Source organism: Eublepharis macularius, chromosome 14 (assembly GCF_028583425.1).
Source record: "Eublepharis macularius isolate TG4126 chromosome 14, MPM_Emac_v1.0, whole genome shotgun sequence".
Lineage (NCBI taxonomy): Eukaryota > Metazoa > Chordata > Lepidosauria > Squamata > Eublepharidae > Eublepharis > Eublepharis macularius.
The window spans coordinates 26,192,964-26,265,052 of NC_072803.1; positions in this window are offsets into that span (position 1 = coordinate 26,192,964).

Here is a 72,089-nt window from a genome sequence, read left to right on the forward strand (position 1 = left end):
AACAAGCATGCCTGAGACAGAAGTTTTAGCCTAGCTTTCTTCTTGACATCCCTGTTTTCTTTGGGCAGATGCAGGGAATTTTAGAGGACCATTCCATCATGTGATACAATCTAAAGTATCACATTCTATCATGTGATACAGTCTAAAGTGGTACAGCTCAGACACCACTTTAACTCCCTCTGTGAAAACTAGGCCACAGTTTCTCCTTGTTTTTAAGGGAGCCACTGGGATTAACAGAGGGAAGTTCTGTTCTCTCTGTACAGGGTGGTGTAACAGTAGAGTAACTTCATTCTCTCATCGAGCTGCACACTCTATATTTATTCCCCACTCTTCTTCTCGGCTTTGATGCATAGAAAGGGAAAGATCAGGTCACACAATTTTTCCTACCGAACTGCTGATGTAGATAACATTTTGATGATATTGTCATTTAAAGTAATTGGAAATGGAATCCCTTTCCACTCAGTCAACTGAGCCATACTGCCTTGTGTGCCAGAGAACGTAAGAAATCAATACTTGAATACTGTGAGGCAAAATGATGATGTGCCTTCACTATCTTTTTGTATCATGGGGAGGGGGGGGTCCTTCTTGAAGGAACAGAGGTGGCAGGAGAGGATAAATTGGCCTTTATCAACCATCTAAAAGACATATATCTCTACAGGATATTTTTTCCCCAAATGGGCATCTTAAAAGCAACAATATTGTTCTTTAAAATAACACTTTTATTTCCCCCCACCACCACAATAGAAGACCAGTATGCCCCTTCTCCCTTTTCAAAGTAGTCCTATTGATGTTTAAGAAGACCTATTTTGGCACTTTAGTAATACAGAAGCATTACTTGCATCGATTAGAAAGCAAAACACAAAAGCTCCACAAGGAACTGCCACAGATTTCAGTCTAGAAAATATAATCACCTCAGAATACAATTTCTGTCCCCCAGCCCCTCCTGATGTGTTCTTTCCCTCTAAGAATAGACAGTTGTCCTAAGGTGAGGATAGATTGCCTCATAAATTCAAGATTTGGGGAGATAATAGCCATATACCATCAGCATCATTAAGCAAACATTCTTGATTTTTATTTATATTAATATCCAAGATCTCACAGGTACTGACTGGATGTATACATGCTTGGCTTGAACAAGATTTTTGAACCTTAGACCCTTAGGGCTGGTGGAAACAGCAGTTTTTGAATGTGGGCATTCTTTTCTGAAAAGTGGATGTACAATTTTGGATTATTCCAAATGCTGGGGGAAAAGTTTGGCACTTAATTTGATACTAATAATGATTCTTCAAATCTGATAATTCTTGCTTTGTATTAGATCCCAGATTCATTTCAGTGAGGCTTCGGGTTGCCAAGTCCCTTGACTCCCCTGGTGGGAAAATGGGAGCCTGGCACCTACCTCGCTGCACCCTCGGGTCCTGGTTGCGTGCGTACATGCTCCCAGCTTGTGTGATGATGTCACTTCTGGGAAGCAACATTATCGTGCGGGTCAAAGGGTGGCCCGCACTCACAAAGAGGCTGGATTGGCCTGCTGTGGGGCACGATTTGGCCCACAATGGACCCATTGTGGGGTGTGTTTTGGCCTTAATCAGGCCACCGTTGGTGCAGGAGCACGCCACAGTGCTGGGAGTGTACCACGCTGCCTGGGGGATGCCCCAGGGAGCTACTCCCCTGCTGTCTGAGTAAGTGGGTGCGGGGGAAGAGTGAGAGCAGGGGATCCCATGCCCCTGCCCCTGCCTGGGGGAATGGCATCTATAGTGAGCCTGGTACTTGTAATGTAGCTCCCCTGCCCTCCTCCCCAATCTTATTCTCTATATATTCAATCTTACTAGTCCTGATAGAAATATTGCTATTTTATTTCTAAGCTGACTAACAGAGGTGGTTTGTGATTGCCTGCCTCTGCATAGCGACCCTGGTCTTCCTTGGTGGTCTCCCATCCAATTAGTAACTAAGGCTGACCCTACTTAACATCCAAGATCTGATGAGATCAGGCTATCCTGGACTAGGCAGCACACCGATTAGAAGGAGAGAAAACCTATCCTTCTGTTACCATTTTTCTTTCTTTTCTTCAGTCTTTGGTAAGTTGTGTTTCCACTACTTCCACTTACATTGAATGCCTTACCTGCATTCCTAAGAATGCAGGTAAGGCATTCCTTCACTAAGTAGATGTAAGCCTTAGGGCTACTCTATGATCCAGGCAGCACTCCATTTCATAATAGCAGCTGACTTCCTTATGGGTACTTTGACTATCATAAAGCAGCTGCCATCTTTTGGTAAGATCTTCACACTGAAGAATCCTGTGCATTCCAGTTGTATCTGGGGCATTGCATATGAAATCGAAAGAGAATTATAACTTTAAAATGTGCATTCATTTCTTACAACGTCTCTTTACTTGTCTGTTAAATAATACCAGTGGCTGAAGGGCAAACAGCAAAGGGGGCTGTGACCTATATGCACTATTTGCGAGCTTCTGAAAAACATCTGGTTGGCCGCTGTTGGAAAACAGATGCTAGATGAAATGGACTTTTTGTCCGATCCAGCAGGCCTCTATTTATGTTCTTAGTCTGAAAATACCCTTTCCTTACAAACAAAACCATGGGCAAATTTGTGCTACCCCTGATTACAATGTGGTAAGCCTCCGAAGGGGGGCGGATAGTGGAATAAAATCAGTTGGTGGGATAGATTCAGTGCATAGGCAGTTAGTAGCAACCCTGCCTAAGAGGAGTCACTGATCCACAGATTTCTTGGCTGCAGATTTTTGCTAGCATCCTCTCCCGTTATTGGGTTAGAGGGTTAAATGTTCCAGGATTGGTGCAAATCAGAAAGGCAGCATCACCTCACCTATTACACTGCATAATACCTAAGCCATTTTCTTCTCTTCTGTTTTCACTTCACAAATATTAAACTGAAACCATTAGAAATAATGAGATGAGGGAAGGGATAAACTTTATCCATCAGTATCTCAATCTCTCATTCAAAGGATGATGTTGATGTTAGAATTAGGGTCCCCGGGCCAACAAATTAGCTTTAAAACTTGGAGTTTCGAGGGTATCCCCTGATTAATTATACTGACAGAATTGGCCTAGGTGCAGCCCAGCACTGTCTCATTTGTATTCTGAAGTGTTCTGCTCATGATGAAATAGAGCAAAACAGAAACAAGAGAAGGGAAAGTGATAATGAGCGACCCAGCAACCTTTCGGGAGCCTCACTCCCGGGGGCTCCTACATCTTCTCCCAGTAACTATGCAATTAACTTGTGTCATTGGTGCACACATGAGCTACCTTTTACCCCTGTACAACCTAGAAGAAAATGAAAATGTTACATTAGAGAGGTATTTTTTGGAGAGGGGGATAGTAGAGAATGCTGCTGAATTCTAAATGTTGGTTTAGAAAGCCGTGTCTACATTGGAATTCTCCCATACAAGTCAAGAAAAGCGAATAGAAATTTGAAAGTAATTAGCAAAATTTCTTAAAGAATATGGGCACCAAAGATGCAAATGTAACAGATCTTTTCGTGTGTGTCTCATCACTGTCAGGCACACATTGGGCATGAGAGATAGACTAAACCCATACTCTGAATTGTGAGTCATGGTGTACAATCAAAAGGGCAAGAAGTCTCTGACTAAAGCAGGGGAACCAGGCATTTTGGCTGACCTTGGGAGTCAGCTGAGATTTATGTTCACAACAATTCCCGCCCCTCTGTCTCCTCGTTGCCATGATGTGGAGCTTCTGAGGTGTTCCAAATCCAGGACTGTGGCAAGAATGAAGCCCTGCCCCTTCTGAGAAGTCCTAAACTACAGTTGGGGCTCTCAGGTGGGAGGTGTGACCTCACTCCAAGTCCTAACATGTCAGCTACAGTGGTACTTCAAGCACTTTCAAAGAGATGGTGCTGAGGAGGATCTCTATGTCCTCCCTAGCTGTCTTTCAGGGTCAGGGTAGGATCTCTTTATTACTTTAGAGGAATTTCAGAGATACTTGGAAAGCAACTAGATATAACTCTTATCTTCCGAGTGTTCCCAAAGCTTAGCACAAGGTCTGTGGGAAAGAGCATGCTCTAAAAAAGGGCAAGGGCTCTCATTACATTAAAAAGGTGTGCACTGCACTAGTGATGTGGCAAGCTCAGTGGTAGAATAAAGGCAGACAATTCCAAAAACCATATTTGCAATCTGGGCAACTTGCTGCATGACATTATAAAGCCTGGGGTATGTAACACCTAAAATGGCACCTCACTACAAGACCCTGAAATGGCCTGTATTAAGCTGCCTCCTTTAATGTTTCCAATTGGTTTCCAGTGCCACCAAAGGCTCTAGCAGAAATGAAAGACAAAAAATTTTTTTGGGGGAAACTTATACTCTGTGGAAATGAGGTCTGGTACACACCAATGAGGGCTAAAGTTACCTGCTGCAATTATACATAGAGGGGAGAGCAAATGGAACAGAGTAGACACCATGATCATGAAGGTAGGGCCAAGCTACACGTGATGAATGACACTTGAACAGCAAGTGTATTTCTCTCTGTTCACTTGCCCTCCACTCAATCCACTTGCCGTTCAAGTGTCATTCGTCACTTGTAGCTTGGCCCACAGTTTTCCCAGGGTGAGGCTCATCCATTGCACTCTGGGTGTGTTGACCTCTGTGATTTCCCCAACTGCGGGAAACTTGACTGCATAATTTGTGGGAGTTCACAGGGCCTCAAAATGTTTCCTATTGCCTAAGTGTTGGAATCTGTGCAAGTGTCCTATGCTCAGTCGTGAAAGAGTTAAATTGTTGTTCTGTTTGTTTAGTCAGATAGCTAGTTAGCATAGGACCACTTAGGCCTCGAGAGAAGTTCCCGCCAGAGAAAGTGGGAGTCTTTAGTCTTAATGAGGGAATCCAGGATTGTCTATTGGATGAGCCAGTTTATTGGGGGGCAATTAGCTAGCAACATATACTAAGGTTTTATTGCTCTTTGTTCAGTCTGCTACACCACTTCTATTACTTCACTAGACCATGCAGTCTAAGCTTTTCTCTCTCTAGTACCTAGTTGAGACTATCAAGATGTAGTCAGAAACTGTTTGTTGTTTTCCCTATCAAATGTACCCTTTTTACCCTATTATATAGTAAATTATTTTTATAGAGCTAGAATCTCAGAAGTCTGTCTACTTATTTTCGCTGTGCTATTATCAAACTTTGCTACTCTGCAAACTTATTATTATTATTATTATCATATCTTGTTGCTGCTGCAACTACCAACACTAAGGTTAGTGAACAAACAAAGTTATGGCCGGTCAACCTTTCACCTTTAACTTTCAGGGCAGTGGCTTACAGACTCCACTAGGATGCCTACACAGTTAATTGGCATTTATCATGAGTAATATAATACTTATTATATAATCCATTTGCAATGTCAATATTCCATGCCCTTAAATGTGCTGTGTTTGAGGCATGGTGCAGAAAACATGTCCCAGGTCTTGTTTTGCCCCAGCATAGTTTCTGTCACCCTCACCTCATTAACCTGTTTTTGGTCATTTACTTTAGAACAAGGGTAGTTAACTAACTGGCCTCCAACTGGCCTCAGTCTTCTTGTGATCCATAACAGTTCTTTCAAGAATAAAATTTAAGAATTTTTAATACAGTGGATTAGCATGTAATCACAACTGCAAGGCAAACACAATTCAACACCACATCATTTGGATAAGTAATGATTGATTGGTTTGATTTATATCTTGCCCTGTCACATGGACTCAGAGTGGCTTACAGCAGTCTTTCAAATCCAGTTCAGCCCTCAAAGGGCGCACAATCTAAACTGTTTATAATAATTCGATATCATATAGATCTGGGGACCAGAGCTCAATCCCAGCTGTGATAGAAATGATGTTTCTGGAGTTCTGCCCAGGAAGTAGAAGGATCTTCATTTCTTCCTCTCCAGCAGAAGCACCAACTCTTAGCTGAACTCTTCAGAAATGATACTGCAGAGTGCGATGGGCTTAGAAGCAGCAAAACTCACTTCCAGATGTTGTGGCGAGGGTGTCTCAGAACCTCTGCTCAGGAGATTGATGGATCTTTGTCCGTCCTGGAATGCCCCATTGATAACTCAATGGAAACCATTGGAAAAGATACTAATGAGTGGAATGGACTTGATGAGAACCAAAACTGGTTGGCATTTTGGATCCGCACTCCATTCTTTATAACTGAGAATAAATATGCATTACCTGCCAAAAAAATTAACTTCTAGAGACCCAGGAAGGGCTGAATCTTGAGAACTCAGGTGCGCATGCATACACACTAACTTTTTTTTTAAAGAACCATATTCCTCAAAGGAAAAATAGGAGGCAAAAACTGCTGCTAGAAAATAGGGACTGTCCCTGGGAAATAGGGACAATTGGAATATACTGCTGCAGACTTCTCAGGGAATGTCAGAGGAAAATCATTTTAAGACCACTAAAATCACTTAAGACCTTCAGAAGTTAGGGACAGGGACATCAGAGAGGGCAAAGCCTTTTAGGCCATCACAATGAAAGATAATGCTTCCTGGATTTAGTACTAAAATTGCTATATTTAGGTTCCAGGTGAAGGCTATTTTATTGTCTTTATTTTCTTTTAATGATACTTAATTATGAATTGATTCAGAGGTCTGGTTGTTATATTGTCAATGCTGCTGATCTTTAACTTTGTTTAATTGCTTTCATAGTTAACGGTTGTATCTTGGTCTAATACAGCCTTGGGGGCTGATTGTGAAAAATAAAATAAAATATATAGCATAGCTAGCTAAATTATATGCTCTTTTTGGCCGAGACTCTACCAACCCTCCCCAAATCTGCAAGAATATCCATCCCCTAATTTCCAGTGCATTGATTTCTCCTGGGAAATTCTCTTTGAGTATGGGTTTGCTCATCCCTAGAGATGAAGGGAAAAGGGGATGATCAATAGGTGAAAGTTGACAGACCATTGTGTGAGATCTAAATGCAACTTTAGGGGGGGAAAGAAGACCTTCAAATGCTATTGCAGTGAGACCTGGTGTCAGACTCATTGTAATTTAGTAGAGATGAATGGTTGTTTGAGAGCTGGAACAAAGTTGTTTCAGGTTGATATACTGGCGACCAAGGTACTTTTCCATCCCCGCCATCTGTTACACTCAAGGGGAGATCCTGTCTGGTGATAGATGGCCAAGTATTGGCCAGAGCAATTGGAAAGCCCCAAGGATCCACTATATTTGGTGACCTTGATAATGTGAGATCGGAACAGTAGGGAGAAAGGCATAATCCATCAGGAAGATGTGGTCTTTGACAGCTACAATGAGGGTTCTATCAAGGCAGATAGCAGCCAAGAGCACACTAAAAGACATTCATTTAATGAAAAGTATGTTCCTTGGTTTTGCCTGCTAGAACAAAGCCTAGGAATACAAAGATACTGGTGAAGCTGAGTATTATTTAGCTAGCTAGTTAAAGCAGCAGTCTGATCCTATGGGTGCCATTAGCAGAACACACACACACACACACACACAATCTTTATAATGAGTCACACCACTGGCCCATCTTCCTTAGTATTCACAGTAACTCTCCAAGATCTCAGAAAAAGATCTTTCCCAGCATCAGCTGGCAGTTTTTAACTAGAGATTCTCAATAGCCTTCCAGTTCATTTTTGCAGACTGTCTGCAACATTGAATTTTCAGTAAAATATTTGCTTGCATTTGAACAGTTAATTTCTGTATGAACAGTTGTGCAATGAAGCTGATTGCATATGTGCATCAGCACATGTACATTCTCGTATTGCTTCCCATGGCTTCCCCTCCTGCCAACAGTTCACTATCTGCTGTTTGCCACATTCTTAAGGTACACAAAACACGATCATTTCAGTTAGTACCTTACAGATATGAACTCTTTCTCTGTATACTTTACAGCTGCCTTGACTTGGTGTTCATTAATGGCCAAGGCAGGCCAACTGTCTGAATCTAGAGCAATTCCATACATTCACGTTCTTGCACTACCTCCTGGGAATTTTAGTTTTTATACATGCCCTTTTTTCCATCAAGTTCTTAAAACTTGCTTGACTGACAAAAGTGTTGAGGCTGTCTTATTTTTATTTTATTTAAAACATTTCTATGCCACTTTCCCACCTAAATACGTCCCCCAAGGCCACAAACATCAAAATATTAAAAAATTAAAAATATTAAAACAGCTTTTAAAATTTATTTGTAAAATATTTAACAGCACAATAAAAACATATAGACAAGCAAACACAACATGGCTTGTCTTGTCTTTGTAATCTTAGCCTGTATTGTTAACAGGAAAGGCAAGCAAACTGTTTGCATCCGGAATCATTTGCCCGTGTGTGTTCTTTCACTGCCTTATAGGAATTGCAGCTTGCCCATGGTCATGTGGCCTGACTTGGACAGTCCAGGTGAGCCTGATCTTCTCATATGTCAGAAGCTAAGCAGGGTCAGCCTCAGTTAGTAATTGAATGGGAGATCTCCAGTGAAGACCAGGATTGCAGCAGCAGGCAATGGCAAACCACCTCTGTTAGTCTCTTGCCATGAAAACCCCACCAGGGGTCACCATAAGTCAGCTATCACTTGAGGGCATGCTCCACCACTCCACCATGACCACTTATGCAAAAGAACTCATAGAAGCAGCTATCGCGCAGATGCAGAGCTTCTTGATATAGTATCTCACTTGAACGTCAAGCAAAAAAAAAAATCTAGTGAGTTTCTTGACTCACATATATATGAGTCAAGAGTATAAGTTCAAATGTTGGTTGTATTTGTGTCAACGTTCCCAACATTCCTACCTTTTACTGGAGATGCCAAGAATTAAGCCATGGATTTTATGCATGCAAAGTTTCTATTCCACTTCTAAGCCATGGTCGGTCCCCAGATACTCTTCTCCTGCATTTACGCAGTTAAGCTACAGTCCAACACCGTGGAGAATGCTGGGATGTTACCATGAGATCTCATTGGCACAATTATAATTGCAATTTGTATTGTACATGCTTCTGTTGGCTAGGGTAACTTACCAGCAGGTCTGAAGAAAGAAAGACAGGTCTGGAGTAAGCTTAGAGACTTACTAAGCTGAGATACATGGGCTTAGAAGCTTGTAAATCTGCTTAGAGTTGCTCTATAAAATGTGGAAATGGGCAGCTATTTTGACATGGAGATTTCCACGTCAACTTGATTTCTCTCTTGAGTGAATCAAATCTGTGATTTTTGTGCCATTTTCTTCTTACTCACTCTGATTTTTTCCTATCAAATGTACACACATTTCCACAATCATTAAATCAATAAATACATAATAACTGCGCTTATATACCACTCTTCTAGACAGATTAGTGCCTCACCCAGAGCGGTGAACAAGCTAGTGTTATTATTATCCCCACAAAACAACTGGGGAGCTGGGGCTGAGAGGAGTATACATGATGTATATATGAGAGATATTCTGTATAGCTATAAAGTTCCCTCAGGAGTGGTTCCAGAAATAACCTTGTTTTTCTATGTTTTTTTTTGTATTGTGTATTTGTTCACCCTTTTTGCACATGCAGCAATCTTAATTTTTATTTTTAAAAAATCTCAACAATACATTGTAAGGTCGGGTGGAGGGGATCTGGGGAAGAGCCACTCTCAGAAATGTACTGTGGCTCAGTGGTAAAGCATCTCTTTGGCATGGGAAAGGTTCTAGGTTCAATATCCTGCATTTCTAGTTTAAAAGATCAAGTAGTAGGTGATGTGGAAGTGGTTCTCTGAGAACCTCTGCCAGTCAGACTAGAAAACACTGAACTAGATGTACCAACCATCAAACTCTGTAGCCTTGATAACAAGCTACAGTGAATACATGTATATCTTGCATACATATATCACTTTGTAAGAAACAAATGCAAATTCATTCTGAAAATGAAATGAGGGATCAGAACTCGTATAAATATGGGGATTAAGTCACATGTTCTGCTGTATATGCATGTGACATGAGAATTACCCAACTAGGGATCCCAGGCCCCCTGGTGGGGGCAGGGGATCCTCTGCTTCCACCCTCTGCCCCCTGCCACCACTCATCTGGCCAGTGGGGGGGGAGGCATGAGAGTGGGCCTCCTGGGTACTCTCCTGAGGCAGTGCAATGACATCACTTCCCAGGATGCCTTCCTGTGCTCTGCAGTGGGCCAATTTGGGCCCCAAACAGGCCAAATCAGCCTGATTGGGACCCAGATCAGCCTGCTGTGAAGTGCACGTGCATGAGGAGCAAAGACAAGGTGCGTGCCCCCCACCCTGCTCTGGGAGGGTAAGGAGACCTGGCAACCTTATACCCAACACATACATATAGAAAAATCAAATGTACTCTGTAAACAAAGTCTATGTCTGTTCACTTGTGTAAGGCAGGTTTATGTGTTCAGAGAAGAATAATTACTTCATGTTTCCCATTTGTAAGCCCTCTCACTGAGAACAGGTTTAGAGTCAGAATAAAAGCCCTTCAGTAAGTTAGACGTACATGGAAAAAAGAAAATGCAGAGACGATAAAGCTGTGTGCTGGGCAGACCTGACTGGGTCAGTGGAAGGCTTGTGGGGAAAGACATTACAACTCTTTATGAATGGCCAATGGCTTTGTGCTTTGCCTGGGAAGAAACAAGAAGGATCACAGGGATACATCTGTGGGAAGAAGATTCTGTTTTAAATCCAGGTCTCAAAACACCCGTCCTTTTTGTGGCTGCCTCACCTTGTGTCTCCAGTCACGAATGTAACTGCCTCCTCTACAAAGCCAAATAAAATGTGCCCTGCTTGAAAATGAAGTCGATTTGTAACATTTCCATTAAGACAGGGGGTTGGAAGGGCCCCGTACAGTTCAGTCAAACAAATAATTCTTCACAAAGGCTTTAATTTTACAGCTCTCCCTCCTTCCTGTCTTTCTTGGGCTGACCTTTCTTTGGGATTTGTTAATAACTGCTGGCAATTCTGCCACCTAACAAAATTTCATTATTTAGCTTTGAAACGATTCCCTTAATCTGTGTCCTTCTCTCTATGGGGCATGCATTAAGAGCTGGTGAAGTACAGCATGCCATTGTTAGTAAGATTTAATTAGATTTTACTGTGGCTATATATCTGGTCACTGGACACTGTGCCACTTGTGTTTTCTTTCTACCTGAATAATTTTAGGGTTATGGGTTTCAGTCTTCCTCTCTTCATATTGGACTACAGGAAAAAAATTAGTAGCTTTCCCAGGAATGTACATGTTTGTGCGCAGGACTGAAGCTATGTACTGTAAGAGGTGCCACAAATCCCTAACTGGATGAAGAATTGTGTGGATGCCATGTGTGGAGTTTCTCCCACTCACCTGTGAGCTGGAGCTGTGGATACAGAGCATTTTCAAAAAGTGGTAATACATGTTATCATCTTTCTTTAAAGACCCAACATGGACTAAAATGAAACACCCCCCCCCCCAGCCTGCTCCAATGTGCCATGGCCAGCAAAAGGAGGCAAGGCTAGGGTCAACAATATGGGGGAGATCCCACTCAAGGAGTGGTGTCCCGAAGTCCTGCTCCCTTTTCCCATTGTCCAGGTCAGTGTTTCCCAACCTTTATGAGGAACCATTGAATTACTTTTTGAAATCTCAAGGAATCCCTACCTATGAAAACATTTACAATCCAGAAAAAAATTGATGTCAAGAAGCACAATTCAGAACCAAACTGCACGAGATGCCAGACACATGTTCTTCACATGTCAGGTCCTGCAAGTTTTCCTGGGTAGTGTAGTCTTACAAAGAACGGCCACTCGATGCGATTCTCCACTGGGGGAAGAACGATGGGAGGTATTCTCTGTCTTGCAAAAAGCCTCAGCTCAGGTATTCCACTGGGAGCTTGGGGCAGGGGGAAGGGGGCGGGATGGGAAATTACAGGAGGCAGGAAATCCAGGGCAGCTTTTTGCAAGAGAGAGAGAATCTCCTCATTGCTCTTCTCCCTGGTGGAGAATTGCATTGTGGATTCTCTCTCTCTCTCTCTTGCAAAAAGCTGTTAACCAGCTGTTTAATAGACTTATCCCAAAAAAATCAATGACATTGTATGGAGAGTCTTGATAAATCTGGTTGAACTAAGATGTTTAACTCAAAGATTTACTTGGTTTATTGGAAACTGTAGAAATTTCTTTGCTCTGTTGTGTTCTCATAGTATGCTCTGAAGATATAGTTTGTTCATTTGTTCATTCATTCATTCATTCCCTACTTTTCTCCCACATGTGGATTCTCAAAGCAGCTTACAAAATGTTCAAAATACAACTTTAGACAAATGAAAACATGCAATATGATGTTCCAACATCCTCGGCTAGCACTGTTTTTAGTACTTCAGATCACTTGGGGCCCCAGGTGATGAGCTAAGAACCCCTTTGGCCATTGTTCTGTGGCTCATACAACTCTGTGGCTTGCAACTCTGACCATTGCTGGAGTGAATACCTACAACTGAGGAGGTACAGAAGCTCAGACCCAACACCAATCAGCTGACAAGGTTCTTAACCTCCTCCTCTGCTTATATAATATAGTATCTTGCTGGAAAAGAGATCTGAGTCTATTCAGCGGCTGGAAGGAGACCTCTTGAAAACCAACCGCAACAACAACGTGCTTATATGCCACTATTCTAGGTAGATTAGTGCCTGCTTAGAGCCCCCACAATACAGCTGGGGAGGGAGCTGGGGCTGAGAAGAGTGGCTTACCCAAGGCCACCTGTTGAACTCATAGCAGTAGTGGGATTCAAACCAGCAGAGTGCTGCTGACTTGCAGCCCAAGCACTTAATCACTATGCCATAGCAGCTCTCCTGGAGTTGCCAATGTAAGAAAGGTGAAATAATAAATTTAATGTACATAACAATTGCATACATCTTGCTTGCTGGACATGACCATGAAGCCTATTGTCTGCTGAACTGTTCATGAGCAGGAATATGGTTGCATCACTTTGTATTATTGCTTTCTTTCATGAATAGACTGCTTTCACATAGCTCCCGTTTTGCTGCTGCTACCTCCCCTACAATTGTTAAGACATATCGATGATGATGATGATGATGATGATAAGTTAGAACATAATACACCAGATATTACTGTGGTTGAAAGTAATAAAGTCAAACTGATAGACGTGGCAATCCCAGGTGACCATCAAAATAAAGAAAAAGAAATTGAAAAGATAACAAAATATCACGATCCAAGATTTGAAGTTCATCATCTCTGAGAGAAACACACAATGGTTATTCCAGTAATACTAGGAGTGCTAGATGTGATTCTAAAAGGAGTAACTAAACATCTAGGCGATATTGGCAAAGATAATTGGATAGTTGCAAACAGCCACACTATTGGAAACACGTCACGTAATAAGATGCTACATCACTGACTCCTAGATTATTGGATAAAATCCGAGTTGGTCACAGAGAAAAAAAATTCAGCCCAAACATCTAGTGGATTGTGATGACATTACATCATCACCATCAAGTGACATCAAATAGCAACTGACTTACGGCAATCCTTCATGGTGTTTTCAAGGCAAGAGATGAGCAGATGGTGTGCCGTTGCCTTCCTCTGCAAAGCAACCCTGGTCTTCCTTGGTGGTCTCCCATACCAAGTACAAACCCTGCTTAGCTTCCAAGCTCTGACAAGCCTGGGTTAGCCTGGGCTGTTCAAACTGCTAAAAGACACATACTTAAAATGAAAAAAAATAAATCTGTTTGAGATTTTCAAGCTGAGACCAGGCATGTTGAGAACTTCAAGACAAGCATACAATTTTCAACAGCTGCTATCACTTGTGTGATAGCACACTCCTTGACTCAGATATTGTTATTACTTCACATTTCTCATAGGTAAGCCCTGAGTGATAACAGGTTGAGTTAGGATGGGTAGCTGTGTTAGTCTGTGTGTAGCATCTATAAGGCTAACAAAACTTGTGGCAGGGTATGAGCTTTCGTGAGTCACAGCTAGCTGTGAGCTCTGACTCATGAAAGCTCATACCATACCACAAATTTTATTAGTCTTATAGGTGCTACTGGTCTCTTGCTCTTTTCCACTGCAACAGGTTTGGGAACAGTGCATAAAGGCTTAACACACTAACCATGATACCACACCAGTTCCCATTCTTTTAAAAAAATCAATTTATATTAATTTTTCTCTCCATCTGCACACTCTTGCTGTCAGTCCCTGGCAGTTAGATCCCCAAGTTCTCCACAGTTAACACACAGGTGTTCCAGTTGAAGTAACTTTATTAGAGATCCATTCACTTCAAGGTGCTTAGACAGTGGAATAGGCAGAAGTGACGTATGTGGGGCTAGCAATGTTAGTTATAGGGAATATTCCCACCTTTGGGAAAGAGGACTGTTAACAGGGAATGGGGTGGGGTGGGGTGAGACATTGTTTTAGAGTAGACAGTGAGAAAGATGAACTTATCTTTGGTTCTCAAGAAGGATACATTTCGAGCCAGTTTCAGCTGGCAGTCAAGGACACTGGCTCAGCGGAGCGAGAAAGAGAAAGTAAACATTTGCGAGATAACCTGCTGGCATTACAGCAATAAAAAACTTCCCATACTCTCAGAGACCAGAGGCAGAGCCAAGATACATTGTTGACAGATATGCAGGAGGCATATATGACACTTGCATGGGAAAACAAATCAATTGCACTTGACTGCCTTTTATGACTAACGTAGTTTCTCACAGGGTAACAATAGCTACTATAATTAAATTTCATGATACATTTTTCAATTGAAAGAGCCCTGCCCCCTTTGTGTGTAAACTAACTGTGTTGGGCAAATGAATGATTTCTCCAGAGGTGGAAGTGATAGAGCAAAGAGAATTTGTCATCAGCAGTCAGACAATGGTATGTGAACAATCAGGCATCATTTACTCACCCAGTGGCTTTTCCTCTCTGTGTTCTGACTTCTTCTTTAGTCATATCAACTAGACAGAACCATGCAGGGCCTTAGGGGAAGAGAAGACAAGCGCTAAGCTATTCCTGATCTTGTCTACCATACATATCGTTGACAGCGCTGCAAATTTCTCACGAGATTCCATTATCGCTCGTTAACAAAGCCATAGACTTTTAATTTGTTTCCATCCTCAAGGCTTCTGTTTGCTCATGCACAGAGTAACATTTCATTATTTGTCTTGCATATTAGGTGTTTTGAATGTTTCCACTCTTTCTGGTGTCCTCAAGGCAGAGCGTATCCAAAACACAAAGCATGCAAATACTGGGTTGGAGCCAGCCAACTTTTTCACTCCTGCTCAGTTCCCCTTGCTACACTACATGTCCCACATGACTTTTGTAGACACAGGTCCCATAATCCCCAGCATAGCTTTTTGGTTGTCAAAGGGGAACCCCCTCCTTCGGTTTTCAGCGCCAGAAATCCTGGTTGGATCCAGCCTACAATATTGTATCAAGCTGGCAAAACCAGAGGTGTTGAATGTCCAGATATTTAAGCTCATCTTATATATGATATAAACATAGCAACCTAATATGTTGATATGAGCTTTTATGATAACCAAGTACTTGAAGGGCTGTCATATAGACAATGGCGCAGAGTTGTTTTCTGCTGCCCTAGAAGGTCGGACCAGAAGCAAAGGCTTGAAACTAAACCAAAAGAGCTTTTGCTTAAACATTAGGAAGAACTTCCTGACAGTTAGAGCGGTTCCTCAGTGGAATAGGCTTTCTCGGGATGTGGTGGGCTCTCCTTCTTTGGAGGTTTTAAAGCAGAGGATATATGGCCATCTGACAGCAATGCTGATTCTATGAACTTGGGCATATCATGAGGGGGAGCGCAGAATGGGTTACATCAGTGCTTAGTTCTCATGGCCTTCTTACATGCACAGGGTAATGCTGATCACCACGTTGGGGTCAGGTAGCAATTTTCCACAGGCCAGTTTGGCTCGGGATCCTGGAGGTGTTTTGCCGTCTGGGCATGGAGCAGGGATCACTGGGGCAGTCGGGGGCTGGAGTAGTTATGAATTTCCTGCATTGTGCAGGAGGTTGGACTAGATAACCCTAGAGGTCCATTCCAACCCTACACTTCTATCTATGATTCTATATGTGTCTTGTTTTAAGTGGGTATTACACATTGATCTCCTTTTCCCCTACTTTGGGAGAGCCACATTTTGCTATTTTTGCTCTCTTTCAGCTACCCAAAATAGTGCCTTGCAGCTGCTTTTAAGGCTGGCTTCTACCAGTAGTTTGGCTTAGCTGCTCCATGGCCCCACTCTCTCCCACCTGCTGCTGATCACTGCCACTCAGGCTCAAGGTTGTCAGCTAAAAGCTGCCTCTCATGAGGCCCTACCCCCCGCCCCAGAGCTGGTTTCTCCAGGCTACACCTTTTCTTTTCCCCAGCATCCCTCACTAGGCTCCCTGGGGTTGCCAGGTCCCCTTACCCTCCCGGTGGAAGAGGGAGGACGCAGCGCTTACCTTTCCAGTGATCCTAGGATGCTTATCACCCCAGTGCCTGTGTGATGACATCACTGTAGGCTGATTTGGGCCCCAAACAGGCACAATTCAGCCCATTTGGGACAAAAATCAGCCTGGAGCAAAGCATGGGAGTTAGGGGTGCCATTCCCTCGCCTGGGGCAGGGGATCCCCAGCTCTCAGACTCCCCCCCATGCCCACTTACTTGCCAGGTGGAGGGTGCACTGCCTGGGTATGCTCCCTGGGCAGCATGGTGTGCCCCTGGGTGGTGAGGCACACCCCCTCACCCTGAATCATGCCCGGAGTGGGCCTGTTTTGAGTAGAATCAGGCCCCGCAGCAGGCAATTCAGCCCCTCGGGAATGTGGGGAGCACCCTTTCACCTGCACAGCCTCCACTGCTGCGCCATGCAGCCGGCGTGATGATATCATTTCCAGAAGTGACATCATCACACCAGCTCTGGGGTGCACATGAGGTCTGGGCATATGCGGGAAGTCACCACGGAGCAGGGGAATGGTAAATGCCAGGTCCCTCTGGCAACCCTAGTGGGAGTTCTCTCAGGGCAGCATGATGACATCGGTGACGTTGTCATGCCGGCCCTGGGAGTGCATCCAGGAAGCCCATTCCCCACCTTTCCCCCAGCTGGACACTAGGGGAATGGGATCCCTAAGGCTGCAGGTTGGACTTCTCCTGGGCTCAAATGGGTGTGGCTTCCCAGCCACATGTCCCTTTCACAATTACAAACCCAGAGAGAACATAAAACAGTGTAAAAACATTTTATAAAACAGGCTAGAAGCAGACTGGAAAAACAGTTTAAAAAGATTAGCCCCTTAATTAAACTCCTGGATTAAAAGAAATTTTCTGGTCTGGTGTCAAAAAGAGACTACGGGAGCATCTCTAGGTGGGTCTACTCAGAAGTAAGTGCCATTGTAATGTATTGGGAGCTTCGTTCAAATGGTTGTAAAATGTGCACTTAAATTCTATGGTTAACGTACTGGCTAAGTGCTGTAATAATAATAATAAAGAATATATTGGGAGCTTCGAGCGGAGATAAGCTCCTGACTGCTACACTCAGAGCGGGACCACAAGTGATGCCTGACACAGGTTGGACACTTGCCAGCTTCCCTCAAGTTTTGATGGGAAATGTAGGCAGCTTGGCGGAATGTTGGACAAGTGACAGTTGAAAAGTCCATTGGACAGCAGTCAGAGTAAAGCTGCGAGACCAGGATGCCTACATTTCCCATCAAAACTTGAGGGAAGCTGACTAGTGTCCAACCTGTGTCAGGCGTCACTTGTGTTCCTGCTCTAAGATTGGCTGGGCCTGCAGAACCAGCCAATCAGGAATTGGACTCTCCAACAAACTAAAGCATCAATGAATCAGGGCTCTGAGTGCTGGGGTGTTCTTATTGGTTGTTATAAATTTGGGGACATGGTTTGACGTTTGAGAATGTGTATATAGAGCCAAGCTACAAGTGATGAATGACACAGGTCGGACACTTGTCAGCTTCCCTCAAGTTTTGATGGGAAATGTAGGCAGCTTGGTGGAATATTGGGCAAGTGACAGTTGAAAAGCCCGTTGGACAGCAGTTGGAGAGCCAAGCTGCGATGCCTACATTTTCCCTCAAAACTTGAGGGAAGCTGACAAGTATCCAACCTGTGTCAGGCGTCACTTGTAGCTTGGCTCATAGTTGCAGCTTGCCACGTGTTCTTTTCAGTTGGTGTTCTTCCTCAATAAAGAGCTATGTTGAAATCACTTCAGCGTCTGAACCTACTACATAATAGCCATATTATTTCACAAGGCTTCCTTCCGGGAAAAAGGTCTAAGATCGTAGCCCACGGTAGGTGCTCGCTGAGTTTTGAGGGGGAAGGCATTCTACAGCCATGGTGCTACCACTGAAAAAGTTACTTTTCATGAAGAAAACTGAAATTGTTTGTTAATATGGAATAGAATATTGTAAAAGATCATATATGGATGTTTCAACAAAGAGGCATGGGAGAAAAAATACATGAATGACCAATGAATTATTGGATTCCCCCCACCCACCCTGACTGTAAACAGTTACATTCGTATCTGGACTGGAAAAAATGTAAGCATTTGATTATTTCTGAAGCGTATTAATGGTTGGCATTTTGTGATCATGCCCATTGTTCAGCAAACTTGGTCTCCTTTCTTCAACAGTGTTGATAGCTTAAAGAAACTCAATTTATTTCCTCTGAAGGCTTAAAAGACATTTGCAGACTGCAAAGCAGACAGAGGTTAAATGTGCTGGAATGTAATTATTCCAGGGCAAAATGGCTTATTTTTCTAAATGACATTGGAAAGCTCATAGCATCCTCATATTTATAACACTGCAACTTTCCCCTATAAAATATTCTCCCCTCCCTTTGTACATATTCACTTTTCAGATTCACACGTACATGCTTTCTCACCCAAGAGGATCATTTGTTCTGCAACTCTTTCTCCAGCCAGAAGATAACTGAGGAATTCAGCTGTCACTTAAACTGGAAGTTTCTGAGGTTGCTGTCAACCTCTTCACATATTTACCTTTGCTTAGTTAAGCCTTTACATTTCACTGCTGAGCAAATAAAGAAATAATAATGTCCTTCATCTTCTTTCAACCTGTCATTCCTTTGTCCAGGAATTTCTCATGCCAGTTTAATAGGTTATTTGATCAGTAGACATTACCAAAGAAAAAATGGGGTTCCCCCACTTGCAAAACAGCTAGTTATGAAGGCCATTATTATTCTTGGAGAATGCTCAAACACCAGCTAGTTCGGCTGATGCTTCATTTGCTGGTTGTGAATAGGGAACTGATCTTTTGCTGAGAAATTTGGCTGTTTGTGAGCAGTTCAAGTCATTCTGTATGTGTGTGTATATTATGCACACTTTCTGTATATTCAGAGAGTACAGTAAAATTTGCAGTATTTCATGCAATGCACATTCTCATACAACCTGATAGACATCCTGCTTTCACCCTCACAAACCCTGTCACAGCTACAGCCACTTGCTTAACAAAGAGTGCACAAACCAGTCAATAAGTCAATGAATTTAAATAGACACTGTGGTTTTAAAAATGTATTATTATTAGACATGGGCACGAACGGGAAAAAAATTATGAACACCCTGTTAGTTGTTCATTGCCATCCACGAACAACGAACAAGGAACAGAAGCGAACATGTCCCCTTAACGAACACGTTCAGTGTTCATGTTCATGGCCCTTTAAAGATCCCTTTAAACTATCAGCTGGCAGGTGGCAGGGGGGATTCCCCATTGCCACCTGCCAGCTGATAGTTTAAAGGGCCCCTTCTTGCCACGTGCAAGGGGCAGGGCCCTTTAAACACCTCACTACCCCCAGCCCCCACCCTTCTGCCCCACCCCAGCACTGCCGGGCTGCTGCTGCCGGGGGGCTGCAGGGCTGCTTCTGCCCACTGTCAGAGGGACAAGGAAAGACTCCCCTGGTCCCTCTGACAGCGGGCAGAGCCGCTGCTGCTGTGGGGCTCCTTCTGCCCACTGTCAGAGAGATGAGGAGAATCTCCTTGTCCCTCTGACAGCAGGCAGAGCTGCCGCCACCACAGGGCGACTTCTGCCCACTGTCAGAGGGATGAGGAGAGACTCCCATCCCTCTGACAGCAGGCAGAGCCGGTGTTGCGGGGCTGCTCCTTCCCAGTGCCAGCAGGATGGAGAGATTCTTTCTGTCCCTCTTGCACTGGGAGAGCCAATGCTGCCCCCTTTGCTGTCATTTTCTCTTCACAGTGGCAAAAACTGTACTGCCTGTTGGAGGCTACTTTGAGGGGTTACAAAACTGACCTTCCCAATGTCCAATACCCAACAAATTTGCAGGGGACACAGTCCTCAGTGTCCTCTGAAGACTCCCCAAGTTTCAGAGAGATTGCACCCTGGGAAAGGTATGATCAATGCCCCCCCTTGCTGTCTATTTTTCTTCTGAGTGGCAAAACCTGAATTGTCTGCTGGAAGCTGAAAGGTTAAAGCCAGAAGGAAAGCCAGAAGGAGTTAAGACAGAGTTCAGTCCCTGCTGTTGCCAGGGGAATTGACTGAAAGGCGCCAGACTGTCTGGCTTGATGAACGGCTGCCAAACGCAACAAACGAGGCTTGCAACATCCACCTGTTCGTTTGGAATGGGGACTCACGAACGGCTTTTTCACGAACAGATGAATGGGCTGTTTGTGGGTTTTTTTCGTTAGTATTGCTGTTCGTGCCCATGTCTAATTATTACTATTTGGTGTTCTGGTGCAGTAGTTCAGAGTGCAACCTAAACATGAATACCTAGGAGCATGAATACATGCAATATGAATACCTAGGAGCATATCTACATTGCCATCAGGGCCAAAGAACCACTTTGCATTGGTAGTATGTTACCAGTGTATACAAACATACTTTTTCTGTCCTATGCCCCCTTCAGTCTTCCCACTGTGAGGCAGATTTTCCCACCAAAAATCAGTTTCCCTGATTTGACTGAGCAGCTCCAAATAGCGTGTCAATATTAGTGGTTTTGAATGTGGGGTTGTCCCACCTTGACATGCTGATATAATTTTGGCTTTTTAGCCTAGACAAGGAACTTAATGAGGAAAAGCATCAGCCCTTGTCCCTTTTGTTGGAAATGGCACTAGAGACTGATTAACATTAAAAAAGAAATAACTTTATTTAACAGGCAGGGATTGAGTAAGTGTAGTCATGGTATGGTAGTGCTGAGGTAAAATTTTGTTGATATTACAGAATACACCTTGTGTAACTGGCAAAATAGTATCCTTAAAGCTTATTTTCATATATTCTTGATTCTTAACAGTGGGAGGTGTTTTACTTAGTAATTCAGGTACAGCAACGTTTCTTCAGGAAGTTTCTTATAAGAGTTCAGGTTTTCTGGAGTTAGTCACTTACTTTGTGCACCTAACTTGCTCCTTTCTTGAAACTAGAGGGTATTTCTATCTCCTGAGTAGTCTAAAACCATTTCCCCTTCACAACAGACCCTGGGTTTTCCTCAGAGCCAACCCCCCTTTGAAACTGGGCAGGAATCAACCTTCTTCTACTCAGAAGATATAATCTCTCTTCTTTTTTGGCTTGAAAGGGAGTCTCTACCCACAACTCAATCATTCTCTCCAAAACGCTCTCCCAGTTCTTTGATGTCCTTGTGAAGCATACTTTAGCTTATGCTGATTCTTAGACTTTGAATTCTTAGACAGAAGTCTTCCTCAGGATAGTAATACTACAGTTATGGCAAGGGAGTCTTCTCTCTTCTTCACTCTGATGGTCAAGCTGTCTGACTTTTCTTGACAGACTCCCTTCACACCAAAATCCTATCAAAACCAACCGACTGCCTGCAGACTGGTTCTAACTGACCAATCAGAGAAGAGGGAGCAGACTGCCACTCAATCTTTCAATGCTAGCGAATATTTAACCCTTCCCCTCCCTTGCCTTCTCTGAGTTTACTGCAGTGCTGAAACCTGGTGTTAAGTGCAGTCTGTCACAGAGTCATATTACTGTGAGCTTGGAACCTTTTTAGTGTAAACAAATCTATCATATAGGCTTATCCTAAAGAGGCAAGCCAAGGGAGTGGGGAAACGTGACAACAGGAACAATGATGTTTCTTAGTGATTGTAGATATCTCCTCAGTGGGCCTTAATTTCTGGGAAAGGTCTCTCTCCATACACTAACCAAAGGCCTTGGAGGAAGGCAGCTGTGTGTTTGTATGTGAAAAAGGAGCAATTTAAGTTCTGGCAATGAGGACACAGAGAGAGTAGAAATACATGTTGCGAATTACCTGGGGATGCTGAAGTGCAGAATTGTATATGTGGTCCTCAATTCACGTGCAGGCTGTGTCTTGCTCTGCACTTGTGCATACCACTTTCACGGGAGCTCCCTTTATGTGACTGCATTTATAAGTGAGTACAGAGCTCCAGTTCAGCTCTGTTTTCTCAGTGATAACTCTCAGGGATGGATACTGTAGAGCAAGTACTTTAGGTTCCTCTAACTTGCTAATTTGTATTTCTTTAAGGTGTGAGAAAGTGTCAAGATCTGCATTTCAATGAATGGATGTGAGAGGTGGGAGAAATTGGGAATTTGGCTGTTGTAAACAGCCTGGGTTACTTTTAGTAGTTGAGGAGGAACTGATATTGGACACATGAATGTATTCACATGGAGCAAACTGAAGTGTTACTGTGCGAGGAAGTGTGTGGGAAGTTGGAGGGGGTGGGAACACGTGAAATGAGGTTCACTTGAGTATACTTCATAATGTGTGTTTCTACGCAGAGAAAGAGACTTTAAAGAGTTGAATCTGGGGATCTGATGTCAGATAGTGAATTTGCTGCTATATAGGAGTACCTCTTTGCTCCACCAATGCTCTACTTGTGAATAAAGCAAACATTACAAAAAATGCTGAGTCTCATGTGCTCTCTGTTCCAAATGGAACCAACCTAGGTAAATCATAGTATCATAGAATCATAGAGTTGGGAGGGGCCATACAGACCATCTAGTCCAACCCCCTGCCCAGTGCAGGATCAGCCTAAAGCTGCCCCGAGGCTAAAATGCTGCCCCAGGGCTTCTTGCTACTCAGAGAATTGGGGTTCGGAGAATTGGGGTATATATAACAATATAATAAGCTAATTGATTCAAAGATAAAGCATGTACATTGTGGTCGGGAACAAAAAAATGTTGGTTGAGAACAAAAACTAAAGAGTCATGATTTGCTCACAGGTAGAGTGAAACTACTCATTTGAAGACTTCCCAGTTCAAACAGAATGGCTGAGAAGGTTAAATCATGCTCAGTTGCAATGTTCTGTACACCCCCACTACTGGGGAGCATACCTGAAGAGATATAAAAAACATTGGGATGTCACAGGGTTTCAGGGTTCAGATTTTTCCCCATGGAAAAGGAAGCTTGCAACAGATTTCTAGTAACTATATGAAAAGGCATTTGGTACACTGAAAAGTGCCATAGAAATGGGAATCACAGTGTAACAATGTTATATGTGAGCTCAGATTCAAGCCGTTATATTTGAGAGGTGTTATATAACATTAAGGCAAGTGTCATCAGGGAGAAGAAAACCTCCTTCACATTCAACTTGCTTGTTTTTGCAACAAATGATGGGCACCAAAGCCAATTTTCAGGACAAATGTAATTCTGCAATCTACTTTCAGATGCTACCATTAAATTAGGAAGGAGACATTTTTGTTATACAGGTTCCACAGTTTCCAGTGACTTGTGCTTTGACCTTGTGATAAATTGAGGGACAGAGGATTCCTTGATGAGATCACAATGCTGTCTGATTTCCTCATACTACAGTCCTTTAAAATGAATGGTAACTCATTGCACTGCATCCCTCAGTCCATGTTAGAAGCTTACATGAATTATGTTTTAAGATTTGAGTTTATTAGCACTGCCATATTTTTCAAATGGAAGATGGTTGATAATGCAGTTTAAAAGTAGGAAGCTTTTAAATGATTATAATTACTATTTACCATATTAGCATTATTTGTAATACTAATGTATTAACAGAAAGGTAATAACAGTAAGTGTTATTAAGAAGTAAGTACTGCAGAATGTATAGACTGCTTCTAATACAGATGAAACAGCAATCTGCAATGAAGTATATTAGGAAGACCTTCCTTCCTTCCTTCCTAACTGGACTTTACCAAGTTTTCTGACGGTCAGGATCAACAATTTATGCGGTATTTTGAACTGCACCATGAAGGCAGAGGCAAGGAAATTGTGTTCTGCGGATGGAAATCCATTCCATCTCTCAAAATTGTCAGTGGATCCAAACCTATGTTTCCAATATACATTGTTTGGAATGTACAGAAATATCCAAATGTTTATTTTCTTCAGATAACAGAAATCCAGTTTCCAAATCAGAATATTTTGGGATTCTCATGACACACTTGATTTTATAGCATGCTATTGTAAGTTGGCTTTATATTTTTTTTTCATTGTCTATATTTCATTTACATTTGACAGGCTAATATTTATAAGCAGAAATGACAATTGGCAGTGCGAGCAGGGCAATTTTTGATCTAACCTTACGGCTCTGCTCACAGCAGGAAAGCTCTTTTCAGTAGAGGCTGTACAAAATTCAGCTGTAAGATTGAGCAGAAAGCCAGCAAAGGAGATAACTGGAGCTATCACCCTCTCCGAGGTTGGGGTTGAGGGGGAAAAATAAGCTGCCACAGTTGTCTTAGAACTTTATTATCACTATTGATCACATTTATGAAGATGACATAAACTTACAAACAGTTATAATGCAGAAAGGCAGTTACTACAATGTAAAGTGGTCCATCACATGCTCTGCGTGACAACTTTATTACCGCTATGGACTAATGTTGCAACGGGGAAATATAGTACCCATAAGTTATTTTGAAACTGAACAGCACAGGAGGCCAACATATTACTGGATAAAATTTATTTTTTATGAGCAGCAATAATTATATTGAACAGTTACACAAATGTAGAGGCACGAGGGAGCAGAGAGAGAGATTACTACAGGGGTATGTGAGCTTTTTGGTTGCAAAGAACACTGATACAGGAGAAGAACTTCCATCTTTCACAAATGGATATCTCAGATCTTATCCCAGCATTGACTGTTATTGGGATAGTTCCCATTGATTGGCAGACTATAGATGTCTTGCATCTTTGTGTCCTAACAGATCTTCTGTAGAAGTTTTATAGACCTGATCGGAAGATCAAATGTGCTGTTGAGATATCCCAGAGGCACCCAGGCAAAGATACCCACTGCATGTCTCTCTCGGAGCTTAGAAAAGTATGCAAATCTTAATGTGGCCATGACCCCCAGCATTTTGTTCCTCTAAACCCACCCCTTCCCTGTTGGGCAAGTCTGAAAAAAGCAGTTTGAAGCATCTAGTACAAAAATCCTAGCAATGGTATAAAGGCAAAAAAGGTATAAGACTGCATGTATCATCCATTTGTTGGAGAGGTTGTGATTCAGTAGGTTAAGTATGTGCTCTGCTATTTGAATTCAGAAAGTCTCAGGTTCAGTCCCTGACACTTTAACTGGAGGCCTTTATCTTTCTGAGTCCCTGGAAAACTCCTACCTGCCAGAGAAGATAATGCTCATCTAGAAGGAAGCAGAGGGATTTCCTCCCCATCCTTACATCGGTCCAAGTAGCATAATATTATTTTCTCTGACTGATAGTTCTCTGATTGATAGTAGTTTTCCAGGGTCCCAGGCAGACCTTTCTCATTATCTGTGCCAAGAGCCACAGATCAAAGGTGCCATGCTCTAACCAGTCCTGTTGGATGTTTAGATAACTAGTTCTGAACACATGCATGCCTTGTGGATAAAGGATGGCTGATGGTGGCCTGACATATAACCTCAGAAATGAAAATATCTCAGGAGGAGAAAGAGCAACAAAGCCAGCAAGAGCTGATGGGGCAGCAAAAGGATTGACTTGGTTCTCAGAACTTCCTCCAACCCCGAAGCCTCTGAGATTTGAGTGACAGAGATGGGTCATGCCAGCAGGCATCGGTTTCGCACCAGCTGGCAATGGCAGACTGTGAAGACAACAGAACACCCTGGAAGGAAGCCTAGTGTGAGCCAGCATTAGGCATCCCCTGCCTTTTTTCGGACTCTCAAAGCTTCTCCTTGCAGGCAACAAGCATCAAGATGAGACTTGCCAAGCCCCAAGAGTGAGGCCTGGACTGGCCAGTGATGAAGTAACATTCAGCACAAAAAAATTGCAATGCATGTGTTCTTTTCTGCCACTGACTTATAGTCTGCTGAGCCACAAGGGTCAACGAAGATGGACATGAGGCCATTTCTGACAGGAAGAGAATGATGAGAATTTTTTGGGATGCAAGCCAGAACCTGCCATCCCTGCTGTGATTCCTGGACTCGTACAAACGGCAGCTGTTCGAGGCAGACTTCAGTCTTACAGGAATCAATTGGTGAACTGCGTCAGTCATCTATAAATGCTGAAAAGAAACTCTGTTAATATTGATGTTCTGTTTAGCACCAAGATATGGATAATGTTTTCAGAGTAATAGGATGAAATAATGAGCAATATCAAGGTCGGTCTCTAAAGAGCTTGAATTGTAACATAATGTGCTGTTCTGAACTAAGATTTTAGTTTAGCTACAAATTACCACCTTTTTCATATTGTTATTGACCTCTCTTCCCATTGACAAATGTTCCCCCAATGTTTTACATGGTAAAGCCGTGAAGAATTATTGTTCTATCTGAGTCCCGGAAGGAGACAGAAAAAGAAATTCTCTTCTTCAAAACAATGCTACATCGTTAAGCCAAAGTTGGATCCAGGATAGGATTTGATTATTAGTGGGTAGCCAGAAGCTGCCCACATTAACACGCTCTAAAGATGGATATAAAAGTAAGCAAAAATAAACTAGTATTACTGTAGATCAATTCTTAGTAAACCTCACTTTAAGTGATTTTCAAAGTCTCTTGTCTTCTTTCCAGGCTGGGTGCACAATGGGAGAACTGAAACCATTTGCAAAAATATAAATGAAAAAGAAATGGAATACACGCCATTTGCTTATTCCTACTTTTCAAGATGAATGGAGCCCTCAGTGTCCCCTCCACATATATCAAAGCTGCAGCAAGCTCTAGAGAGATTGAAGATCTTTTGGAACGATCCGTTATTGTGCAACAACGGTTCTCGGTTTCTCATTTGATATGTGCAGTCACACTTCTTCCCTCAAGGTTGTGTGCCATATTCAGGCCATCCCACTTTCCAAACCTATTGTGGCCAGAGAAGTGGGTACCTATTGAATATTTCTGGTAAGATATTTATGGAGATGATTTCTTGTTTCTGCTTTTTCCACTTGAAAATTGCTACTTTGTTTCTGCCTTTTGTAAATCTAACTTGTGAATGTTTGGTTTTGCACCATTTTCTGTTAACGTGTCCCAAATTCCCCCTCAATAAAATAAACACATTTCCCTTACATTATTTGTGGCTCCATAAATGAGTATTACACATTACATACATCTTAAGTTGGCCTCTCAGGGAGGCCAAAGTTTTTGCCTCATAGTTATTGGGGTGGAGGAGACATGGTTGAGAATCTTGGACTGTTTACCATTTTATTTGTTTCAATTTATCCTCTGTTTTGCCTATTTTAACACATACTGTTTTCTATGCCACTTTCAGTCTCCATGAATGGCAAGAAAGGCAGGTTATAAATGTTCTAATGGTGGTGGAAAGTGTCATCCATTCATAGTTGACTTATGGCAACCCCTAGCAGGGCTTTCATGGCAAGAGACTAATAAAGGTGGTTTGCCATTGCCTGCCTCTGCAACCCTAGTCTTCTTTGGAGGTCTCCTGTCCAATTACCAACCATGGCTGACCCTACTTAACTTCTGAATTCTGAGAGATGGGGCTTGCCTGGGCTATCTAGGTCAGGGCAAATGTTCTAATAAATGAATAAAATTTAGTAGATCGGATTGGATCTAGCTAGGTTTTTGATCTATCTCAGCTAGGGTTGTGATGGGGTGGGGAATTTCGTTTTTTGAAATTCACTTTTTTCTTCTTATTCTCTTTTTACCCTCTTTTAAAAGCAGGATTACTCTTTCATTTCTCTTCAAAGAGAAATTAAGAAGCCCTTTTGTAACTTCAGCTCTTGCAGTGTGTTATGTTATACACCCCAAGCTGGTGCTTTCACAGGAAGATAAGAAGGCATGTGAAGACATTGCTTGCCTCTGAGCATCTACAGAGTTAAATTCTGCAGAAATCCTTGTCCCCCCTCTTTTCCAATTTCTCTTTGATCAAAAAGGAATTGATTAGAAACCAACTTGAAATTCCTAAAAAGAGGAAAATAAAAAGGATTGCTGGATTTCAGGGAGAAACTGGGTAAAGAATATTTCTCTTAACAACCCTAATCTTAGCAATTCCCATCTTTATTACAGACTCTGTCCTATGTGGCTTTTGCTTATGCAGGTCACGTAATCACCAGCATAGCCTTTTGGGTGGGTACCTCCTTTTTCCACCAATTGAGAAGCTGGTTTGGGGCAACCTGTTAACTGTACTTACCATACAATTTGCGTGTAGACAATGCTAAAACACCATAAACAAATCTACAAAGCTAACTGCAAACTGACAAAAATGTAACCTAATATAAACAGAAACAAAACAGGGAAGAGGGGCACATCCTCAATAGTTAGTGATGAGCAATATGACTCACTCCTCATATATTGTGAACACATTACATTTTAAAAGAACTGACCAGAAAATCACTAAAGTTGGACAGATATTGCATACAGAGCAAACAGAAGATTGAATGGGGGGAAATCTGAAGGGTTGCGTAGTTTGCACCAGAGTAACATATTCAATTGTGTAAAACGGTATCCCACACTTGGGACAGGATGGGAGATTAATCTAGATAAACATCACTACCTGTCATCCTGTCATGATGAATGGAATCAGCAGAGCGAAGGGGGTTTTGTACAGAAGAGCCTGGGCAAGAAGCCAGCTTACAAGGAGACCTGACGAACAGAATTTTAAAGCAAGCGCCTTCATAAAGTATCTTGCCTTCATCCCTGTGTGAGCACTTTAATAAAACTCTTAATGCAACACATACCACCACCTCTATTCAATGTAGAGACCTTGCTGTGTTTATACATTCAGTGTTCTCCCAAGATAAAATGCACTTTGGTGACCAAGTTATAAATACTCATTGGGCCTTTAAGCATTTGTTTCTTTTTGAAGGCACAAATTTCAAGGCTACTTAAAACTGTATAGGCGTTTAAGATCTATTGCATAATCAATAAAACCACAGGATTTCAGTCCTCAAACTGCACTGCTAGCCAAAACCTTAAATAGCATTACATAAAAATGAGCCTCTTCAGACATTACTTGTTTAGGTAAATAGATTTTTAAAAAATAAACTGCAACTAAAAAACTTCAGATGTGATAACTTGGAATGAGAGGGAACTCCCCTTTCCTCTTTTAAATTATTGTTCTCTGCCCTGTATTTGCTCCTTTTGAATTCCAAATTAATTTGTAAAAAATTTGAAAATCAATTCCAGAATGGTTCATTGGTGCAGTTTGCCATAACATTCAGTTTCTTCCTTCTATTTGCATATCTCCTCCCATTAACAATATGCATCTATGAATTGGTAAAATAATGGAACCTAAATGCAATGGTGCATTATGGACATACGATTTCATAAAAATCCTTTTTGTTCGGAGTTTTAATGAGGAGCCAGTGTATAACTGTCTTAGTAAAAGCTACACAAAAAGAAGTTCGATACAATCATATATAGTATCAAATGAAGCTTGCCTTTTCAGAGTTTTTTACCAATACATATATTTGCATCGGTAATGCAGAGGAAGGAAAGGCACAAATGACAGATGCACAGATGCAAGCCCTGCCTTTAGTATGGAAGTTATTTACTTGAAGACCTAGGGCCAAGCTATACATGACGAATGACACTTGAACAGCAAGTGTATTTCTCCCTGTTCACTTGCCCTCCACTCAATCCACTTGCTGTTCAAGTGTCATTCGTCATGTGTAGCTTGGCCCCTAGATAACTTGAGCCAGGGGATGAGCAGGGGGAATATGAATCTATTATCTCTCCTGTACCTCTTGGCAGCTTTTGATACCATTGACCATGGTATCTATCTGGAGTCTGGACCACTGTCTTTTGGGATTGGGACTGGGAGGCACCGTTTTGTGGTGGTTTTGGTCCTACTCCTAGGATAGGTTTCAGAGTGTGGAACCAGGGGACTGCTACTCCACCCCTTGGCTGATGGTGTATGGGGTTCCACAATGTTTTATCCTGTCTCCCATACTTTTCAACATCTATGTAAACCCCCTGGCAGAAGTCATCTGGTGATCTGGACTGAGTTGCCACCAATATGCAGACACTCAGCTCTATCTCATGCTACCAGCAGATCCCAAGAAGGCTGTGGAAACTGTGACCAGGTGCCTGGAGGCAGTTTTGGAGTGGATGAGGGCTAAAAAGCAAACCCAACAAAATGGAGGTGCTATTGGTAGGGGGAAGATTCAACCCAGGAATCTCCTGTTCTATATGGAGGGGCAGGTTCACAGCTTGGGTGTGCTGCTTGACCTGGGACTCTTTTTGGATAAACAGGTGACAATGATTACCAGTATGGGTGTGTAAAAGGAAACAAGCTGGAAATACACTCAGAAATTGCTGTTTGGGTTAGCTAAAGCAGCAGCAGGCAGCTGAGCACTGGGATGGCAGTGGCAGGTATCAGCATCTGTAACTATTTTACTTAACAGCAACCAACCAATCAGATCCCAAAGGCACAGACTGAGCACTATTGCAGTGTAACTCCATTGGCAAAAAGAGGAATGTGCACATTTTGCATTAGTGCATTTTTTTCTTTGGTGCTTCCCAGGCAATGGTATTGAGCATGAGTGGCTTGTAGGGATTGATCTGCAAAAGGCTTGTTTTGTCCCAAGAAAAGGAGCAGCAGACAGCTGGGGAAGACACTGCCTGCCTCTGAGCATCTGCAGAGTGAAATTCTGACATTTTTACAGAACTTCCCTTCCTCCTCCTCTGCTCTTCAAGTTTCTCTTGGATCAAAAAGAGATTAGAAACCAACTCCAAATTCCTAGGCCATTTTCACACGTCTTTAAAATAGCACAATACTCATGGAAGGCTGCTGGCTGGATTTTTGACGCCATCCATTTACAAAGCAGAGGCAGGCAGGCACGAAGTGCCATCAGCATGGATCGTGTAAAAAATTGCACGAGGAAGCCTTCTGTGAGAATTGGGTGCTAGTTTAAAGGTGTGTGAAAGCGGCCCTAAAAAGAAGAAAATAAAAGGATTGTTGGTTTTCAGGGAGAAACTGGGTAAAGAGAAATTAAGAGAATTTCTCTTAACGACCCCACTTGGAAAGGGTCAGAGATCCTGGAGAATTGCTACAAGTCGCAGTAAAGTTGGGCTAAAGGTCTGACTCAGAATAAACCAGCTTTGCATCCATGCTCAGAGGCAGTGAGTCTATCTCCATGTGCCAGATGCTGGAGGATAAACAGTGGAGAGGACTGTTACCTTCATGCCCCATGTTTCCCAGCAGCATCTCGTTCACCACTTTTGGAAAAGATGCTGAACCGCATGACCCCTCCGTGTGATTCAAAAGTGTTCTTACGGCCATATTAAATGCTTGCTGTTTTCATGACCGACTTATTTCCCACTAAACAGATTAATGAAAGGGATAAGTCTGACACATCTGTTTAAATGGGCTTTCAGTAAGGAACAATCTTTGAAATTCTTAAATCATTGTTAATCTGAAAAAGGCTTTGCTGGGATTAAGCTTTACCAGCACCACACTGATTCACAAATCATATTCTTTTTTCATCCTCTTTGAAGGATCAATAGTTACAGATGATGTAGTCTTAAGACCGGATCGCCTCGATAGTTCATATTGGTTTCATCACCATGTTCAGAGGTTATCTTGATACATAAAGTTTGAAGGGCAGATTTTATATGATCCAGATTCCAGTGGTCAGTTTCTGACATTGCTTGTCCATAAGAAAGTCATCCTGGCTTTGTGAATTATTGATTTCTTTAGGGAAGGAGTTCTTTACCTATGGTCCGTCGACCCTAGGGCCTCATGGCAGTCCATGGACCAGGTGCAAAATCCTGCCTTCTTCCTTTTCCTTCCTCTTTGTGAAAAAAACGTTTAAAATGTCAATTTATGTTATTAAGTAATTGTTTCACTCCAAATAAATGTAGGGTATGGCATGGGAAGCTACTGTACATGGTCAGTACATGGTTTAACGACCATCGTTGCCATGTTTTGGCATCTAGAATAGTTTCCCATTTATAGGAATGAAAGAAAACATACCCTGCCATTATGGTTATAGGCATCTGTCTTTGTTTACATCAGGTCATGATGAATTTTATGGTAAAAAATTAGTCTTTTTGGATGTTCATTATAATTTTTTCATTCCAGACTAGTTATTATAATAGTGTTTAATACTTGTGGGGGCTTAATGTTAGGTAGGCAAGGAAATAACATGTATTTACCCTGTAATAGAAAGAATTCAGTTGGTGTGTGACCAGTAGCCTATCTGGCAGATCCACAGATTTAATGAAAAGCATGCCTTCGATATGTTTCATACACACAGCTGGTCTAAGCTTTGAATATTAGTTACTGCTTTACACAAAATTACATAACAGTGCATGTTTTTTGTTTTGTTTTTTGCAAGCATGGCTTAAGCTGGAAAATGTGAAAGAAAAGGAAATACGATGAAACTTGTGTATCCTTTGATTTTACTTCCATTGGGACACAAAAGCTACAATGCTTCTAAAGCGGCAAGATTCTTGACAATGGAAACATGATGCCAACAAGGCTGAAGGAGCACTCCATCCTAAAAATACATCAGGCATTGTGGACCTTTTCCATCAGAATAAGGTTTTATTTGATTTTACCAAAATTGGGCTTTGTTTCAACAGCAAAACATCCTACGAAGTTGCTTATTGCATTGACAAGCAAAAGAAGCCACACGTGACTGGAGAGACCTTGATGAAGTCATGCATCCTGAAAATGGCCGAGTTGGTTTCTGGCTTGGAGCAGATGAAGAACACCGAAGCACAGCCTCTGCTAAATTACATCATCAACTACAGAATCACTTACATTTTGAAGCAGGTCGTGGTCGTGGACAAACTGGCTGCTATACCATTTCCCTTCAGTATGCCACTGGATGAAACTAATGACATCTCTCAGTGCAGGCAACTCCAGGTTTTAGTTCTGGTTTGTCAAGAAATCAGAGCAGAGTACAAAGTTCCTTTCTATTACACAGAAGTTTGCTGGCTTTCCAAACAACAAGTCTTGAGGCATTTGACTGAACTTTGGGCAGAAGTTTCACTTTTTTGAGATAAAAGAAAAGCCCAATCTCCTAACAATTTGACAGGGAGTTCCTTCACGGCTTGACTCAATAAGTGGATATTTTCGGCCATATGAATGAGGTAAATCTTTCACTTCAATACCCTGCATTCACCATTATGGATGCTGCTGAAAAACTACAAGCTCTTTTGACCAAACTGCTACTCTGGAAGAGGAGATTGGAGGTGGACAACTATATGAACTTTCCACAGTTGGGGGAATTGCTTCTGCATGCCGGAGTTGAGAGTAATTAAGCCTTGTCAATTTCACTACAGGTGGAAACCTGCAGACACCAGGAAGCACTGCAGAACTCTTTTGAAGGTTACTTGTACTCAGAGGACCCATAAAATTGAAACACCGATTTATAACCCTTTCCTTGCTGACAGACAGCATTAATGATGCTGACCTTGCCAAAGATGACCTCATTGGCATGAGGACAAAGGAAGTGATGCAACATGAATTCTTCTCGAAGTATCTTGGAGAAGTCCAAGGGTAGGCTTGTCTGGCAAAGAGAACTAGGGGAGCTCTGATTCTCTTTGTTTCTATATACCTTTGTGAGTCAGGGTTTTCAGCACTTGTCGCCATCAATCCAAAAGGCAAAATTGATCGGATGTCAAACACGACATGTGTGTTGCCATGTCAAAGACCACTCCACAATTTCAGATTCAAGCCAAATAACAGTAGCCCTCACATTGAAATTTACTTTTGGGCCTGTAAAGAGGTGCATAGATACTGGATAATGGTACACAAACTAATACAAACTGTTTTGCAGATATCAATTCCGCTCGAACCAGAAACTTTTTTATTAAACTGTATGCCGGATATGAGCAAGGAGCAAAAACATCTGATAATTCATGTAGTAACAGTGGCTAGAATTTTACTAGCGTCTTACTGGAAACAACAAAGAATTCCACAGCAAGGCTAATAGCGAAAGTAATGGAAACTGCGGAAATGGACAAATTAACTTCACTAATGAAAGGGCAAATGGAAGAAGACTTTTCTGCACCATGAGATCCCTTCTACAAATGGATGACAAACAAATACAATGACTAAATGTAATGTAATGCTAAGGGTAACAATTAGGGATGTGCGTTTCGGCATTCAGAATGCCGAAAGAATGCCAAAACAAAAGTGTTTCGGCTTCTTTCGGGGAATGCCGAAACGTTTCGGGGAATGCCGAAACGTTTCGGGTAGCCGAAAGAAAAAAGCCGAAACGTTTCGGGATTCTTTCGGCTTTCTTTCGGCTTTTCTATGGGAAAATGCCTCCGTCTTCCAGGACGCCTGGAGGAGGCATTTTCCCACCGAATAAGCCCAAAAGTGGTGGGGACCTTCCTCTAACCCTTCTCTAACAACCACCCAAGTTTCAGACAGATTGGACTTTGGGGGGCCATGTTATGGCCCCCCAAAGCAGGTCCCCCCATCCTCCCATAAGAAAGCGAAGGAGCAGCATATTGTTAGCATGCTGCTGCTGATCTTTCTTCATTATTTCCTATGGGGAAAAAATGAAGAGGCAGGCTTCCTTTGCCAGGGGTGGCATTTTGCATGCAAAATGCCCCCAGCCCTCAGGGGCCCTTCTCCCACCCCTCCTCCCACCCCCCACCAAGGCTCAGCCTGCTCCCACTTGGGGGGGCCATTTCATGGCCTCCCCAAGTAGGTGCTCTAATCTCTACCACTGACAGCTGGGGGAGGCTTGTGTTGCCAGGGGTGGCATTTTGCATGCAAAATGCCCCCCAACCCTCTGGGGCCCTTCTCCCACCCCTCCCCCCACCCCCCACCAAGGCTCAGCCTGCTCCCACTTGGGGGGGGCATTTCATGGCCTCCCCAAGTAGGTGCTCTGCTCTCATCTCTACCACTGACAGCTGGGGGAGGCTTGTGTTGCCAGGGGTGGCATTTTGCATGCAAAATGCCCCCCAGCCCTCTGGGGCCCTTCTCCCACCCTTCCTCCCACCCCCCACCAAGGCTCAGACTGCTCCCACTTGGGGGGGCCATTTCATGGCTTCCCCAAGTAGGTCCTCTCAGCCCCTAAAGTCCACCCCTTACAGCCCCACACAAACCCAATTCCCCCCCAGCTGCCACACACAGACCCAAGTCCCCACATTAGCCCCTCACAGACCCAAATCCACCCCCACCTGCCCCACACCCATAACCCCAGGAACAGGCTGGCAAAGGCCAGCCCTCTCCCTTTGTTCCCTATGCTGGGAACTTCTAAACTCTCTTTCCCTGGGCAATTCTGCACAGCCCAGGGGTGCCACAATGGTGGGCACACTTCTGAGTGCCAGCTGGTCCCTGTGAAAGAGCACCTGAACCACAGACACCCTCCCTCAAATTCCCCCACCACCTACAGAGATGGCTGGCCAGCCAGCCCCATTGTTCCCTATGATGGGAACCAACTGCACAACAAAGAATAAAACAAGAACAACACAAAATAAAGTTTTAAAAAAATTATATTCTCCCTTCCAAAGTACAAGTAGGCAAAGCATTATGACACATTACACCAGCAGTCCCCCACACAGAAAAATTAAAACAAAACTCACTTAACATCAGAGAATCACAAAGCATGATTCCTGTCAAAAACACTTTATTTCTTGAACAGCTTTAGGTTACACAGCAGGGGGGGACACCAAAGGGCATGGCAGCACTATCTTACACAAAAATAACACAACTCACTTAACATCAGAGAATCACAAAAACACAATTCCTGGCAAAAACACTTTATTTCTTGAACAGCTTTAGGTTACACAGTAGGAGGGCACAACAGGGCATGATAGCAATGTACTACAAAAAATAATACAACCCACTTCACCGTTTTTGACAGCAGTTGTGTTTGTGTGATTCTCTGATGTGAAGTGAGTTGTGTTATTTTTGTGTAGTACACTGCTTTCCTGCTCTGTGGTGCCTTCCTACTGTGTAACCTAAAGCAGTTACAGAAATAAAGTGCTTTTGACAGCAATTTTTTGGGGTGATTCTTTAATGTGAAGTGAGTTGTGTTATTTTTGTGTAAGATAGTGCTGCCATGCCCTTTGGTGTCCCCCCCTGCTGTGTAACCTAAAGCTGTTCAAGAAATAAAGTGTTTTTGACAGGAATCATGCTTTGTGATTCTCTGATGTTAAGTGAGTTTTGTTTTAATTTTTCTGTGTGGGGGACTGCTGGTGTAATGTGTCATAATGCTTTGCCTACTTGTACTTTGGAAGGGAGAATATAATTTTTTAAAAACTTTATTTTGTGTTGTTCTTGTTTTATTCTTTGTTGTGCAGTTGGTTCCCATCATAGGGAACAATGGGGCTGGCTGGCCAGCCATCTCTGTAGGTGGTGGGGGAATTTGAGGGAGGGTGTCTGTGGTTCAGGTGCTCTTTCACAGGGACCAGCTGGCACTCAGAAGTGTGCCCACCATTGTGGCACCCCTGGGCTGTGCAGAATTGCCCAGGGAAAGAGAGTTTAGAAGTTCCCAGCATAGGGAACAAAGGGAGAGGGCTGGCCTTTGCCAGCCTGTTCCTGGGGTTATGGGTGTGGGGCAGGTGGGGGTGGATTTGGGTCTGTGAGGGGCTAATGTGGGGATTTGGGTCTGTGTGTGGCAGCTGGGGGGGAATTGGGTTTGTGTGGGGCTGTAAGGGGTGGACTTTAGGGGCTGAGAGGACCTACTTGGGGAAGCCATGAAATGGCCCCCCCAAGTGGGAGCAGTCTGAGCCTTGGTGGGGGGTGGGAGGAAGGGTGGGAGAAGGGCCCCAGAGGGCTGGGGGGCATTTTGCATGCAAAATGCCACCCCTGGCAACACAAGCCTTCCCCAGCTGTCAGTGGTAGAGATGAGAGCAGAGCACCTACTTGGGGAGGCCATGAAATGCCCCCCCAAGTGGGAGCAGGCTGAGCCTTGGTGGGGGGTGGGAGGAGGGGTGGGAGAAGGGCCCCAGAGGGTTGGGGGGCATTTTGCATGCAAAATGCCACCCCTGGCAACACAAGCCTCCCCCAGCTGTCAGTGGTAGAGATTAGAGCACCTACTTGGGGAGGCCATGAAATGCCCCCCCAAGTGGGAGCAGGCTGAGCCTTGGTGGGGGGTGGGAGGAGGGGTGGGAGAAGGGCCCCTGAGGGCTGGGGGGCATTTTGCATGCAAAATGCCACCCCTGGCAAAGGAAGCCTGCCTCTTCATTTTTTCCCCATAGGAAATAATGAAGAAAGATCAGCAGCAGCATGCTAACAATATGCTGCTCCTTCGCTTTCTTATGGGAGGATGGGGGGACCTGCTTTGGGGGGCCATAACATGGCCCCCCAAAGTCCAATCTGTCTGAAACTTGGGTGGTTGTTAGAGAAGGGTTATAGGAAGGTCCCCACCAATTTTGGGCTTATTCTGTGGGAAAATGCCTCCTCCAGGCGTCCTGGAAGACGGAGGCATTTTCCCATAGAAAAAAGCCGAAAGAATGCCGAAATAATGCCGAAAGAATCCCGAAAGCTGAAAGCCGAAAGAGATTCTTGTTTCGGCTTTCGGCTTTAACGATAGAGAATCTTCTTTCGGCTTTCTACTTTCGGCTATAGCCGAAAATTTTTGGCTTGCACACCCCTAGTAACAATATATGATACAATGAAACTCACAGTTAAAGATGTAGTAGGATGAAATACAGGAAGTGAAGAACTAGATAATGGATATAGGCAAGCATAATGAGAACTGTCTCATGTTTGTTTCATGTATTCATGAAAAATAATAAAAATATTTATTTTTAAAAAAAGAAATGTACTTTTGCGCAGAATTAAAGTTTACTTTTTGTTTCCCTGTTTGCACAAACTGCCTGAGGATGGGTGGTTTATAAATCAAAATAATAATTAAAAAAATAATTTGGATTCCGCCCCCACCCCCGGAAAAGTGTATGCAAAAATTTGTATGTTTTTATATACATTTTTTCTGGGGAGGGGGGTTCCATAGCTTTCATCACAAATGAATCTGAGGAAAGCTATGGAACCCCCCTCCCCAGAAAAATGCATATAAAAATATACAAATGGTGTTAGGGTCCTACTGGCATGAAGAGAGAAATAAACAAGTGCATTATAAATATCATTTATCAGAGAGTGGACAATGGTTTTATATTTTATTTATTTACTTCATTTTTACCCTGCCTTTCTTCCCAATGGGGACCTAAAGTGCTTTACATCATTCTCTGCTTCTCTATTTATCCTCTCAACAACCCTGCAAGGTAGGTTAGGCTGAGTATGTGTGACTGGCCCAGGGTCAATCAGCAAACTTCCATAGCAGAGTGGGGATGCAAACTTGGGTCTCCCAGATCTGAGTTGGATGCTCTAACCACTGCACTATACTGAATCACATATCTAGTATCTCATGTATACATGGAGATTACATCATTCGTGCTCTGATTTTCATGCTAAAAGCCAACAATCTTGTTTACTTCCTTACCTTGCCAGGAAATAAATCTTGTTTTGCAAATGTAGCCATTCCCTAGCAAGATGTTGCTTTAAACTTCAGTTTTATCCTTTTCTTCCAAATATAGCTTTGCTGCTTATGCCTTTGGTGGCTGGTATACTTAATTTACTGAGTGCCACAGGGATCTCATATTTCATAGCAGCTCTTTGACATCTTATATTTTAATTAAGCATTCCTGGGAGGTGGAATGTCTCTACCAGCTGGGCTCTCCACCCATATCACAACATGCCTTCATAGTTGAAATTTGCCTGTTGCATGCCTACTGGCATGGAGAACTTTTATTTCACAGAATATGCCTCTACTAATACTTAACAGGTTTGCAACAATTAAAAACAGGCTGTTTAAGGCAACCCCTTTTCCTGTTTGTAAACTAAGGAAGCAGGGGCAGCTGCAAACATTTATGGCCAAGGGCCCCAGTCACAGCCCCTGTTCCTGTCCCCCCACATTTCTTTCTCTACCCCCACTGTGACTCTATCAGAGCAGCAACCATCCAGTCCCATTGTGAAGGGAAGGGGATGAGGCTGCAATGTTACCCAAATTGGGGGTGGGGGGTGGGTGGAGAGACTCCTTGCAAGTTGAGGGAAGTAGCATGCAAGAAGGGGTAAGGAGGATCTTCACCAATTTATACCAGTTCTCTTCCCTCAGAAGACTCTTGAAATAACCAAGTGGGTGTATAATAAAAAATGATTTTTATTAAAGGGTATCAAAAGCAATTATACAAGAACATACACCACACACACACAAAGTTTCTTAGGAAAAGAAGAGAGAGAATGTCGGATAGAGTTTCAGGTAGTTACCAATTCAGAAGAGGAGTAGCTCGAGCTTCCAGTGCTTCATGGCAAGAAGAGAGAGACAAAACTATGGCAGAGGGTAGACCAGTTATGCTGTGGAATATACTCTGGGACAAGATTGCATCTTCTGCTCCAATGACTGTATCTGAGGTGAGACAATAAAACTGGGAAGGTTTTATTAAGCTTTCCTGAGCGAAACTAAAGTTATCAATGATGACTGATAATAGGTGATGGCTGGATGGGAGAGGCTTAGCAGAACCCTAAATAGCCCGGAATGGGAGACCGGATAAGGAGAAGATCAGCAGGGTCTGGACTGGAGGTGATTAATTCAGGAACTCCTGGAGGGCCCTATTGTCTTAGGATCTTTGCACATCTCCGGGGGTGTGGGGCTGAAAGCTAGTCTTGCCCGGTGACTCATATTCCAGTAGTTTTCCAGCTCCCAGATGGGAGTTGGTAGCCATTTCCTGCCTTGCCAGGTGGCATTTCTATGTTTAAACCACACGAGGAGAGGGGCTTATGATAACCATATTCATAAGCTTCCTATTAATGTGAGGGCAGGTTCAACTGCTAACAGCAGAACATAAGTCTCTTGCTTCCTCTGCTCCTGCCAGGTTCTTCTTACATGGGGAGACGGGCCAAGGGTCACTGGTCAGCCCTCTACTGAACTATGGACTTTGAAAGGTGCCTGACTACGCTAACAATTGAAGCTGGCTCTGAAAGGGAACATCAGTGCAGTTGTCAGAGAACAGTTTGCATTCACTAATGAACCGCTGAAGAGTGGCTGAAGCAAAGGAGATGGAGATGGGATTGCTGGCTGTCCTGTGGCCTGACACTTGATTCGAAGGACCTGAATGTCTTGTTTTTTGTGTGCTCAGAAGTCCACTGATATGGTCAGGAAAGGGTGGACAGAACATCACAGTTAGATTACAGTCCTAAACATTCTTCCTTGCAAAATGAGTCCCATTGCAAGACTGTCATTGAGCAAACACTCTCAGACAAGAGAGTAAGTGATAGTGATTTGAGCATCGGACAGAGCAGACTTGGGCTCAGAGCCCGGCGCTACTATGAAGATCACTGGGTGTCCTTTGGCCAATCCATGGGTTGGATCCAGACTAAATTGGCAATTTCATTGGTTTTTTTTGTCCTATGGCAGACCCCGCCCCCTCATGGCATTCCTCTAGGTCCTCTCTCTCACAAGAGGAGCATTTCATGGTGACTAATGAGCTGCATTTTTGTTTTGCGGTTGTTTCTATTTTATCTCTATTTATTGTGCATTTTTATGCTTTATCTTTTATTGTACTATTGTTGATATTGTAACCTGTCCTGAGCCCATTTGTGGGGACAGCGGGCAATAAATCCAATAGATTAGATTAGATTAGATTAGATTAGATTAGATTAGATTAGATTAGATTAGATTAGATTAGATTAGATTAGATTAGATTAGATTAGATTAGATTAGATTAGATTAGATTAGATTAGATTAGATTAGATTAAAAGGGAGTAGGCAGGCCAGTTCTGTTCTGCTGAAGGAAAACTTATCCTGGATCCAACCCCACCTCTTTTAGCCTAACCTCCTTCACAAGTGAGGATCAAATAGATAAGAGAGAGCCATTTATGCTGCCCTGAGCTAGTTTGAGGAAGGGAAGGATAAAAGTATGATAAATAATAAAAGAAGGGGCTGAAAGGATACAAAATGCTTAAGTCTTGTAATCAGCAGTGCATAAATATATCCAGCAGAGTATATGATCACCTTTTATATATGTTTTTCCCATCAATAGTCTTTGGGAACAAGTTATTCTGATGCTAAGCATTTGGGTGCCAACCATGGAAACAGGATTAATGGAGTATTATTTTGATTAACTCAAATGCTCTTGACTCTGAAATCCCGTTTTTAAACCTGCAGCCTCTTGACATTTTCCAAATACTGTGAAGAGCCATTGTGTGTAATTTTGCAATTATAAAAAATAATTCATTAGTTTTATTCTTTGGATCTGTGCATGATTGTAACACAGGCCAGAGCTTTTGGGTTAATAAAGCTTTATCTGTTCTGATGGCAATGCGCCAAGCTTGGCAGCAAAAATGAAAGGAGCTTGCCATTCATACAGCTTGCCTGCATAACTCTCCTGTGTTCTTCCAATATCTTATTTGCTGGAATGTGTTTTCCTTTCTTTCTCCCTGCTCCCATAAGATGTAATGTATATTTTTTGTAGAATGGAATATTCTACTAACACAAGATTTATCATTGTCCCCATTCACAATATAAACCTTCATCAAACTCCTTCCAAGAATGATAGACGACATTATCAAGAGAGCCAGGAATACATGCCAGGAGTTTTAGAAAGAGACTTGTATTTTGATAATATAATACCCAAGTTTAAGATGCTACATACAGGCTGGATTCTCTCGCCAGAACCTCCAGGAATCAAAAAACCACAACATTAATAATCTAATCCTAAATTTGGTCAATTCCACATTCACCCATTACCCGCATGTTTATCAGATATCTTCCGTTTGCCTCCAATCCGCGATTTTTTCCTCTTCGTTCACAATTCTGCTTCCAATCCGTCTTCCTCGCGCGTCCCTCCGGTCACACGGCTGCTTGAAAACCGCTTTTTGGGGCGGGACCTTTTTTCCCGCCCATTTTTAAAAATTTTTTTGAGCGCACTTTTCCGTTATTTCGATCTTGCCTTATAAAGAAACATCATTGAAGATAATGATGCCTCTCTTTCCCCCACTGACAGCACTGATGGCTCTCTCCCGTTTCTTTTTTGGAAATTTGGAAGCATGTGGGAAGCTTTCGTGGGCATTTCCTATGCAGGACAGTTCAGTGCCTGAATTTTACTGAAGTTTCACTTCCTTGGAGTGTCATTATTTTGAAATTTTGTAATTTCGATATTACAGTAATATAAAATAAAAAAAATAAAAAACAGTTAAAAAGGAAGTTTCGCGAGTCCGTTCTGAGGATGGATTCACCCCAAAATGATTTTTCAAACTACCAGATTTGATTCAGAAACAGCATAATCAATAAATCCAACACTATGAAGTCAAAAACAGTCTTTGCAGACTACGGAGCACTTGCAAGTTGAATCAGCCAATAGGAACTCTCGGAACGGCCGTAGAGACAGGAAGGGGGGTGGTTTTTAAAAAAACCGCATAAATTGCGCATTGGCCCGTTCACGGCCACCGTGAAACTCCCGTTGAAAACCTGTGACCACATATCCGGGAGAAATGTGAATGAAATGCATCTGTTTAATGAGGTAATGTGACCGGCACTCGGGATTGCGTGGGGAATGTGGGGAACATCCGACTTAGAATGAGTAATGTGGATTTGTCCTTTGTTACATCAAAATCTTGTTCCACATTGAAAAGCTACTAAAATAGATATTGGGGCTTGGATTGGCTAGGATAGACGAGAAAATGGTGCAATTCTGGGTGGAGCCTGAAATGTCTAACTTTCTACTTCTTGTTCTTCAGTCCACTGGTGCAATACTCACAAAAACTGTGCGTGAAAGTCAGATTTGCCCTGCTCATAGTGCCTGTTTTCTCTTGAGTTGTGCACTGCGCATGCTCACATTGTTGATGTGTTGGCAATTTAAAATAAGCATTATTTTGAGTGTGTTTTGAGTGCCAGTGGAGGTATTCATCATTAAGTGGGTGCATGCAAAAGTCATTGGATTGCTGGGGTTAGTGGAAACAATTATTTTCTTGGCTATCCAATTCAGTTTGGGAAGCTGCAAAAATGACAGTTCTCATTACTCCAAAAAGAAGGCTTTGCCATTTTTCCAGAGAACCCGCTTGAGGCAGCTTACAAAATAAAGCATAATAAAAAACAGAAAACACTGTAAAAGTTGTTAAAAATAAAAAGTCAGCATTAAAACCCCAGCCAGAGCTTCAAAAGGGCATAAAAACACTAAGGAACATAAAGTCTCATATAACAGTTCTCAGGCTAGAAGCAGCATTTTATTTTGCACCATTTTCTATTTACTTACACTGAATTTTCCCAATAAAATGTATATGCATGCCTATGTTTCTTTTGTATCAGTATGTTAGTAGCTGTCGGTATACTAACATAATACACTGAACATGTATTATCAGGGCTGGCCTGCCCATTGAGGCTGGTGAGGCCGCCGTCTTAGGGTGCTAAGGCGCCGGAGGGGCGCCGGCCCGGGGGCAGGGGCACACACCACAGAGCTGCTGCCACTGCCGGCCAGGAGTGCATGCTGGCGGCAGCAGCATGGGGCAGCTGAGCGGGCAGCCTCCCGTTCAGTTGCTCTGCGGGCCAGGCGCAGCCAGCGGCCAGGGCGGCTAGCTGCGCCTGGCCTGCAAAGCAACTGAATGGGAGGGCTGGAAGCCTCCCTCATGCACGTGCCAACCCCTGCATGATGACATCGCATGCAGTGACATCATCATACAGTCCGGTGCATGCACATGCGCACGCACAGAGGCAACATTAAGCTGCCTCAGGTGCCGGCGATGCTGGAGCTGGCCCTGTGTATTATGTGTATGAATGACAAATATTGCATATATAAATAGCATAAAATGTGAGTGACACTAAGCTCTGTCTTGCACTTCCAGGAGATCCCAGGGAAGCTGCAGAACTCATGAACAGGTACCTGGAGGCGGTTTTGGGACTGATGAGGGCTAACATGCTGAAACTTAAACCAGACGAAGTGGAAGTGCTGCTGACACAAAAAGGTCTGACACAAGCTCTGACACAAGAATTAGGATGTCTCCTGTTCTGGATGGGGTTGCAGGTTCATAGCTTGGATGGGCTGCTGGAACTGGGCCTCTTGATAACAGATGACAGTGGGGGTCAGGGGTGCCTTTTACCATCTCTGTCTGGTAAGTGGGTAATACAACTTTCCTGCTAAGTCTCTTCCACATACAGGAGCACTGAAGACAAAATGGCACTCTGCTAAATAATATAAACCTCCGTAACATGTAGGGCTTTGAAGCTGCCAGAAACTTACTGTGACTGGTTTGCAAGTGCTGGAGACAAGTATTACATGGCAGTTTTAAAGTGCATTAACATGGGAATTCAGTTGACTATATTAAATGTTCAAGGGATAGATGGAATGGTTTAGTAAGAAGTGTTTTCCCCTGAACAACTACCAGTGTAATGTAGTGGTTAGGGTATTAGACCTGGACCAATGAGGCCCAGGTCCTTATTTGGCCAGGAAGCCCACTGGGGGACCTCAAGCCTTTTATATCCTCTTAACCAAACCTACTTCACTGGACTGTTAGGTGGAGAAAGAGAGAACTACAAATGCTTCTTGAAGAAAAGAAGGATGAAAAATGTAATAACTAGATCACTATGCAGGCCCTGTGAATGTGCACTAGACTTCTGTACAACAAAGTTCAGTTTGAACTTTCCAAGGCCTGGCCATTACATTTGATTAGGGATGCCAGGCCTGCACCTGGCAATGCTGGGAGCATTGGGGGTGGGTGGAAGGGAATAGGCTTGCAAGACTCCAGTTGGGACCCAGAGGTCTCTCGTAAATGATCTCCAAATGACAGAGATTAGCTCCCCTAAGGAAATGGCTGATTTGGAGGGTAGACTCTATGGCATTATTCCCCACTGGATTCCCACCCTGCCCTCCCCAGACTCCACCCCCAAATCTCCAGAAATTTTCCAACCCAGAGTTGGCAACACTATCTGTGAAGGGAGAATGTCATGCGGCCATGTCACACAGTTGTGCAACTGAAGAATTAACTAAAGCATTGCAAATGCAGTGACCAGAAGTGATATTGTGAGTCAGCGATGTTATCCTCCCTGTTTTCTCCCACTGCAAGAGTGGACAAAGTGGGGCAGATCCACCGGGGGGGAGAACCAATAGGGATGGGCAGGAAACCTGCCAAACTGAGTTTTGTTTCTTTATGTTCATGTGGCTAAGTTTGTGGCAGAGTGGGAATACACACTGATTTGTGCCATCAGAGAGCTCGGTGTTTGCTAGGAATGATTAGCTGACAAGAACCATCAGGAAAATCTAGAGCAAAACTTATGATGCAATTGAAGAACAAAACACATTACTTCAGCTTGTCTAGATCTTCTTGAATCCTTTATCATGGAAATGTCTATGCCACCTCTCCAGGGAACCTGTCCAAGGAGGCTTACAAAATAAAACCCAATAAAAACATGAAGTATCCTAAAAATATTAAATCCCAGCATTCAAGGTAAAGCAGAGCATAAAACATGGAGCAGCTTAAAATGAGTCTTAAAAATTTCTCAGCCTAAAAAGAGATTATTAAGTGATTTTTTTAAAAAAGCCCCATTGTTTTGCCTGCGGTCTTAGAAGTGATCTGAGGGAAGAGGAAGGCAAGAGGGTACCCCTAGCTGTCTACATAGCAGTAGTTCCTCTGTGGATCCTAGCTGACAAAAAGAGCCACCAGCAAGTGTAACAATGTTTACAGATGTTTTATTACAGTTTTCCCGGGCTTAAAGCATGGGGGGAAGGGAATTACACTTCACTCTCCTTCCTCCATGCCCACAGCCACACTTCCCTCTCACTTTCCTTTGGCAGCCTCAAAGAGTGACTTACAGCTGCTTTTAAGGCCTGCCTCCACCAGTAGCCTGGCTTAGCTGCCTCAAGGCCCCATTCTCTCCCACGTGCTGCTGCTGATCTCTGCTAGCCCTGCTCAGGCTCAGGGTTGTCAGCCTCAAGCTGCTCCCCCTGAGGCACACTCTGCCTTATTACTGGAGTGGCCAGGTCCAGGCTGGAAAATTCCTGAAGATTTTGGGGGTGGAGCCTGAGGGCAGGATTTGGGGAGGAGAAGGGCCTCATCCTATAACATAATTGTGTTAGCGGGTTTCCAACGACTCACATTGTATCCTGGTGCGCCTGTGCAGGAGCAGCAGGATAAAAAGTGCGTGGTTGAACACAGTCTCCAGAGGGCACTGCTGGCAGTGGATGGCCAGGCGAGCCTGCCCGTCCTTCTGCTGCTGGCCTACACAGCCCAGCTGGAGGGGGAGGGTGGCGCAGTAAGAGTGACGTGCCTGCAAGCCCTAGTGAAGCTGGGGTGACGTGGAGAGAGTAATGTGCCTGCCACCCTGCGAACCCCGGTGGATCTGGTGTGTGCTGTTCTTGGCAGAGCTGGGGTGATGCGCCCACTGCCCTGCGAACCCTACTGAAGCTGGGCTGCACTGCTCTTGGCGGAGCCAGGGTGATGGGGCACAAGGAAAGCACCTGCTGCCCTGTGAGCCTTGCCGGAGCTGGGGATGTGAGCCCGCCTACCCACCTTCCCTGCCCCGATCCCCACCCCTCTCCTGCCAGCCCTCCCCAGACCCCTTTTGTCTATCAGCTCTCCCCAGACCCCTCATGCCTCTCAGCCGTTCCTTGACCCCTCCTGCCTCTCAACCCTCTCCAGCCCCCACTTGCCAGCTCTCACCAGACCCCACATGCCTCTCAGCCCTCCCTGAACCCCCTTGCCCTCCCTATCTGCCAGCCCTCCCCAGACCCCTCCTTCCTCTCAGCCCTCCCCAGACCTCCCTTGCCCCCCACCTGCCAGCTCTCCCCAGACCCCTCCTGCCTCTCAGCCCTCCCCAGACCTCCTTGCTCCTCCACCTGCCAGCCCTCACCAGACCCCTCCTGCCTCTCAGCCCTCCCCAGCCCCCTTGCCCGCCACCTGCCAGCCCTTCCTCATAACCCTCCTGCCTCTCAGCCCTCCCCAGACTCCCCTGGCCTGCCCTACCTGCCAGCCCTCCCCAGACCCCTTCTGCCTCTCAACCCTCCCCATATCCCTCCTTGCCCTCTACCTACTAGCCCTTCCCATACCCCTCCTGCCTCTCAGCCCTCCCCAGACCCCTTGTGCCTCTCAGTCCTCCCCATACCCCTCCTGCCTCTCAGCCCTCCCCAGACACCCTTGCCCCCACCTGCCAGCTCTCCCCAGACTCCTCCTGCCTCTCAGCCCTTCCCAGACTCCTCCTGCCTATCAGCCCTTCCCAGACCCTTCCTGCCTCTCAGCCCTCCTCAAATCCCCCTTGATCTCCCTACCTGCCAGCCCTTCCAAGACCCCTCATGCCCCTCAGCCCTTCCCAAACCTCTCCTGCCTCTCAGCCTTCCCCAGACCCCTCTTGCCCCCTACCTGCCAGCCCTCCCCAGACTCCTTCCACCTCTCAGCCCTCCCCAGACCCCTCCTGCCTCCCAGCCCTCCCCAACTCTTGCCCTCCCTACCTGCCAGCCCTCCCCAGACCCCTCCTGCCTTTCAGCCCTCCTCAGACCCCTCCTGCCTGCCAGCCCTTCCCAGATCCCCCCTGCTTGCTAGCCCTTCCCAAACCCTCCTGCCTGCCAGCCCTTACCAGACCCCTCCTGCCTTTCAGCTGCAGCTTTCTAGATCCCATTGTATTTATTTGCACAACGGGCTTTGTTTCTAGTAATGGTATAATGCCATAGAGCCCACCCTCCAAAGCAGCTATTTTCTCCACGCGAACTGATCTCTGTCACCTGGCGATCAGTTGTAGTTCCAAGAGATCTCCAGCCAGCACCTGGAGGCTGGCAACACTACTTATTACAGCTGGTTTCTCCAGGCTGCATGGCCACCCTTTCCTCCCTCCCCCCAAATTTCCTGTGTATTGCAGTCCTCCTTAAATTTACCATCCTCCAGGTAGGAACTAGAGATCTCCCAGAATTACAGCTGGAATAAATGGCTGTTTTGGAAGATGGACTCTATGGCATTATATCCCACTGAAATCCCTCTCTCCTAGGGTTGCCAGGTTGTCCTGATAACAGTCAAGAGATCTGAACAATGGGGTCCACCGGGGAGAGGTGCAGCCTACCAGCTCTTCCCTCACATGTGCACCTCTATGCTCCTCTACAATGATGTCGCATCCAAAAGGGACATTGTCACATGGTGGTACAGGAGCATGCACACACTTCATGCCAGAGCCAATTCCTTAAGAATCGGCCCCAAACACATGTGCGCTCCCATCCCCCCACATGGAAATGTCACTTCCAGAAGTGATGTCATCTCAGCAGGGTGTTGAGGCCCATTTTCCTGGGCAGCCTGCCTGTGGCAGGTGATTGCTGGGTGGCTTACCACCTCCCTCCATGATGGGTGGTTCCGAGGGGCAAATTGCTAGGAATTTGATCACTACCAGCAGGCACCTGGCAACCTTACTTTCCTCCCCATACCTGGCCATCCCCAGGTTTCAACCCAAATCTCCAGGAATTTTCCAGTCTGGTGCTGGCAACCTTAGACCTCCTGTCCCCTGGGGAGTGTGGTTCCCCAGCCTCCTGCTCCTGTCACAAGCCCAATTATTAAAATATTCAGTTAATGGAAACATTTTGGTCTGGTGCCTAAAAGAAAGTAGTGTAGGTATAAGGCTGTGCCTCAAGGAGAAGGGCATTCCATGGGTCAGGTGCCACTGCAGAAAAAGACCTGTCTCTGGTTGACACCTGCCTCACATCCAGAGGAAGGGGCACAAAGAACAGGGTTTCTGAGAAGGATCTTAGCTGGCAGTCTGGGCAATATGGGAGGAAGTGGTCCTTCAAGTACCTAGACTCCAAGCCATTTAGGGCTTTAAAATTAAGAACCAATTGAGCTTGGAAACAAATGGGCAGGCAGAACAGATTTTCCAGCATTGGGATGAAATTATTCTCATCTTGCCTCTGACAGTAGCCTGGCCTCCGCATTTTGACTGAGTTGATGTTTCCGGATCATTTTCAAATGCAGCCGTCACCAAGCTAGTGTTTACACTTGAAGTGTAGAATGTTGACTAAAATATATGTACCAAATTTCATTCTGCTATCTCAACATCACCTTACAAACAAATTAAGGCATTGCCAAATGGATGAGCAACTCAGTTTGTGACCTCTAACACTGCAAACCTGAACAGAGTTAGATTTTTCTAAGCCCACCAAAGTCAATGACCTTCGATGCATTGTAGCACTGGTTAGGATTGCCCGATAAATTGGATTATTTTTTTCATTTCACAAATTTCCAAATGAGGTTGTTTTTCTTTCATTCAATTTTACAAAATTGACTGGGTGATGAGGGACTGGAAAAAGCTCAAAGTTCATAGACTTGTTTCTTGGAAAGAAACAGTGTTGATGGTGTTGCTATTGCATTAAAAATGGACTCATACCGTCCCTGAAGGCAAAAGAAAGGGATTGGTTTAGCATCATCATTAGTATTTTGACCACTGGCCAAGAAAAGGATTAGAAGTCAGCACTCCAGCTCTGGGCAGAGCATCAGTGGGTCTGCACACACACGAAATGTAATGGAGCAAGAAAATGAACAGCGCTCAAAGGAGAATTGCTGTTGAAATAATATCTGGAAATATATTCCTTATCCTAAGTGCTCCAAGTCCTTCAAATTACATCTTTCCAAGATCCTTTCAGCAACCCCTTAAGGTAGGCTAGCATTATTAACATCCCTGCATTACACAAGAGGAGGGAGGGGATGAAGTTGTGAGGCAGTGCTTTTCCTAGGGCCAGGCAGTGATTCATGACTGCACTGACATTTTGAATTGGGCACTCTTCTGTTCATCAATCATCCTCTTAACCAGCATGCTAGATCAGCCATTTGGATGTTGATGGCGTAAGCTCTGTCTAAGTACCACTAGAAACAATGGACATGGGCCAGTGGTCTTGTATCTAGCTCCACAAGATATAGGCAGCTCTACAGTCCCCTGCACCTTATGGACAGAATTGCTGCTTTCTTGCTGGAGGAAGGAAGGGGAAGTTTTGGCTTTCAGTGCAGCATTTTTCTTTTCCTTTCAGTGACTAAGGACCAGACTACAGCTGCCATTGAATGTTTTTGGCTTTAGAAAGGACCATGAATCCAAATCTCCACCATAGGCATCCATGAAGGGACTGTCTGGCCCTTGTGATGCTCATTCATATCAGTTGTGTGCATGGAGCATCCTTGCTAAGTTAGAGTGACTATCCCTATTATTTGAAAGGGTATTTTTTTAAAAAATGAAAGTCTACAAACCATGTGTATGTACACAGAATTTAATATAAATGTCCTTTTTCAGTCTACATGAGTGCCTTGTGTTTAATTTCTACTAATACCATAAAAGAAGGCTTTGTGGCTCAGCAAACGTAGCAAAATGAAGTTTGAAGGATGGGAAGGGCAAGAGAAAGGGAGAGAGTGATAGCTCCTCACAAGATGGGTTATGCCTACAGGATGGGCAGTGGAATTGGTTGCCTAGGGATGTGGCAGGTTCTCTCTCATTGGCAGTTTTCAAGGACGAATACTTGTTGGGGATGCTTTAGGCTGTTCCTGCATTGGGCTGGGGGTTGATCTGTAAGCCCCTTCCAATTGTATGATTCTACTGTTAAAAGTGGGAATAACCACAAAGACTGCTGATGTTGCATTGAGGCAGACTGACCATTTAACTTACAAGGAAATTGCCTGGTGGGCCACTGCCCCTGTGATCTAAAAGCAAGCCAAGCCAAGCCCCAGCAACTCTAGCAGAGTTTCAGGGGCTGCTTGGTCTATGCCAATGGTAATGTCTCAAGGGACACTCAGCTCAGCTTGCACTAGTGCTGTGTTAACTAGAGATGGGCATGAACAGAAAAAAAAACTGAACATGATGTTAGTTGTTCGTTGCCATCCACGAACAGGGACTCACGAACAACCATGAACATGTCCCTGTTCACGAACACGTTCGTGGTTGGCTGTTCGTGGGGGCCAGCAGGCTCTCCTCCAGCCATCATTCAAGTCAAGATCCCTACTGCACCACTCCCAAAAACCTGACCTGAGCAGGCACCAGAAAAGGTACCAATAATAAATAATAGCTTGGCCCCAGAGCCTGGCAGCAGCCCTGGAACTTGAAGGGGTAGATCCCTATCCCACCACACACAAAGAAAATTCAAGCTCCAATGCATTCTCTCTATCAAAATGCCAACAGCAACGGTCTCTCCACTGTTGGCAAAGTCAGAGCTGGGAGCCCCACTCCCGCCTGCTCTTTGCTCCCTTGTTGTAACAAATTTGGAGCTCCACACTTGAAAGGAAGACCTGCCTATCAAGCTAAATTGGTCTTAGATTGGGGTTTCCAGGGCAACAGCAGGAGTTCAGACAGAGTTCAGATAACTCCTGCCTAAGTTGCCAAGGGAATTGATTGCAGGTGCCAGACTGTCTGGCTTGATGAACAGCAAGGAACAGCAATGAACAAGGCTTGCAACAACCACCTGTTCATTTAGAATGGGGCCTCATGAACAGCTTGTTCGCAAACAGCAGATTGGGTAGTTCGTGGCTTTTTTTTTGTTCGTATTGCTGTTCATGCCCATCTCTAGTGTTGACTTCCCAGTCCATCCCGTGTTGCATGTTGTATTGCAGAAGTGCTGTTACCCACTTGTGTGGAACTGAATTTGAGCAACAATGGACAAGATACACTGAGGAAAGATACATACAACTGTTTAAGTTTGATGAAACTTGTCTGAACACCCACACTGTGCCCTGAAAGCAACTGCCTCAGGATTCATGACATGACTTGTATAGGCAATAAGCTGTACATACACAGGCTCTTCCCTTACAATTGGAATGCTCTGGCCACTTTCATGCAACAGTACCATCGAGACTAGATTACTGTAATGCACTCTATGTAGGTCTCCATAGTTGGCTTGGAGTCTCCAGCTGGTGCAGAATGCTACAGCTTGTTTATTCTCATGAACTAGACAGATCATGCATATTACTCCTATTCTGCAGTTACTCCATTGACTTCCCATCTGCTACCGGGCTCAATTCAAGGTCATGACTATCTCATTCGAAGCCCTTCATGGTCTAGACCTCTCATGGCTGTGCAATTGCCTCTCCCTCTAAGTTCTGCCATGGCAGCTTTGCTCATCTGAACAGGGCCTTCTGCAGATACCAACTTGCAGTTGGGCAAAATCAACAGCAGCCCACATACGGGCATTCTCTGTGGTAGCCCCCACCTTATGGAATGTCCTGTCTGGGGAGGTCAGGAAAGCTCCCACTCTCCTGGCTTTCTGCAAACTATGCAAAACTGATTATAAGGCTGTGTTAGAAGAAAAAGCTCATAGAGATGCCTTGGTAGGGACAGGGACTGAACACTACACTCTTGGGTACTGTCTGCTGATATGGATATAAGCATACTAGGGAGTTTCCAGATTGTTAAACATGCCACATTAATTAGTTACGCTTTGTTTCAGAAGAATGTCATCTCTATGCTCGGCTTTATGATTGTTTTCAAATTTTTTGCTACCATACAAATTTTCTGCTACCATGCTATTGTATCTGCTCACAAATGTCCTGTTTGTTGTATTTTACTCAGCAAATGGCCTAGCTGTTGATTATATTGTATTTCACTTGCCTTGTGTAATCTGCCTTGGATTGCAGTGAGTAAGGTGGACTATAAATAAATAAATAAATAAATAACATTCTGCACCATGTAGAGGAAACTTGATGTACACAATTTCTGTGTACCCAGCTTCTGGGCTAACAGTAGGCTGAATGCCCCTAGATGAGATGCAGGGCTAGCAAGTTTGATTCCATATCTACCTCTACATGTCTACCTTTACACACATTGTCTATACTTTTAGGAAGTGGCCCCAGAGCTTCTGCATCTTTTCCTCTCTTGATATAAGCAGCCTATACCAGTCTGACCCAGGGACACTAATAGTGAAATCCTAAGTAGAGTTACTGCAGTCTAAGCCCACTGAAATTAATGTGTGTAGATAGTAGTAACTCTGCTTAGGATTTCACTGTAAGGGTGAGTCTGCAGAAAGTAGGGAGGATTTATTTATGAAGGCTATTTATATGCTTCCTCTCCAGAGTGCTGCTCAAAGCGGCTTACTGGTAAAGATAAAATCATAAAAGTGAAATAATAAAACATCATATATTGTCAGTATAAAAAACCTAAATAAGCCATTAAAAATGAACAAAGCTCATAAAAAAACAACAAAATCACCAAACACCTTTAAAAATCCACAAAACATATCTAAGACTAGAAAGAGCCTAAAAAACAACTAAAAAGATTTTAAAACCTTAATTAAATGGTGGGGAGAAAATAAACGTTTTGGCTTATTGCAAAAGCCAATTTTTAAAGGACTGGTAAACTTCTTTTTAAAAGCTTAATGACACCTCATCAATGACCTTGAATTATCAGTTTGATAATTCAATGGCTTGGTCATACAAAGAGGTAGCCATTTTGGAAGACTTCTGATTAACTGCCTGTACAAGCAATTTCCCATTCCAATAAAGACCTTATGATACTGAACACAGTAATGGTATTATAATTATCTGATGCAATACATCTACCATTGCTTTCTTGCTCCCTTCTGTTATTCACCCATCTTGAAACTGGCAAACTAAAACCCACATGGCAGGCTGGGGATATGCGTCATCATCACTGCTGTTGATAGTACTTTCTTATGAGACACCCCTCTCCCCATCATTTGGATAATCCATGGCTATAATATATCATTGGTGTTCCATTGTTCTGATGATGGATGACAGTGATACATCATTAAGGGGCTGCCAACAGAAGTGTCCCAAAGGCTGATGTGCTTTGTACATTTCCATTATTTTTCAGGGGGAAAAAAATTATTGTTATTTATGAGAGTTGGAAAGGGGAAAAAAAGCCAAATGGGAAATAGACGAACAGTGCAATCCTAAACTGAGTTACTCCAGTCTAAGACCATTGATTTCAATAGGCTTAGACTAGAATAATTCTGTTTAGGATTGCACTGAAAAATTCTGTTTATGGATTAGGCAATATGTTTATGAGAAGGCATTAATCATACAAAAACACATAGAGGAGGAAGAAGGTGTTATCCTTTTCTTCTGGTAGTGGGACATGATGGTTTAATTGAGTCCAATAGAAAATGGATGCCAATACTGAGCTAAACCACTGTCTTTCTGTGAATCTAACTTGCTAAGGCCATAATATTCACATTATTTGTTCAGAATAGAGATCTGACCAAGAACTAATGGTGTATCAACACAGACTGCATTGTTCTCTTTCAAGTATGCATTCCTGCCAATCCAGCAGTAGAAATACTACAAACACCTAAAAAAGTTGCCCTGGCCATGACCAAGGGCTCCTTGAGGAACATCTCTGAGGAACATCTCTGCCAGCAGCAAAACATTTAGCTGAGCATCTGCCTCCTTCCTGTCTATAAGTACTTAAAGACATGGCTGTGCCCAAAGGAACGAATCCATGAGCACAAACAGAAGAATAAGAGATGAAAGGACTTGGTCTGTGGCTCATAGCTTGAGGCTTTGAGCATAGGGCCATTTTGTGAGCCACTTTGTGGAAGTGACATCATTGTGAGGGCTGCAGGCCACTCTGGGAGCGCTCCTGCACTCCACAGGGGCTCGAATTGGACTGATTTGGGCCTGATCCAGGCAGAATCGGTCCTATTCAGTCTGGCTTGGGCCACTGCGGAGTGCAGGAGTGCTGCTGCACTCCACAGTGGCCCCATCTGGGCTGATTCGGGCCTGATTCTAGGGCCCCAGGAGGTGCGTTCCCCCACCGGTCAGGTAAGCGGGGGCAGGAGGGTGGAGGTTGGGCGTGGGGGATCCCCTGCCCCCAGCAGGGGACTAGATCAAACCAACAGGGAAAAGCCCGGATAGTGGTAGCTAGCAACAACAAGTCCGGGAATGAACCGTTAATCAGCAATTAAGTAGTAAAATGTTCTTTTTTATATAAGTGCAAAGTGCAAAAGTGCAAAAAGTGTCTTAATAAATATACAATTCTAATAAATACAATAAATACAAGTCCTATTTGTATGTCCAAGTCGTTATGGTGAACGCTTATATCCAGCAGAGCTGTAACGCCGCAATGGGCTCACTCCTGAAAGTCACAGAGTTGAAGGGGAGGTGATTCCAGTCCAATCCAAACTATGATAATATTATTCAAGAATGTGCCGACGGGATTATGCGGGCATCCTATACAATTCCCGTTTCGTGTATTGCACACTTCCTCTGGGCACAATTAAAGATGGACTGTAATAAAAATACATCTATATAAATATATAATATATAATATAATAACCATCATTACTCAATGCATGCATACAGCATATAGCATATACTCACAAATCACCCTTGTACCGATTGCTCTAAAAGTGACTGCCAACAATGTTCCTTGTATCAATCCATAACAATCATATAGCAAGTGACATGGACATAAAGCATACAGGAAAGGGCGTGCTTAAATATACAAGCTCCAACAAATCAATTAATCATATGACGGACCCTTAAAGTACAACACTCCTTGTAAAGTTACATAGTGTTATATCAGTACAACAAATACATATCAACACACAAAGTGGAGAACCTGAAGAACCAAACTGTATTTTTAGCCCAAAAAACATGAGTAGTCTATTTCATTGTTAAGACCCGTAGGGGCAAGACTCTGAAGCCTGAAAATCCACCTCGTCTCTAACTGCAGCAGCCTCCTGGGGCCATCTTCAGGGATAGGTTCCTGAATTGAATCTACCACAGTGATTTTAAGGTCGCCCAGGGTATGATGACAATCCCAGTAGTGTGAGACCAGCGGCGCCTCTTTAACTTTGTTTTTTATTCTGGAGACATGTTCCTGGATTCTAGTCCTGAGGGGACGGGTGGTATTACCCACATAGTATAGTGGGCAGCTACATTGAATGACATACACAACGTTAGACGATTTACATGTAGTGAAGCCCCGTGGTATTTCACGTCTATCCGGAAACATGTCCAAAAATTTAATCATGTAGGGACATACATTACAGTCTCCACATCGAAAGTGGCCGCTAGGAGCTGGTCTAATTTGCCTTTGGGCGGAGGTCTCCGGAGAAAATTCAGACCGAGTAAGTATGTCTTTAAGGGATCTAGTTCTACGGAGTCCGATGGCGGGGCTACCCTCACACCCAGGGATGTTATCAATTAAATGCCAGTGTTTCCGAATAATTCGACATATGGGGGCGGACAATGGGGTGTAATCCAAAGCCCATTTCAAACGATTACTATTACTACGGACTTTGGGGGCCAGTAAATCCTCTCGTGGAGTGACAACAGCCCTATTTTCAGCCGAGGCGATAGCTGACCGGGGGTATCCTCTACTAGAAAAAGCCTTTCCTAGTTTGATACAGTTAGCCCTAAAGTCTCCTTCGTGGGAAGAGTTACGTTTGAGCCGCAAGAATTGGCCCACTGGAATATTATATCTAAGGCGTTGTGGATGGAATGAGGAAAAATGGAGGTACGAGCATCTGTCTGTGCTCTTTTTAAAGGGCCGTACACCTAATTGACCATCACTAGATTTATAAATGGTAACATCCAGGTAGTTAATGCAATCATTACTACCTTGCCACGTAAATTTAATGTCCGGGCTGATGGTATTCACCCAAAGTCCAAACTGTTCCGCAGCCTCCCTTGTTTTAATCAGGGCAATGGCATCATCTATGTATCGGCGGTAGTACACAATGGATTCTCTATAAGGATTATTCTCTCTATTTAGAATGTAATCCGTCTCTAGTTGGGCCATAAATAGGTTGGCGATGGAGGGGGCGGCCGCGCACCCCATCGCCACACCTTTAGTTTGGTAGTAGAATTCGCCATTGAATTTAAAATAATTACGCTCCAGTATTACATCCAGAATATTAAGCAGAAATGGAGTGGACGGACTCTGCAATGCTCTAGTTAGTAGAGCTGTTTCCACCACCATTCTAGCCCCCTCATGGGGAATCGATGTATATAAAGACACTACATCCAGTGTCATCAAGTAAGCAGAGTCGGGGAGCACTAAACTCTCCACGGAGGCAATGAGCTGCATGGTATCACGTAAATATGCCTCCGTGCGCCCCACAAGTGGCTGCAGAAAATAATCTAAATAAATAGAGAGGGGTTCCAATACCGAATTGCTACCTGAAATTATCGGCCTTCCAGGAGGCGGTCTGCCTCCTTTGTGTATCTTTGGAAGCAGATAAAACACTGGGGTGCGGGGACACTTGTTCTGCAGTCCCTCATGGGTTTTGCTGTCAATTTCATTATATATCAAACCCTCATCTAAGACAATCCTAATGATCCTTCGAATCTGGGGCAGCGGGTCCCTCCCGATTTTCTTGTAGTCGGAGGCAACTGAAAGCTGTCTGGTTGCCTCTTGGAGGTAGTGAATAGTATCTTGTATCACTATACCCCCGCCCTTGTCGGCAGATTTAATAATGATATTAGGATCCCTTTTCAAAGAATTGAGTGCCTCCCATTCACCTCGGTCTAGATTATACCTATGCGCTCTCCTCTGCCCTTCCAAATGTTCAATGTCCCTAAGTACCACCCTTTCAAAACAATCTATTGAAGAGTCCACAACTGGGGGACAAAACGTGGATTTTTGTCTGATATTGATATCCGGAGCTGCATTAGTGGAGTTACCAAAAAACTTTTTTAATTTTATAAGTCTAAGCAATTTATACACATCTAGTCTAGTGTCAAAAGGTTTATAACTAGGTGTAGGCACAAATCCAAAGCCCTTATTAAGTACACTTCTCTCTATCGGGGTAAGTTGTCTCGAGGACAGATTGAACACTAAGTCCTCGGTTTGTATGGTCTCCTCGAGCGTGGCGGACCTTTCCCTAAAAAATTATTATTCCGATTGCCTCTGAAGGGATAAGAGACATTGCGGCTCCGCAAACTTTTTGTACTAGTTCCCTCGTCACCGGAAGTATCCGTTTCTGAGGGCTCTGTAGTTTCAAAGTCCGATCCAGTCTGAAGATTCCTCGCCCAGGAAACCCTCTTACGTGGTCTAACGTTAAAGTCTTCTTTCCATGTATAAATCCGACCCGATGTGTAATCTTTCCTGTCCCTCTCAAATTTCCTCAATTTTATTTCTTTCAACTTTTCTTTACTTTCCTTAATATTGCGGTCTAGCTCCACCTTATTGGCTTCAAATTCCTCCATTGTCAATTTCCCTTTTAGCTGTTCCTCTAACCTCGTAATCTCTGCTGTAATCCTATCTGCCTCCATGTTGGATGTCCTAATCAACAACAACATTAAATCAAAGGAACATTTATTAAGTATGGCCACCCAACGTTGTGTGAACTCATCATTATCCTTAAACATTCCAGGCGGCTTATGGATGCGTAAGCCTCTCGGAATGAATTTATTCACTGAATAGTCCGTCAGGGATGCCGCGTTAAGTAACATGCGACATTTTTTGGTTTCTAGCTGCTCAAGGGTCGTCCAGTCCTCCATAGGTATAGGTGTTGTACTCCCCAATAAGGACTTATTAACAGCCAAAATGGAGTCCCTTTCCTCCATAGAATAGGCAAAACATTCTGCCAAATCAGACATAATTCCCTATTAACAAAGTGTTAGATCAAACCAACAGGGAAAAGCCCGGATAGTGGTAGCTAGCAACAACAAGTCCGGGAATGAACCGTTAATCAGCAATTAAGTAGTAAAATGTTCTTTTTTATATAAGTGCAAAGTGCAAAAGTGCAAAAAGTGTCTTAATAAATATACAATTCTAATAAATACAATAAATACAAGTCCTATTTGTATGTCCAAGTCGTTATGGTGAACGCTTATATCCAGCAGAGCTGTAACGCCGCAATGGGCTCACTCCTGAAAGTCACAGAGTTGAAGGGGAGGTGATTCCAGTCCAATCCAAACTATGATAATATTATTCAAGAATGTGCCGACGGGATTATGCGGGCATCCTATACAATTCCCGTTTCGTGTATTGCACACTTCCTCTGGGCACAATTAAAGATGGACTGTAATAAAAATACATCTATATAAATATATAATATATAATATAATAACCATCATTACTCAATGCATGCATACAGCATATAGCTATGGAGGACTGGACGACCCTTGAGCAGCTAGAAACCAAAAAATGTCGCATGTTACTTAACGCGGCATCCCTGACGGACTATTCAGTGAATAAATTCATTCCGAGAGGCTTACGCATCCATAAGCCGCCTGGAATGTTTAAGGATAATGATGAGTTCACACAACGTTGGGTGGCCATACTTAATAAATGTTCCTTTGATTTAATGTTGTTGTTGATTAGGACATCCAACATGGAGGCAGATAGGATTACAGCAGAGATTACGAGGTTAGAGGAACAGCTAAAAGGGAAATTGACAATGGAGGAATTTGAAGCCAATAAGGTGGAGCTAGACCGCAATATTAAGGAAAGTAAAGAAAAGTTGAAAGAAATAAAATTGAGGAAATTTGAGAGGGACAGGAAAGATTACACATCGGGTCGGATTTATACATGGAAAGAAGACTTTAACGTTAGACCACGTAAGAGGGTTTCCTGGGCGAGGAATCTTCAGACTGGATCGGACTTTGAAACTACAGAGCCCTCAGAAACGGATACTTCCGGTGACGAGGGAACTAGTACAAAAAGTTTGCGGAGCCGCAATGTCTCTTATCCCTTCAGAGGCAATCGGAATAATAATTTTTTAGGGAAAGGTCCGCCACGCTCGAGGAGACCATACAAACCGAGGACTTAGTGTTCAATCTGTCCTCGAGACAACTTACCCCGATAGAGAGAAGTGTACTTAATAAGGGCTTTGGATTTGTGCCTACACCTAGTTATAAACCTTTTGACACTAGACTAGATGTGTATAAATTGCTTAGACTTATAAAATTAAAAAAGTTTTTTGGTAACTCCACTAATGCAGCTCCGGATATCAATATCAGACAAAAATCCACGTTTTGTCCCCCAGTTGTGGACTCTTCAATAGATTGTTTTGAAAGGGTGGTACTTAGGGACATTGAACATTTGGAAGGGCAGAGGAGAGCGCATAGGTATAATCTAGACCGAGGTGAATGGGAGGCACTCAATTCTTTGAAAAGGGATCCTAATATCATTATTAAATCTGCCGACAAGGGCGGGGGTATAGTGATACAAGATACTATTCACTACCTCCAAGAGGCAACCAGACAGCTTTCAGTTGCCTCCGACTACAAGAAAATCGGGAGGGACCCGCTGCCCCAGATTCGAAGGATCATTAGGATTGTCTTAGATGAGGGTTTGATATATAATGAAATTGACAGCAAAACCCATGAGGGACTGCAGAACAAGTGTCCCCGCACCCCAGTGTTTTATCTGCTTCCAAAGATACACAAAGGAGGCAGACCGCCTCCTGGAAGGCCGATAATTTCAGGTAGCAATTCGGTATTGGAACCCCTCTCTATTTATTTAGATTATTTTCTGCAGCCACTTGTGGGGCGCACGGAGGCATATTTACGTGATACCATGCAGCTCATTGCCTCCGTGGAGAGTTTAGTGCTCCCCGACTCTGCTTACTTGATGACACTGGATGTAGTGTCTTTATATACATCGATTCCCCATGAGGGGGCTAGAATGGTGGTGGAAACAGCTCTACTAACTAGAGCATTGCAGAGTCCGTCCACTCCATTTCTGCTTAATATTCTGGATGTAATACTGGAGCGTAATTATTTTAAATTCAATGGCGAATTCTACTACCAAACTAAAGGTGTGGCGATGGGGTGCGCGGCCGCCCCCTCCATCGCCAACCTATTTATGGCCCAACTAGAGACGGATTACATTCTAAATAGAGAGAATAATCCTTATAGAGAATCCATTGTGTACTACCGCCGATACATAGATGATGCCATTGCCCTGATTAAAACAAGGGAGGCTGCGGAACAGTTTGGACTTTGGGTGAATACCATCAGCCCGGACATTAAATTTACGTGGCAAGGTAGTAATGATTGCATTAACTACCTGGATGTTACCATTTATAAATCTAGTGATGGTCAATTAGGTGTACGGCCCTTTAAAAAGAGCACAGACAGATGCTCGTACCTCCATTTTTCCTCATTCCATCCACAACGCCTTAGATATAATATTCCAGTGGGCCAATTCTTGCGGCTCAAACGTAACTCTTCCCACGAAGGAGACTTTAGGGCTAACTGTATCAAACTAGGAAAGGCTTTTTCTAGTAGAGGATACCCCCGGTCAGCTATCGCCTCGGCTGAAAATAGGGCTGTTGTCACTCCACGAGAGGATTTACTGGCCCCCAAAGTCCGTAGTAATAGTAATCGTTTGAAATGGGCTTTGGATTACACCCCATTGTCCGCCCCCATATGTCGAATTATTCGGAAACACTGGCATTTAATTGATAACATCCCTGGGTGTGAGGGTAGCCCCGCCATCGGACTCCGTAGAACTAGATCCCTTAAAGACATACTTACTCGGTCTGAATTTTCTCCGGAGACCTCCGCCCAAAGGCAAATTAGACCAGCTCCTAGCGGCCACTTTCGATGTGGAGACTGTAATGTATGTCCCTACATGATTAAATTTTTGGACATGTTTCCGGATAGACGTGAAATACCACGGGGCTTCACTACATGTAAATCGTCTAACGTTGTGTATGTCATTCAATGTAGCTGCCCACTATACTATGTGGGTAATACCACCCGTCCCCTCAGGACTAGAATCCAGGAACATGTCTCCAGAATAAAAAACAAAGTTAAAGAGGCGCCGCTGGTCTCACACTACTGGGATTGTCATCATACCCTGGGCGACCTTAAAATCACTGTGGTAGATTCAATTCAGGAACCTATCCCTGAAGATGGCCCCAGGAGGCTGCTGCAGTTAGAGACGAGGTGGATTTTCAGGCTTCAGAGTCTTGCCCCTACGGGTCTTAACAATGAAATAGACTACTCATGTTTTTTGGGCTAAAAATACAGTTTGGTTCTTCAGGTTCTCCACTTTGTGTGTTGATATGTATTTGTTGTACTGATATAACACTATGTAACTTTACAAGGAGTGTTGTACTTTAAGGGTCCGTCATATGATTAATTGATTTGTTGGAGCTTGTATATTTAAGCACGCCCTTTCCTGTATGCTTTATGTCCATGTCACTTGCTATATGATTGTTATGGATTGATACAAGGAACATTGTTGGCAGTCACTTTTAGAGCAATCGGTACAAGGGTGATTTGTGAGTATATGCTATATGCTGTATGCATGCATTGAGTAATGATGGTTATTATATTATATATTATATATTTATATAGATGTATTTTTATTACAGTCCATCTTTAATTGTGCCCAGAGGAAGTGTGCAATACACGAAACGGGAATTGTATAGGATGCCCGCATAATCCCGTCGGCACATTCTTGAATAATATTATCATAGTTTGGATTGGACTGGAATCACCTCCCCTTCAACTCTGTGACTTTCAGGAGTGAGCCCATTGCGGCGTTACAGCTCTGCTGGATATAAGCGTTCACCATAACGACTTGGACATACAAATAGGACTTGTATTTATTGTATTTATTAGAATTGTATATTTATTAAGACACTTTTTGCACTTTTGCACTTTGCACTTATATAAAAAAGAACATTTTACTACTTAATTGCTGATTAACGGTTCATTCCCGGACTTGTTGTTGCTAGTTCCCAGCAGGGGACTGGCAGCCCTATGGCCTTATTCACTATGACCACTAGCTGCATCTCTGAAGGTAAGGGAAAAACCAGTTTGGGATTTAACAGCTGAGATCTGCAACAAATTAGGCACAAACCAATGAGGCGAAGAGATTGTTTTGAATGAACTGGTCCCTACATTGCCTATTCCATATTTTATTTTTGAACAAAGGGTTCTTGCAGTACCCTCCAAATGAACCTGTTGAAAAGGTGTTCTGTCTAGAATTGCTTGCATGAAGCATTAATGCGGACAATACAATGCCTATATCTCCTGAATGGCTTCTGCATCACCTCTTTCTTTGACAAAACAATGCCTCATTTTCATTCCTTTTCTGTCCCATCATATCACTTCCATTTTCCAATGAGCATCTTCAAACACTAAAATTGCCCCCTCCCTTTATTTTTTTGGACAGTCAAGTAGGAGATGCTTTCTAGGTTTGGTCTCCTGCCCTGATGATTGCAAAACTGATTCTCTTCATGGTCCTTGCGGCCTCCCTGATTTCTATTTCCAGGTTTTGACCGTTGGTTCTGGCAGAAAGGTGACTAGTCTGGATTGCAGCCCATCTGATTATGATACTTCACATTGAATCAGAAACTTGATGCTTCAGGGAGGAAGTGCAGACTGAACAATCATGATTCGGTGCAAAGTAGTTTGGCAGGCAGTCTGCTGTGTGGCCATGTTTCGAAAAGAGAAACACACAATCCAGAAAATAAGTACAGAATCTTTCATATCCACCTGGGCAGTTTCCTCTCATGGTGTGTTTTCAGATTGCAAAGCAATCTGAATATTCAGCTGTGAGAAGGAATAGTATTTGGAACTGTGTTGTGTCATCTTAGCTTTCATGTGGGGAACTGCTTGTTTGAAAGAAGCCACACCCCTCCTAATGAAAACAACATCCTTTGTCACCGCATGGAACTACCTCACATGGTCAGACCATCGGTCCATCTCGCTTAGCGTGCTGTTCTATTCTGATTGAATGTGGATGTAAGACCTTTCCTAGCATCTGCTTCCTGAGATCCTTTAACTGGTGGTGACCTCTGCATAAAAAGCATGTGCTATGAATACACTGAACCCTAGCCCTTCACCCTAGTCCATGAAGGGCTTTAAAGGTGAGGACCAACACCTTGAATTGGATCCAGAGGTGTAGTAATATACAGCAAAGCAAAGATGGATGTATGAACTGACCAAGCTCATTTCTACTATTTGAAGTCTTTGTCTGTAGGACTGTCAGCAATCCATAAAAGGACACTCTGTCTATGACACAAATAGCAGAGAGGATCGGCTCTAGATGTTCCCTTTCCTGATGATTATACTCCTTTTTTCCCTTTTATAAATTCTTTTGAACTGAACTTTCTGTAAGAGAGATGCCTATATCTAATCTTAGCCATAAAAACCCTAACCCACCAACATCCCCAAATGGTAATATTGAGGAAGAAGATGGAGGATGTACATTTGATTTTCTTTTTGCAAGCACATCTGAGCTATGAAATTTTTTTCCACAAAATTAGTTTGAGTTATATTCCAGAGAACCATGCTGGCTGTGCTGAGGCATGGGAGAGGGAAGTAGAATAAAAGCCAGTGAATACTGTCTCTTCCCTTCTAAAGTCAAGACCACTAAACCAGGTTACCTAAGTTGGTATAAGTTTTCAAATGTAAGCCAACTTCTGGCTTTCCATGGACCATATTTGGCCCAAGAGCTGCTGGTAGCCAACCACAGGGCCAGCATCTTCCTGTGACTTAGTACTAAGCCAATAACAATGGATTCTAAAACAAGCAACAACGCTGTTGAGAGTAAACATTAGCACTTTCCTTTCAGCTCATGAGTAGCCATGACATGCCCAGATATTTCCCATGCTTCCTTTCATTTCCCTCCTTAATACTCTAAATTTTGAAGTCTTAGGTCAAGCATCACATTGCACAGAGCTACCAGAAATGAATCTCATTTGGAACAGGCAAACAATGTTTCTATGAATGTTATCTCATTCCTCCAGCCATTCATTCTGGCTCTTGGATGTGGTGCTGTTTCCAATTTTGGCAGCTGAGCATGGTGTAGCTTTCCACTTATTATAAACCCAGCAGGAAAACGGTGGCAAGGAAGTAAACATGCCAAGGGAAAACGGTTCGTTGTCTGGCAGTGGTGCCTTGCTACCCTACTAAAAATGTAAAATACACCCCCTGTATGCTAAAGGCAAAGCCCTTTGTGCGAATACTCCCTCCACAGATGTCGAGGGAGAGACTGCTCTGTGAAAAGAGAGCAGCTATTAGCAAATGGCCAATAATCTCCATGTTCTGTCCCTTTATAAAATGCATTATGATAGGAGGTTGAAAGCCAGTGTGATTCACAATGTACTTAGCAACAGAATGGTGCCATATTACTGATCTCATGAGAACAGAGACAGTCCTGATTGCATTTGTGCTTCTGGAATGAGGTATGAAGTGTGGGAGAAATGGTACATTTTTATCATATCCCATTGTTGTAAGACTGAAGGGGCAATGAAGTTTAATCTGAGTTAAAGTGGACGAGAAAGACCAGTCACTTGGGAATTGGTCCTGAGCAGGGACCAATCAGTAATCTGCATTGTCTCACAGACTAATGCCCAAATGATATACAAGAAAAGCCTTTGCTGGGACAAAGGGCACATCTAGTCTTCATTTTGCTTCCCACAGTGGACAATCAAATACATCTGGTAACCCCACAAGTAGGGTATGAAGTCAATAGCCCTCCCCATTGAGAGAAGAAGTCTCCATAAATTTCTCTGAGTCTCAGGTAATGGGCTAGCAAACCTCCCTGGTGGAACATGCACCTTTCTCCTACACCCTATACATAATGTAAGCTATGACAGATGAACTATACATGAAGGCCAGAACGTGTGTAAATGTCTGTTTGTGCAAACTTTCCCTTATTTTCAAGAGGAAGCCAATGTTGTCTTCTTGATAGATTTTATTGCAATTTTATGTTTGTATATGCTATTTAGGATACATGAGAGTGAATTAGTGCTTATTAGATCAATTTTTGTGAATTCAGTAATGTTAATGAATTTGTTAATTAATTAATGAGTTGGGGGGAGGAGTTATATCTCTATTTTACAGGGTTTTGGTTGTCATATCCCCATCCTGGGGGGTGAGGAGGACCACGTTAAACCCACCAACCGCCTGAAGACTCCACAGACTTCTACACACACACACACACACACACACACACACACACACACACACACACACACACACACACACATGTAACAAAGCCCATTGTGGGGAAAAATACAACGGGCTCTAGGAAGGGGAGGGCGGGCAGGCGGGCATTGCCTCCTCCTTTGTGACTGATCCTGGCTGGGTGAAGGCAGAGGTCGGGCATTGTCACCTGCTTTGCTCCTGATCCCAGTTGTGTGAAAGCGGGGTGGGGTGGGGGCAGGCACTGCCACTTGCTCCATGCCTGATCCCAGCCTGGGCTTCCCGCCACGATGTATATCCTCATCCTCAGGATATATATCCTCATCCTCTTTGCTTTGTCCCAGATGAAGTTCTGCAGCCCTGCTCGCCTTCTTTCCATGTCATGGTGCTGGTGAATCCTCACAGACCAGTGGGCCTCTCATGAGGCTGGCAATATGATGCAACAACCCTCCTTATCTTCCCCATCCTTTCTCATTAAAGAATTGACCTTCTTTTGGGGACTGCAGGCTACAGGATGACCTTTGAGAGGCGTTATACCTAGGTCTATGTAAAGACTTGTAACAATCCAACCATCGTAGAGTTCAGTTTAGAACCTTGCTGGAGCAAGATTCCACTCGTAGACTTTTCTTTCTTCTTCCTCTCAGGGCCAAGCTACACATGACGAATGACACTTGAACGGCAAGTGGATTGAGTGGAGGGCAAGTGAACAGGGAGAAATACACTTGCTGTTCAAGTGTCATTCGTCACTTGTAGCTTGGCCCTCAGTTTCTATACAGTGTTATTCCAGTAACAAACACTCTGTCATCCTGCAAATACATTCCAATTCAAGGTGTTTTGATACAGCTGCACTGATTTGAAACTTGGCATCCTAAGGGAAAATGCAGGAGGTTGGATTAGAAAGTTAGGACCGGCAGAAATCTGTTGAAAGACTCAGCTATTATTTTATGGCAAATGAGATTCCAAACAGCAGGCAATCTGACTCAGAGCCTATGAAATGTATCTTGTCTTGAAAAATTTGATGCATAGAAAACAAAAGTTTAGCAGAATGGCAGATGTTCTCACCAGTTCTTTCCCACAGTCTAAACATAATTGTGGAGCGTTCTAAATTTCACACTATATCTGAATACATTAATGAATAAAAAAAGTTAACATTGCTTTTGTGCCAGTGTCCTAGAGACAGAGATGAAGATTTTTTTGTCTCTTCTGCTCAATGGCTGATGCTGGTCAAAGCGCTGCAACTCTTCACAGGGCTTTCAAAATGCATGTGCCTTCTATAGGGAGATAGCACTATCATACTGCTGTCCAGTTTCTGAAAAAATGATCCATCTGTATGCTATCTATGACTCACAGTGTGTCTGAGCAGAGTCTAGATTGAGACTGTAGAATTATAGGTCTCTTTGGTGGCACACTAAGTAGGAAAACTAGTAAAAATACATCCTGGAAACCCTGAAGGCCATTATTTATACTTGGCAACATCTAGTTCAATGGTACCTAGTACACTGGTGCTGTTTTGATCGAATAATAAGGGTTGCATCTTGATAATTAGACAAGCGAGGACTCTGCCTTATGCACAGGTCCACTTATAAGGTAGTCATGGGAGGGCCACTGTGACCCTGCAAAAATGGTATAGTAGTAAGAGCCAGATTTAGGGATAAGTTAGAGAAAGTCTGAAGATTTGTATGTTTGATTTGCACAAGGGAGAAACAAAATCAAACTGAAGATTTTTTTTACTCAAAATTGTGAAAATACAAAATTTGGTAGCATTTCTAGGACATTCTTGTGAAGGACATAAGTGCAAATATTTCTAAATATTTGGTGATACTGGATGTACAATTACGTACAGAGGTAGGTTTGCCAGGTTCCCTTACCCTCCTGGTGAGAGGAGGGACACAACTGCTTACTTTTCTGGCGCTCTGGGCCCCGCACTAGTGTGATGATGTCACTAACAGGAAGTGATGTCATTGTGGATGCCCTGCAGTGAAGTGCAGGAGTGCTCTTGGAGTGGCATGATGACATCAGTGACATCATTGCACCTGTCCCTGGGAGTGTGCCTGGAAGGCCCATTCTCTGCCTTTCCCCCTGCTGACTTGGTAAGCAGTGGCAGGGGACGAAAGGTGGGACTGGGGGTCCCCTGTCCCCACCAGGTGAATGGTATCCCTATACAGAGGTCATGCTTGTTCTCCAATTAAGTTATATCTTGAGAATTTGATGGCATTTCGATCTTCAGACTCTGTTTCTGTGTGCAGGGACATACTTCCCTTGGTAAGAAACATGAAGGTGAGATGCTTGAAATGTAAATTCATTATGAGTTAACAAAGCTAAGCCCACCAAAGAGCCCCATTACACATATGCCATCAGCCAAGAGATATTTAGTACTTTATCATTCCCAATCGCAGGATCACATGCTGATCCCTTGCTGTGCATTTATAGGTGTTTTAAACATCTGTTTCCCTCTCGGTTTAATTTACCAGACCTGATGGATGGCTAATTGAAATGCACATCTAGGGTATTCTGCAACTTAATTGTCTCCAAGGGCCATCTAATAATGAAACAAATCGGAAAGGATTGTCCAAAGGGAGAGTATGATTATGAATAAAGACATGTTCCAGAGGAACATGTTTTAATTTTTTTGTTAACTGAATGTTTTCAAAGTCACTGTAATGTTATTTTTAAGCAAACTTTTGTGTCCAATTTGCAACAAGCAATTTAACACTGTGCTTGTTATGTAGGGGCCCCTTGAGACTAGATTGGATCTTGCCAGCATTTAAAAAAAGGGAATAGCAACCATATGGGGTCCCACTTCAGAAGACATGAGCTTGAACCACAAAAAAACCGAACCGTGCGGTTTGTGGTTTGTGGCATTTTCACAAACCAGGAACCACGAACTCCCATGAACTGGGGCAAGTTCACAAACAGGTTTGTGGTTCTTGGTTCATGGTTTTTAAATGCCCCTTTCTGGCCACTAGGCAACAGCAGGGAAAGGGGAATTTAAACCCCTGGATCAGCTGCTTGTCAGGGAGATCTGAGTGGCAGGGAAACGGCCATTTAAACTGTGGGTGGGGCTTGGCTAGCCGGCCAAGAACTCCTGGCTGGGCAACCAAGCCCTGCTATTTAGATGATCAGCTGCTTGTCAGGGATCTCTGTTGCTGATTAAAATGAACCAAACAAACCAGTAGACCGTTTCGTGGAAGTTCGTGGAAATGAGCTTCCACGAACCACTGGTTCGTGACCCATGAACTGGGCTGGTTCGTAGGTTTTTTTGGTTTGTATTCCGGTTCGTGCCCATCTGTAATAGCTACCTCAAATAAAACATGAAAACTAGAAAATTACAACATAAATCCAGACAACTAAGTATAAAGTATGAATGAGGAAAAACAATTTCTGATATTTGCTTCTACAACTCGGACTTTGCTGGTTCAATCTGATCCTTTTAATCTGAGGGGGGAAACGTGGCTACTATATATGGTCAATTGACAGAGGGGAAAATTGAGATTTAGACTTATATAGCCTTTTTTCTTTAACCTGTTCTCTGTTGGCTGATCATTCATTTCTTCTGCTAATGAGTCAGCATGGTTGGTAATGTTCACTGAATCGTTGCAAATTAAAAGATAACAGTTCTCTAGGGATGCAACAGTTTGGAAATGTTTGGTTTAAAACAAAGCATCTTGCAGTCAATTTAGGATTTTTTATTCTCTTAATAATTTGTTGTCATCTGTAAAAATGTCTGATGCAGTGCATGCCTCACGAGAAGTTTAAATCCACAGGAAACGTGCAACTAAATCACTGGAATGACAGTGTGGTTGTCAAAGAGCCACACATGGCACCTGAGCCACTGAGTATCACTGGTTTAGTGCATCAGACTAAGAACAGGGAATTTTGTGTACAGATTCCAACGCTGTCATGGAGCTTGCTGAGTAACCTTGGGCCAGTTGCCTCTGTCATTTTATCCTACCCCACAACTTGTAAGTTGTTCAGGGTCCTTTCCAGCAACTGAAAACCCTTGAAAAGAAGTGTTCCCAGTTGTGTGGACTCAATGTGAATAGCCCAGCTTAACCCACCATTTGTGCTAAGGGTTGCTATAAAGAGGAACTACCTCTACTCATCTCTTGCCTTTAAAATCCCTTGATGAGTCATCATAAGTCAGTTACAACTCGATGGCACAATTTGGCCCTCCTGGACGGCAGCAACGCAGCTTGGATGGGGGCCGCGGTTGCAGCCTCGGAAGATGGAAAGGAAGTTGGGCTTTTCCCAGGCATCTGGGAGCTTTGCTGGGTGGGCAGAGCCAAAGGCATATAAGCCTGCTCCACCCTTCCCCAGCACACAGTTGTCTTTGTTGCTCAGGAGATGTGTGTGAGGCAGCTCTCCCTCCTGAGCATCTTCTGAAGCCTGTGGAGGTCGGGCAATTGGTGGTGATGGCTGGATAATGGCAAGAGAGGCTTCTCGTCGGCGAGCGGAGGCTGTTGACACTTTTGTGCCTCCTCCCCTTCTCCTTGCCCTGACTGGTCAGCCCGCTCTTGAAGCATGTCCTACATGGCAGTGGCTGGTTGAAGCTTAATCCCACCCCCCCATGCTTTTAGCAGAATTATTAGCACCCCGGCTGCTTCAGGCAGCACCAGGGTGGCGATATCATGGCTGCAGTAGGCTTTGCTGCATGTAAGCAGCACTGAGCCTGTGGTAGCTTATGCTGCTTGTAGGTAGTGCTATGTCACTATGTCACTATGTCACTTCCTGGCACACCCTATAAGTAACAAGGGGTAGCTCTAGGGGTAGCTCTAGGAATTGCACAAATCTCTGTGGTTTTACCATACAGTTTCTGGTGATTCCTAGAGGTACCCAATGGTACTTCTGGGTTGTTTATTTTGTTGTTGTAACTTTCTTTGTTGAGGTGGCTGCAATCAGCAGAGATGTTTGGCAGGAGATTGTGCCAACCATAAGCAGGCACATGGCAGCCCTACCTAAAACCAGCAGGGGGCCTACTACTAACCCATTGGCTACCTATCAGTGCTCAATTCAAGGTATTGGTTATTACATACAAAGCTCTTCACAGCCTTGGCCAAGTTTACCTACGGAACCACCTCCCTCCCTATGTCCCTCTGTGGCAGCTTCACTCTCCTGGCTTTCGGCAAGTGATGCAAAACTGAATTATTAAAAAAAGGCTTTTACTCAGATAGGAGGGAAGTATTATAGGGAGGGGGTCTCAGGTGCTTTGCTAATGAGTTAGGGACCATAGACGTCACCACTATGCTGCCTTGCATACTATCTGTTGCTTGGAATATGTACTCCTATATACTACCCGTACTTCATGTAATCTAATGTCAGTCCTAGAACTGATTATGTTCTATTTCAGCAATTCTTAAGCTCTGTATTGGATCCTTGCTAATGCTATGTCTTTGTAAAATCCTATTATATTGTTTATGGAAATGTCCTTGACACTGTATGGAAACGTCCTTGATACTGCACGGAAATGTCCTTGATATTGATTGTACTAATCTCACACTATGTAATCCACCTTGAGACTCAGTGAGAAAGGAGGACTATACATGATATAAATAAATACAAAGAAATTAATAAAACCCCTGGAGCCTCCTAGCTTTCCTGGTTTTCTCTTCGCAGTTTCTGTTTGCCTGCTGTCTTTTAGGAGCCCTGCCAAGGGCCCACCCCTAAAGCTGGCAGTATCTATTGGGAAGTGTAATTCCTAGAATTAGCATGCCCATGACAGAATTAATACCTAAATATTCTGGCATATATCCTAATATGCAGTTCTTCTCATAGAGCAGTATTTTCTGTTGGGAAAAGAGGGGGTTGTGTATGAATCCACTAATTTCCCCCTCCTACTGCAGACCTCCACTTTCTCCCCTATGCTGTTCTTGACAGCCTGCTGATGCCCAAGAATAAAATATCAGAGGGATCAGCTGGAGCAGGAAATCAGAACGTCCTGCTCTGCAAAATCTGGGAATGGCTGGATACACACCACTGTCTCCCAGGCAGTCTCCAAATAAATACAAACATAAATAAAACTTCAACAATAAAATGAAAAAAAAACACACAATACAATTATTATAAGGTTGCCAGGCCATGCCTGACAACCGATTGGCAGTTTGGAGGAAGCTATGGGGGGGGATCATGATGGTATGCGTGCCACTGCTTCA